A 69,462-nucleotide genomic window follows, 5' to 3' on the forward strand; every position below is an offset into this window, starting at 1 on the left:
GCAAGTTAATTAATGAGATCGAAAGGAAGTAACAACTTCCCACCATGGTGCTTCAACAGCTCCTTTTGTTCCCCCCACACACCATGAAGATCATATATTCTCAGTTTCATAAGACAAATTCTGGGCTCTCCAACAACTGAAATTTGAACTTTGCCCTTAACTTCTATCCAACTCTTCCCTATCTCCTTTTTTTTACGCAAACCATCCTTCATAAGCTGCTTCCTTGCCATTGCAACATCTCCCCATTTTATATTGGCAGCACATCTTTGAAAGCAAAACAAGATTCCCTACCCTATTGGTTCAAGCTCAGAAAGATTCTTTAGCTGCAATTTTAGCCAATTTGAGATTGCCATGGATCCTGCATGAATTGAGCAGCGATCCCTACGTAGAGGTGGTAGCCTTAAATGGCATTCACTGGATAACTCCCAAGCTTCAGCAATCTAACCAGCCTGGCCATAAACGTCAACCATGCAAGAACACTGGACGAATTGGGTTGCAAAATGACCACACTTTTCAACCAAACCGACATGGTTGCAAGCAGAGAGCACTGCCCAACAAAATCTCCCTTTCGTCCACACCACCCACGCCTCCTCCACTCCCTCACCCCCACTGATCGCTGCGCCACCTAGCTTGTCGACGTCTGCGCCTATTGGGGTGCCCTCCCACGATGGCGTGGATCGTGAGCTTGGGTCATATGGACTGGTCCAGTATTTTAAAATGCAGCGCCCCGTTTTGCCTTTCTTTCTTGGGTACCCCCACCCTCTGGTTATCTCAAGGTGAACTTCGATGGTGGTATGTCGGTGGATAGTGCCTTGGGAGGAGTGGAGTTTGTGATCAGGGACTATTTTGGCAGGTTGATTGTGTTGAAGCAGGAGGAACTTTAGTATTTGAAACCGGTCTTGAAGCGTGAATTAACACTGTCCTTAAGCGAATTTTGCCCCACTATGTTGCTGTTGGTGATCCAGCAAATTTGCTCCAGGATACAACAAAACCAAAATAAAATCCTAGCCAACAAAACTAGGATTCTCCAGAACAACGAAATGAAAAATTTTGTAGAAGAAGTTATGTTAATCTGTGAAGGATATTGGCAATTTATAACCATGAATTAAACTCTGAACCAACACAATTTTTGAAATAGTGCCTGTTCAAAACATAACTGCTAGTGCAGTTATTTTGTGCAAAATGGATAAAAACTGCCAATATGAATTTTATTTTACACATGCACGTGCCAATCTTTGAAATATATTTATTTATTATCTTATTTATTTATTCATTCATTTATATAAATATTTATTTATACATTTATTTATTTATTCTTTTTTTTTCTTTTCTTCTCTTTTTTTTCTTTCCTTTTCTTCTTTTTTTTCCTTTTCTTTTTCTTTTCTTTTTTTCTTCTCTTCTTCTCCTCTTCTCCTTCCTTCCTCTCCCCCCTTCTCCTTTCTTCTCCTCCCGCGCGGCCGGCGGCACTGGAAGGGGGCCAGGCCGCGGCGGCCGCGGGAGGGGGCGGGGCCGGGCCGTGGCCAGCGGCTCCTGCGGCAGTCTTGGCGGCCGTGGTTGCCCCTGGAAAGTACTCTCCTCTCACGAGGCCGACGGCGCCAAAAAGGGGTCGGGCTGTGGCGGATGCGGGAGGGGAACGGGTTGTGATCGGTGGCAACTGCAGGAAGGGGGAGGGTGCGGCCACGGGAAGGGGAAGACCACCCGTCTTCCTCTTCTTCGGCATCTCCCCACCGTGGGGGCAGGGAAGAGGGAGGGGGTGCGGCGGTGGGGAAGAGGAAGGGGGTTTGGGTGGGAGGGGAACAGACGGTGAGAGAGATTTTTGGGAGGAATTTTTTTTATTTAGGGGTGTTTTGGTCAAAAATACAGCTTTTCGAGAAAGCTGAAAACAACGTTTTCGAAAAGCTCCAAATTGGAGCTTCTCCCCAAAAGCTGTTTTCAGCTTTCCGCAAAAACTGAAACAGCTTTTTGAAAATTTTACCAAACATCATTTTTTATCTAAAAATATTTTTGAAGGACCAGAAAGTGCTTTTTGGCCCTCCAAAAGCTCTCCCAAACAGGACCTTAGGCTTTTTCAAACACTGTGAGAGTTCATAGTGGGAGGTGCAGTTAGATTGTCCGTAGAGAAAACAAAGAATTCATAGTGGGAGGTGCAGCTTATTCTCTTCTTTCATGGCTCATGACTTCGTATGAAGGTAAAGGCCTATCAGGATACTTGGGATACTGGATAAAGAAGATCCTGGTGAGTCCCTAGAGTGGCTTATCAGGTTAGCTTCACCGACCCAATCATCTTCTCAATCTCCGCCCCCGACGGCGAAAGCTAGGAACCACCGACAGTCTGGCGCCCTCAGTGGCAAGCCGGCGGCCACCTAGGAGGGAGGAGGGGGTGACGACCTTTGCCCGGATGAGGAGGGGGTCACGGTCATAGTACTCAAATCGGCGAGGGTAGTGGACTGCAACCTATCGACGGCCGTCGGCGAGGATGACATGCCTAGGCAGACGAGTCTGGCGAAGCAAGAAGGTGGAGCTGAGGAGGACAAGAATCGGGTGGCCGGTCACATAACAAAGGGTGATGGGCATGAAGAGGTGGTCCGAAAGGCTAAATTAGCCTTGACTAGATTATTATTCATCGGGACATAACTGCAGCAGTTCAACAGTTCTTCAGCACGACCTCTATGCCATGAGATTGGAAGAGGACCTACGTCATCTTGGTCCCGAAAAGATAGGATGCCATGGAGCCTATAGTGCCTAGTCACTATAGACCTATCAATTTGTGCACCACTCTTTATAAGATGGTTGCGAAGGTCATGGTGTCTAGACTAAGGGGGGTTCTACCTCATCTTATCAACCTTAAGCAGGAGACTTTCGTTGGTGGGCGAAGTATCTCGGACAACATCCTTAATGCACAGGAGTTCCTGCATGATCTTCAGAGGGGCCCATGTAGATGTAGCTTGATGGCGATCAAATTTGATATGGAGCGAGCCTATGATCGGATGAGCTAATAATTTCTTTCTCAGACATTAGTGAGCTTTGGCTTTCACAATGTATGAGCCAGGTGGATCTTGGGCTATGTGCAGACTCCCTCCTTTGCTATTATGGTCAATGGTACGCTGATGCCTTTCTTTGACTCTACGGTCAGGTTGAGACAAGGTCGTCCTCTATCACCTCATCTTTTCATTATTTGTATTGACGCCCTGCCTAGAGCCCCCTGGGTAGCTTCCTTGTTTATGGTCCTGGAGGCCTATATGCCAACCCCCTCCTCAGGGCCGATCTCACACCTTCTCTTTGCTGATGACTGTATGATCCTGATTTGGGCCATGATTCAGAATGCAGTGGTTGTTAGAAGGATTTTGGGGGCATATTGTGTGGAGTCTGAGTAATAGATGAATTTAACCAAATTAGCTATCTAGTTCAGTCCGAAGATCAAGCCGCATATCAGGAGTAGAATTACTGATGTCATGGGTGTTGGGGAGCAAGAGGAGGCATGGAGGTATCTTGGCATACCCATTACTGGGAGGAGGTTACGGAGGACAGAGTGCAGCATAATTGAGCAAAATATCGGACAATGGCTCGAGGGGTGGAAGTTGAGGGTACTCTCTATGATGGGCAAGGCCAGTTTGATCAGGGCTCTTCTCAGCTCGGTCCCGATTAACCTTTTGTCCAACACTGTAATACCGAAGGCCACATTGGCGAAACTAGAATAGATGTTTGGGAGGTTTCTGTGGGGTACTCAGGAGGCTAGGGCTACAACATTATTTTTGGCCAACTTTTCGAAATGCTTTCTTATAATTTATGCTCTTTAAGGAACTTTGTTAACACTAAAGGGTTGATTTTGATGATGCAAAATAGTTGAGTCAATAGTTGACTAATCCTATTGCTTTGAGTTTAAGTGATAAATTTTAGAAAATAAAGAAGAAAGCCTTCCAGAACTCTTAAAAGAAGATCATCCATTTAAACCTCCACATCAAGAAGCTAACTCCAAAAGGCCATAAAAATATTTCTTGGAAGCTCGAACACAAGACAGAAAATTTCATCATGTGCTATCTCAAGAGTCGACCCTAAGCTTGCAACGAGTTGACCCTAGTATCATTGACTGATGCACCTTCACAAGCCGACTCCAACAGATTGCGAGTCGACCTCAGAACACTCTTAGAAGACAGATAGAAAGTCAAAAAATTTATCACAACGACAAGTCGACCCATGAAATACTCAAGTCGACTCCAGATCAACAGGAGTCGACCTTAGAAAGAGACGAGTTGACCCTAAAATGGCCACATAGAAAAGACAGAGAGCTAAGAAAATCAATGCATTGGCAAGTCGACCTATGGAATTCACGAGCCGACTCCAATCAAACTAGATTCGACCTCCAAAAAAGATGAGTCGACCCTAGAACGGCTACAGTAGAAAAACATATAGTAGTAAAACTTAGTCCGTTGAAGAGTCGGCCCCTATCTAACCAAAAAAAAAAAAAAGAGTCGGCCCCTGAAAGCAACGAGTCGACCCCCTAAGAGAGTCGACTCCACAAGTGCCACAACCTAAATGCGCCCTAAAATCATAGGGATTGACAAGTTTATCTTTTTTCTGAAAAAATGGTGTGAAGTTCTTAAACAATTTTATTCAATAATCTCCCTTTGTATTCAATTTATTCTTCCTTAATTGAATCATGAACAATAAAAAAGGTGGAAAAAAATGAAAGCAAAGTTACAACATATATTGATGGCATGCTAGATAGCAAATAGGTATCTTTGTATTTTATAATTCATGTTTCTAATAGAACATGACATGATTTGTGGTAGAGATGTAGATACAAGCCGGTGTCAGGAATGTTCAACCTGGTTGGCTTTCCTGGCTATTACCTTCAGCTATGCATTGACCGGGTATTCTTGTACTAACATCCTTATGAAATTTGTTAGTTTTTCTTCTCTATTTTTCTATGCTCTAGTTATAATCCCCTTGCAAATTCACATGGCTACTACAAAAAATTCTAGATATAGGATAAATTTTAAAAAGAGTTTCGCATGGATAAATGCTAATATGCCTTCCTTACGCAAGATTTAAAGATTTAATTGGTATTCATGTTCGATAACTGTAGTTGGCATTTTGGAGGATGTGGTGAGTTTTGTTTTGTATGGAATCATGAAATCTCAACTTAAAGAGAGGTCCTCTTCAGACTTGTTAGAATCCGTTAATGTTAGATTCCTTTTGTTTAAATTTCACATAGTTCAAACTTCCGTGACAGAAATCTGAATAGGGTTATCATAAGAATTGGAAAGTTAGAAAACATAGTCATTTTTACATAGTGCAACAGCTAGCATAGGGTTATCATAAGAATTGGAAATATAGCCATTTTTTACTCCAGTGTCCTAATAACTTTTTTTTAAATTTCTTCTCCTTCCTTTTCTTCTTAATTACATAGGTTATCATAAGAATTGGAAGGTTAGAAAAAATAGCTGTTTTACATAACGCAAGGATTATCACCGGATTTACTTTAATGATCGGTAATCTTAAACAATACAACAAGCCACATTTGCAAAAACAAATAATTGGTGCTGAAAAGTTTAAGAACTATATTGTAACAGTAGTGTCATGTACCCGGCCCCAGAATCACAATTCGAGGGTATGGTTGTCGCCACATACTCACAGGGCTACCATTATAAGCATGCAAGATATTCCACTTGTCAATAAATTTAATATACCCTAAAAATTATACAATTCATATGCCAAAGATAGTGAATATCATAATAACTAAACTATTAACCCAAAATATCATATATATTACACACACTACTATAAGTCATACCATAGAGCTTCTTCTTCTAAATTTTACAATCCAATACTTCTAGTATTTAAGCTATTTATATATGATTTAGAAAACACTATAATATACATATACCAATCAAATATGTTCTACTATCTACAGGAATGCCCCATCTCTAGTACTTTCTCAAAATGCTAATATCCGTCCAACCTCCGGTCCCTTTATCTAAAAAATAGTAGTGAAGATTATGAGCTTCGCAACTTAGTAAATAACAAGTATACTTTATGCTTCAATTAATAATGCTTCAATTAAATCATGTAAGATATGATACATCTTTACAAGTAATGTTTATAGCATTTACTATCAATAATATTCCCATACAAGATTATATATCATATTTTCAATAATGTCGATATAAAGAATCAATACATCATATTAGAGTCTAATATTATAATCATAATCATATTTATATACTTGAATCCGGGTACTCAATCCTTTTAGCTCTACAACTCTGATTGTAGCGCATTTATATCCCTACGACTCAACTATCACCACGATATCTCGCGTGGCAGAGTCACCATGATGTCCTCCGTGGCAGAGATCACCATGATCACCCTTATGGTTGGGTTGCCACATTATATTCATGTGGCAGGGTATCACCATGACCACCCCCTTAGTAAAGATCATCATACAATCAAGTCCAAACTCATACATAGGAGGGCTGAGAGTCAGGTAATACATATTCATGATCTTAAAGTATTTTTTTCATGATCAAACATGCAATATTTATAATCTTACATATTTGATCCAATCATAAAAGGTATTATCATGCAATTTAATTAACAGGACTGCAATCTTATCATAATAATTTGTACCATTTAGAATGACAAGATAATCTTTAGTTAATTTTTAAATATAAAATGCAAATGTTACCTTGCTCGCGGAGGAAGGAAAGAGGTGAGCATCAGTCACCATGAAGACATTGGGAGAGTAGGGGAATCGCTCCCCCCTTGTTCTCCGTTTTGGATAATCACAGGGCATTGCCTTAGTGACGGGCCTGTGAAGTTTGGGCTGGGCTTTAGGACCAAGTGTCACAATAGGAGAGGCTGAGTCGGCAAATCTGTCACTTAATTTTTTTATCAGTGATAGAAAAAAATCGTTAAAAAAATTAACGATTTCAAATTAAAATAACTAAAATATTCTTAATGAATAGATGTGCAAAAAGAAACATTTATAAGACGATCATAATGAAGGACAAAAAAATAATTTTAAAATTTTATTTTATTTTTAATTAAAATAAATATGATTTTTATTAACTGTGTTAGAAGAACCGTTATATTAGGAGCATTTGTAAAAAAAAATAGTATTTTATAAGAATACATAAATAAATATAAATTTTAAAAAAATATTTTTATAAATTTAAATTTAGAAGGGTATTTATGTAAAAATATCTTAAAAAAAAAAAAAGTATGGTTTGCGGCGAGGAGTGGATCCCATGTAGTGTTGGATGCCAGACAGACGGCGAATCATGATGGAATGCCAAACAACCGTCCATTTTTGCGATGAGATGACGCGGCGGCTATCGAGGGACTATCGCATGATCCAACGGTGAATGGCCCGAAGGAAGGTGAATCCTTCTTCCGCACGAAAGATACAACCTAAAACACCCCCTTCTTCCCTCTCACAAAGTACGCATCGTCCGTTCTCTTCGACCAAAACCCCCATCTGATCCCTCTTCTCTCCTCGGATTCGCCCTCCGTTATCGAACTCCTTCCTCTTTTCGCCGCAGCGCCTCCGAGGATGGACCCTTTGTCGGTCCTCCGGGATTACACGGTCCAGGGGAAGCTGGACCAGATCCTCCGGGTGGGCGACGAGTTCCGGTTCGGCTCGGAGTATGCCTTCCCCTGCTCCGCCGACACCGCTTACCGCTCCAAGCAGGGCAGCCTCTACACCCTCGAGACCCTCCTCTTCTTCGTCCGCCACCACCACCTCAAGCACACCGACTACCTCCAGTCCGCCCGCAGCCTCCGTCTCCCCTCCGTCACCCTCCCCGACCGCAAACCCCTCCTCGACTACCTCCTTGGCCATACCTCCTCCGCCGACGCCATCGAATTCCTTCCCCCCTCCGCCGCCGCCCCCGACGTCGAGGAGTACCGCCCCGACGATCCCTCCTTCCTCCCCTCCGCCGCCGCCGCCGCCGCCCACCAGCCCCACCTCCCCGACGCTGCTAGGGTTCCGGTTGATCGGAGAAGCGTCGACTATATGGCGATGATCCGGACCCTGGAGCGGCCGCTCAAGGACCGGGAGGCCCTCCTGCAGTGCCGCAACCGCGACTTCTACGGCGTTCTCGTCGCCTCCACGCGCCGCGAGGAGGAGCGGCAGCGGCTCGAGTCGCAGCAGCGCAAGGACGGCCTCGTCGCTAAGACCCGTCTCATTGGAACCGATGACCGCGCCGGCGGGGACGACCTCGACGGCGCCGCACCCAAGCCTAAGATGCACCTCAAGGGGAGCAAGATCGGGGAGGGGGTGCCCATCATTCTTGTGCCGAGCGCGTCCCAGACGCTCATCACCATCTACAATGTCAAAGAATTCTTGGAGGATGGGGTGTTTGTGCCCACGGATGTGAAGATGAAAGCGATGCGGGGTGTGCGGCCGGACTGTGTGACAGTGCAGAAGAAGCTGAGCAGGGAGCGCGCTGTGGCGGCGTACGAGGTTCGGGACAAGCCGTCCACACTCAAGCCCGAGGATTGGGACCGGGTCGTCGCTGTCTTTGTGCTTGGCAAGGAGTGGCAGTTCAAGGACTGGCCGTTCAAGGACCATGTCGAGATCTTTAACAAGAGTGAGTGTCGTAGATCAACTGTTTGTTTGCTTGTTTTTGTTTCATCTAACTTTGGTTTATCTCTGCTATATCTTGATTGCCCATGCTTTCAATCCATCCACAAATATGATTCTGTTAGATTTTTATGAAGTAATCCCCGGTCTTGCTGCTTCCTAAACGTTCAGTGCCTGAATTTGCATCTAAAATTTATCCATTATGCTTCGTTATATCAGAAATGTCTACAAATTCCAATCTTTTATATGGTAACTTGGGAAAGTTATTCCTATGCAGCTCTCTTGGCAATTGGCTGTTTTCATTGCTTTGTAACCATATTCATGATATGCTTTATTGAATTGACTGTAAGTTTGTTGTTACTGTTTTTGTTACATTAGCTTCATCTAGTAATATCAAACTGTTGCCGCTGAAATCCGGCCCGACATAGGTGCCAAGCTATCGAGGTCACTAGAGTGGTCAGCAAAGCCTCTGTTCAGGTCGATAAGGTCCGCCTGAGTCTGCTGCTTCTCTCCGAACTGCAGAAGAAGGGTTCAATGGAGGCGGCTATGCTCGGACGAAAACTCCTGCGCCAAATTCGACTTGAAATAGGAGAAAGAAAGTCTTCTTGCTGGAGTGTATCCTGCGTTGGATCCTCCAATGCTTAATACAGGCAACGATCTCAGGGTAACAATGAAGGTTTGGAGTGGTAGAGTGGCAGCGTGATAGTGTAGTCAAGAGAACGTACCTAGAGGTTCTTCTAGTGTAGTTTATATAGGCGAGGGTTGGCGCCAGTTGCTCAATAAAGCGGGCATGTGCGTTGATTGTTTGGCAATGGCCTGCACATCTCGCCCAAGCATCATGCCTGCGTGCCTCACCCATGTGGATTGACCGCATGCTATAGTGGGGCGAGTTGTTTTAATATCATTCAAGGTTTGATATATCAAATAGTTCTGCATGTACCCATCATTATTTACCATATTGATACCTCCTTGGGGAAAAACCATCCATACGTCCCCCCATGCTGCTTGAATCAATGCTGGATCAGGCAGTTGAGGGATAGGTGGAGGCCAATTTGTCTTGAACCCAATCTCAGATTGCTCCCAAACTATGTAGTACCTAGGTGCTACTTATGACGTGGTTTTAAGGGTGTTTTTTCTCATATTTTCAACCATTTAAAGATAGAAATGAGAGTAAGAGGGGACAAGCTGCTATAGGAATTTTTGCATCGGATTGCTTTATTTTTAGAACCATTTTTGAGCTTGAAAGTTATTCTAGCTAGATAATTTTCGTCCATATATTTTTTTAATTTCATCGATAACTCAATTGCTAATTCATGACTGATCGGTGAAACTAGGGGAAAAATCCACCAATTTGAGATTGAATTATATTTGAATCATTGGATTCATGTCCTAGAGCATAAATCTAAGATCATAATTAACAAATTTTGGGACTAATTTTAATACATGTTTTAAATGTATTTTAGGTTGCAAGTTATGCAATGCTGTATGATATTTCTGCATGTGTAGGACTTTAGAGTATACAGAAATCCTTGACTAAGATAATTAACTTGATACTTCCACCTTACTTCTTAAAAATGCATAAACTTAGAAAAGAAAATATGTTTAGAAATATAAAATCATAGTTTTGATGTTTAGAAACATATCTTAATGTACCAAAATATTCCAATGTAGTTGAAACCTAAATTAATAGTTGTACTGATAAATATTTAATTTTGCTAAAATATGTGAATGAATATTAATGGCATATGATTACATTTAATAAGAGGTCAAGTCTTGAATACTATCAAAATTTGATCCAGTCTCCCACATCTAATGGCATATATGTGGTCACAAATGGAAAGTAGTGAACCAAGCGAAGGCTTGGTCCAATTTACATGATAAAATTAATATGATCACAAGTGGAAAACCAATATTTTCATGGAGAACCATGGGCATCTATGTGGGAAAATGATTGTCCAAGAGCCGAAAAGCCATCCTATTGGTAGAGATCTGACAATTTGAAACCAACACCCAATAGCAATAAGCCTGCAAATCCAAAATCCTTTGTTCCCCTTTTAACAGGAGACTTCGACCTCATCTTGCTGTCAATTAGGAGTTCAACTGATTAGGATTCTATTCATTGAGAGTCATAGTTGTTGGCAAAAAAATTAGAATATAGGGGAATTTTGGGCAAAAAGATGTATTTAATTATTACAAGAATATCTTGGGAGGAATATTTTGAGATCTATATTGACACCCTTATATAGTCTTAGGATGTGGGTGTTTTGAGAATAAACAAAGTTGTTTAGTAGGGATACTACAAGAATACTTGAAGATTTCAAACATTTTAAGGATATTTTGAGATGGAGGCATTTTGAGAATAATGAAAGTTCTCACATGCTTATTCCAACACATATATAGCTTTTAGGATTTAGTGGGGATAAGGCTTTCTAAATACATTGATTACTATGGATTGCTAGTTATATTACTTTATAAGATCTAGAGAAAAGATGACGTGAACTTTTCTAGGTTTCGATGCTTTGGTTATGCATTGCAAAATTTTTGCAGTATAGTTTTTATATCCTTATTTTCCTAGTCTAGCCTTGTCAACTAACAAGACATCATCAGTTAATCAATGCATATTATTGGTTGTCTCCAATAAAGCATTCGATAAAAGGAGGAAGTGTTAATGGAGCTTAAACTATGTGAGGCAAGACATTTGCTTGGTGGTGATTCTAGGCACATCATATTAATTTTCATTTATTAAAGAATGAAAAAGTTAAGTAACATAATGCATTGGAAATAAAACTATAGCAAATATACCATAAAAAAGGTAAAGACAATGTTTTAATGTCATAGTTGCCAAGTTGGGAAATGAGCACAAGAAATGTTATGAGAAAAAAGAGCAGAAAATGACTAATAAAATTTTTATATAATCCAGGAAACATGATATATCTAGATAAAATTATAAAACCTATTCGTATGTTTAGTATTAAAACCTAAAAATATATCTTACGGAGTTTAATAAGTGTTAAAATTCTATCCTAGTCTATATCATCCATTGTTCCCAGTCTCGTTAAAAGGCTTTAAGTTAAAATAAAATAGATAAAATTTAGTTGATTAAACATGTTGAAAATTAAGTGGGATAGGGTTTCTCATATTGGTTTCTATCCCCCTTCCATTCATAGCTTCCTCCTTTGTCTCCCTTTTCCCACTTCTTCTTCTACCCTTCACTATCCCTTTTGGCATGCAAGCCTATTCCAAGCCGTTCAGCCAGCCCCGTTGTTGGATTGATCACCATTTCCAACCTCAACCAAGGACTGCCACTTGCCCATGACCTAGGTTGCACAATCTCTCTCTCCTTACCAACCTCATTGCATTTTCCTTATCTTTGCTGGTTTCATTGGATTATCTCATTGGATTCTTGGCAGAAAGAGTTGGACTATTTGTGTTGATTTAAGGGGTAGAATTTGCATGTCGAGCAAGGTATGCTGTACCGTACCGTACCGTACCGGACGGTACTGGACGTACCATACCGTATTAATTCGATACCGGTATGCTTGGCGTATCGACACTCAGTATGTCTGGCGTACCGCGTATCATATTGTACCGGCACTATACTAGTGGCACCGGTACAGGGTCTGGTACCGGTATGGCAAATCTTGATGTCGAGTGCATATCTAATAAGTTTAACACATATGGACTTGTCGATATGTGTCGTCTCGCCTTTTTGGGCTCGGACTCACAAGTCTAGGTAATATTCAGGTATTTTAGACATATTTATATGGAAAATGTCAATATGTTAATTGTGTTATGATTATATTGCTATTAAGAATTAAACACTTGGTGGAAGTAGCAACCGTTTGATCCTATTGTATTTATTATATATTATTTATTTTAAAATATTTAAAAATGCTAACCATATATACACCCTTATGTGCTGCTTGCGTGATAGATATGCACTATGTGATCTTTGGACTGCTTATCACAGACTTATCACAGCCACCTCTTAAAAACACTCTATAAAGACACCCTGTCCAACAAGAATACTAGAGTCAAGATAAAAAATGCATAATTAAAACTTATATATATATGTACATATATATACATATGTACCTATGTATATGTAAGTAGATATATGTATATACGTACACACATATATATGTGTGTGTGTGTGTGTATGCGCATGCATGCATGCGTACGTGTGTCTGTTTGTGTGTGTTCTATATATATATATCTAGATTAATGCTTTGCTGCACTCCTGACTCCAGATTCACTTTCATGCTTCTTTAAGCATCTCTTACCCCATCTTGCAAAGTTGTCTCTTGGATGACCCTTCATCAAATAGTGCATATCCTTTGATTGCCACAGCACATGCATAGTATTTCTTCCATATTATCAAATCAATTATTTGAAGCATGATGTGTCATATCTCTTGTAACATATTCCTAGTCTATGGTCAACCTTGAGTGTGAAAGGGAGTATTAAATGCGTTACATCATGCCTATAAATTCACTTAATGATGAATTCTCCTTTATAGTTTGCAATCCTTGGAACCTTTAATCTGGCATGATGTTTAGTGGATGTGACATCAGTATTATATATAGATTAGCACTCATGTAATTGTTTGTCATGCTTCAACTATAATAGCTTGAAGCAGTATTGGTTGTTGAGGATCTTTGTCTTTGTTTTAACCTTCTTCCTGAATGGTTTTCTATGGCTTTGTGGTGTACCTCATAAGCTTTGTTGAGTTGGAGTATCTTGGTTTGCCTGAGGACCATTAAAATTCAACGGAGTGGAGAAATACCTTTTTAAGCTACAAGTATTTCAATTTTTTGGTAACTGTCTTCAATTTTCATAGTTTTTAGAACTGAGACTCCATTGACATGATTTATAATGATGTCATCTCCTTATCAATCACTTCTTCAACAGTTTTAAGATTTGACAGATAAAGAAAGCTTTTATGCATTTGTATTCTGTTTTCGAACTTTGTCTTAAGAAAATATCTGCTTAAAGCATTACGTTTAGCAATATTTAACAACACATTGCAAGTTAGTTGTACTTCAAATTCTTTCGTTGTTGGATGTCTTACCTGGATAACATGTAAGCATGGATGATCTCTGAAGTGATAATCGAATCTTATGCAGTCATTGGGTTTTTTGTGCGATTTGAGGATGATAGTGTGGAATCTGCAAAGACAGTGAAACAGTGGAATGTCAAGATTATCTCAGTAAGTTGATCTATGAAAGCCTTTTTGTAGTCTGTCAATGCGCAGGCTGCTTCTGCTTCTGCTTCTTCTTCTTTTATAATCATTCGACACGATATCCATGATGCAGATTAGCAAATTCAAAAGGCATCAAGATAGAGCTGCGGCATTGGAGGTGTGGGACCGCCTGGAAGAGTTCATCCGGTCACGCTCCCATGCATGAAATGTTTTAATTCCCGAGACAATTTTAGTGAGTCTATGCTGTGGTTCTGTTTTCTATATTGCTATCTAAGATCAAAAGAATGCTTAAATTGCAGAATATTAGCTATTTAAATATTGTTTATATTGAAAATATAATTGAGTAGCCAGCTTCTTGCTACATGTTAAACATATGTGGCTCACTTGAGGTTTACCGCTGCTATTCCATTTTGCACCATCAGAATTTCTCTTCATTCCTCTGTCATGCCACCACTATAGATTACTCTTTGCCCATTGAAGGTAGCAAAAGGCATACTGAAAAAGTTTTTAGCTGGCAATCAAAGTGATGTCATTATTAACAGCTTTAGCAAAATCAGGTCCAGTTCAGCAGAATACTTGCACGCTACATATTTTTAGATATGTCGTGTTAATTTAAGTACAAGTATGTCTCAGTGAACTGCTTAAAAATGTCCTGCTTTAATATGGAAGTCAACCTACAGCAGCAATAGTTGGGTATGGAGGACTTTAGAAGCCTTGGTTTCATTGAGGGTGCAGGTACATTTTGATCCCGACGGTTGACGGGTGTCACATGTATTCAGAATCATCATGCAAAGTTTGATGTTGTTTGTAGAATTGTCATTGAGCTTTATACTATTCAGAGAATGTGGACACAAGTGGTTAATTTTGTATAGTTGAGGTCATATGGGTAGGATTAGAAAACAATGACCCTATTTGAAATGCATTGGATTCCTTGGGTTGTAGATATCCCAAACCTACAAGCAGTCCAAGTTTGATTTTGGTTTACACCAGGCCTTTAGCCAAACCTGACCTGGTTTGACCTAATGGCTTGACCTAATTGGTGAAAAATTTAGATCTGGCCAACTAGTTTGTTGCTTCGCTTTAATTCAGTTTTTTTTTTGTGATTCACAATTTGATCTTTCTTAATATGAATTTGGCTTACCTGTTTGCAGGTGATATACTCTGTTTGCAGAGGATGTCACACTCGTCATAGGTTCCTCTTTAGTGCATTTCCTGCACGAATATCACAACACAATTAGGAATGCTTGGAGTGAATACATTCTTTCTGGCTTTGCAAGGGAGCTATTTACAAGATTCATCTTTGTAGCACTGTGTAGATGAAGGTTGGTTAGAAAGAGGGCAAAAATAGGGTTTCCACATGAACCACCCTGAATGGAAAAGTTGGAGATATGTCCATCACTTATAAGCAGGATTGTCTAAATGGAGAACGAATGGAAAACTGTTGTGATGATTCTTTACATTATATAGTCATAGCATATGGATCCTATACTTCGTCTGATCGAATGAAATGTGCAAGAGGCTGCGGAGCAGCAGATGGTCACTTCAGAAGGTTTATATTTGGGATGTTATTGGGCTTGTCCATGGCCCTCATTCTGGTCATATTTGGGTTCAGGTCAGCGTATTAATAATTTTTCATAAACTATTTCCTGATTTGGCCCATTGAAATCTCCAGCTTATACTGTGGAGATATCAACAAAGATCCAGACAAACCAAATGGAGCTTTGATTTAGTAAATCTCGACATTATCTCTGCCTTGTTAAGCTTAGTTCGGTCCAGATAATTTGGCACACCAAGTTTATGGATGCTGAAACATGACATACAAATGGGCTAGATTAGGTCTAAATAACTTGGTTTTGGAATGATCCATTTCCAAATTTCATCTTGGTGTTTAGACTGTATGACCAGTAACGTAGGTTTTGTTATTTGTGCTGGCAGATTGTTCATAACATGATTTTGGCATGAAATCATAAAGGATTAACATTGTCAATAAAATTTTCACAACGTTTCAGGCTTGGATTATTCCCTGCTCATTCTTCGAGGAACCAAGAGATGCATTTAAGGCCATTAGGTTTACCTCACGGAGCAGACGGTGGTGGTGAGGTGGTATCTGCCGTGGTATTGAAGTAGATGTCTGTATCATAGTGCCATTCATCGATGGAGCTGTTTTTTGTTGTAAAAAAATTGCTGTTAGTCGTGAACCAAGAGAGAGATTCTTTTTATTGGAATGACTCCTAATATTGCACTTGAAACTGGGGTGTGGCACCTGATGTTTTGGCATCATCGTCGTTGTCGTCCTCATCGCAAGCCTTACACAGGTGGACTGAACGTTCTTTAACAATGGGGACTCCAAGCAAAGAGGATGCCGTGCTATCAACTACAGTGCAGAGGCGTAGCGGATGAGCGTGGATGGCATGGGGGGAGTTGCAGGGAGCAGTCAGGGGAAGGAAAATCAGTGGTAACGTAGATAGTCTGGTCTGTTTGTAGGTTATCAATCTATATTCTATTAGAACTAGTTGCGTTCAAGTAGCTGCTGAGAGTGACTGACATAAGCGGGTGAGCCTTCTTTGAGTAAGAATGCAACTGGAGTGATGGACACATGAAAAGAGGATGAAAAGAGTATAATATATGGCATGAGAGAGGCTATTTATATCATAATCAGTGGTAGGTAGGAAGAAGATTTCTGGAAGAAAGAATGATTAGAGTTGGACTTGCATCAAGCCAAGGCCACCATGCCACCAGTCTGAATTCTGAACTGTTGTGGTGGATTGGGTAAATACTGATGATAGAAAGGAAGGGACTTCAAATTACCTATGAAGCACTTTGAGGTTTAGAAAGATGGAAATTGTCCTGAAGGAAACTTTTGCCTTTGTTTTGCATTGTTAAAGGAAGGTCTGCTAGGTGGAAAGGCGGTTCGTTGGCTTTGTCAAGTTATTCCGCCCAACCTTTCCCTGATGATCTTTTTGTCTGCCTTAGTTGTCTTGTTCTCTTCTCAGTGTTGTAATTTTGCTCTTCCCTTCTCTTTCTTTCTTTTCTTGTAATTTTTTCTCTCCATTAATAAATCAGGGCGACCCTGGCCTTCCTTTTCTCTTCAGAAAATTAATGGCAGATTACTGGCCAGGCGCGGAGATTTTGTCCAGGTTTTCCGGTGTCCATGTTCTCTTGGTCCTTTCTCTTCATACGATTTTTGGGCACTGGACCATGTCCTGTTAAACCTATATAAGATTATATAGTCCGAAATAGGACCTTAGTGCATTGGGTTTAAGCATTGAATTAAACCCATGTTCTTTGTTTTCTTTCCCTCTATATTAGACCTGTGCTTGAGTTCGATAATTTAAAATTTGTAAAGCTGAGAGCTCTCTCTCTCTCTCTCTCTCTCTCTCTTCCCCCGAGAGGAATATGAGCTGAGGCCAAAAGAAATTCAGTTCTTGCAGAAAGATTAGCTCCCCAGGATACGCATGAAAAGGTGCAAACTATATCTTGAACCCAAGTTCGTGCTCACCTAGAAAGGCCCACAAAAACACAGGCCAACCATATGGAGAGAATGTCAGAAAGGCCACAGATATGTACTTAAATGTACCACAATATCTCAAAAAACAATCATTTCAATTTCAATCATATAAAATATAAACAAATACAAACAATCCATCTAAGCGACCGCTACAGAGTGGCAAAGAATCCACTTGCAATCTCCCAGAGGAACTCTGCCTGAGTAGGACAACAAAGTAGAAAATACGATAGCTCACACATGAATGCATGGCACATGGATGTAAATAATCTATGAAGTGCTGAATCAAGCATCCAAACTTAGGAGGTGGAGAAAGTTGAAGCATAAGATCCCACAAGTAGAAGAAAGAAGAGGAATGCAGGGGTCGCCTTGGCAGAGCTTGTAGCTGCTGATGACTGACCGGTCGTAGGAACAGTCTTTGATCCAGTCCCTGCATCAATGCCAGACAAAACTTTATCACTAAATGCCACTAAATGCAGCAACTTCACCTCTGAATTTTGGTTGCATCATGAGCACCTGAAGGAATGCTTGAGACTGAAGGAGTTGATGGTGTGCCAGGGGATAAAGCATCCGGGACTGATGGTGTCAATGCTGCAGTTGGAGAAGAAGCATCGGGGACGGACGGTGCCGATGGAGAAACTTGAGAAGTTGGTGCAGCTGCCGGCCTAGAGAGAGCTGCAAAACCACATGAACTTAGCATTTGCTTTGTGCGGTCCGTAAAATTGGCAAACACTTGGAAAGAGAGTTCACAAGAGCGCACCATTGCAGCTGCTAATTGAGGGGGTCTGGATATTGCAGACGTTGGGGAGGTTAAGAGCCTGGGTTTGGTTGATGATGGTTCCAAGTTGTTGGGCGGCGGCACCGTTGAAGACTGCGCACAGGCACGGAGCTTGGGTTTGGACGACGCCGGCCAGTAGGGAGCAGCATGAGGATGATGGGGTGGACGAGTTCCCGGTAATGAAGCCGAGGCAAGGGGAGAGGCTCGCGATCGCAGGCGTGCAGCTTGTCTGAGCTGAGGCTTGCACGTAAAGCATGGCCATGAGGACTAGGGCCAGACCCAGCTCGATCCCTCTGCGTGCCATTTGATCTCAGCGGTAGTGGTGGTTGTGGGAATGTGATTCTCTAAGCTGTTGATGAACTGCTGAGAGGGAAGGGAGGATGGGGTTTTATAAGCAAGCCTGCGAAGAAGAGACACGGCAATTTGTGTGCAGTTGCGGGCGGCTGGCCGACTTTTCCTACTCTTCCAAGTGCTTGTTCAACGCCCCGGTAGTCTTGGGATGCGTGCAGGTATTGTTTGTTAGCCAAAATTTTTCGTCTCTGGCCCCCCAGGTACGTCATATTAATTGGTTGTTCGACGAATGCTTGCCCACATAGGATATAGGTCGGGTTTAGGTAGCTAGTTGAAGTTTTAGAACTACTTGGGGTGGCTTGGTGATAGAGGATTTCAAGTGTAGTCATAGAGTCAACATTTGAGAGAGGCAGGGCTTTGTTGGAATGTTCAACGAACGGCTTTCTTGTGAGCGACCATCCAATGACACATGATCGTAGATGGAGCAGTCTCACCCGAGTGAGAGACTGTAATGGTCTTTCATGCGAAATATCTAATTACATGGTCCTCGCGGGAGGCTAGAAAATGGGTCCAGTCTAGGTTGAAACCACCACTTATCCTAAAAGTTTAAGCTGATAAAATGAGATAGATTTATTTATATATTTTTATATTTTCTTATAGTCTGTCATATAAAAGGTTCATTAGACCTGATCATGGCAAATTGTGATTCAACTAACTTCCCATGTACTGCAGCAGTTTTCATGAAATGCGCCAATTTTCTCAAAGTCATATGGCAAGAGGAACCTCTCAAATTAACGATGGGAATAAGCAGCCTTCACATTCCTCCCCAAGTTCTTAGAGGTTTGAACTTGTTTCCTACAAGATGCATGAGAAGCTTCAACTTATACTAGCAGGTTTGGTGGCATGATGCCGGAGCTTGAGTTCGATCAATTGGCTCAGACAGGCCAGGCCAAAATCATGCAAGTTTAGGCTACCTATGAGGCTAGGCTAGGCTAGGCTACGCTAATAATATCAACCTAGATAGTAGTGCATCTAAGCTCAGTAGTCTTGAGATCCTTATCCCTAATATTTTTCTTGTGTATCAAGCTTTTAATTTTCTCTCTACGCAATTTAGTCAACTTAAAATAACATATAATACACAAAAGAATAAATGGAATATAAATAAACTTATTTCTATTTGTCTTCAAGAGAAAAAATATTTTAGAAAAAAAGGTGAGTGTGCTAATATGGTGCATCATTGACGCCCTAAGAGTTCCACACATAACAAGAAAAAGAGTAATGATTCTAAAAAGGAAGGTCAGACTCATAATTCTGAAAGTAAAAATTAGAATTTTGGAGGCCCAGGAGCTGCTATTAAGAAAGCTCTCAAGTGCTTCTATAAAAAGAAGAGTCATAAGAAGTTTGAATGTTTCAAGCATAAGAATTGGCTAGAGAAGGACATGCATGGAGGTACTTCACTAGTCCTTATTTGTTTTGAATTTGGTTTAGTGGATGTTCCATTACATTCTTGGTGAGTGGATAGTGGGGTATCTATTCATATTATTAATTCTTTGCAGGGGTTCAAAAATAAGCAGAGGGCAAATGATGATAAAGTCAATGTGTTCGCGGGGAATGGAGTCAGAGTTCGAGTTGAACTTATAGAAAATGTTAGGTTAGAGTTGGAGTTAGGATTTACTCTTGTTTTAGAAAATAATATTTATGTACTGTCCATGAGGCTGAATTTGATTTCTCTTTCAAAACTTGATTCTAGTGATTTTACATTTACTTTTGGTAATGGAAAGATTAAACTCTTTTTGGCTCTAAATTTGTTGGTAGAGGTCTTCTATGTGATGATTTATGTTGCCTTAACATTGTCTCTAGAAATGAGTTCTCTTCTATGCATGTAGATGGTATTGTCTCTAAAAGTGATTGGCTAAGGATGAATCCTCAAGGTTATGGCATAAGCGATTGCGTCGCATTTCTAAAAAGGGATTCAAAGGTTAATTAATGATGAAATTCTATCTTTGCTTGACTTTAGTTAATGATGAAATTTTGCCTTTGCCTAACTTTAGTGATTTTCACCCTTGTATTGACTGTCTTAGGGGCAAATTTACCAAAACTAATAGAGAGGAGTCCACACATAGCAATGAATTTTTAGAACTCATTCATACAGATATCAGTGGACCCCTAGATCATGCTATTTATGTCAGTAGGTATTTTATTACTTTTATTGATAACTTTTCTTGCTATAGGTATGTCCACCTTCTTAAGAGAAAATCAAAAGTACTTGATAAGTTTAAAATCTTTAAAATTGAGGTTGAAAAGCAACGTGGGAAGATATTTAAGATGGTGAGATTTGATCAAGGTGGTGAATATTATGGTCGACATGATAAATTTAGCCAACAAATGGGAACCTTTGCCAAGTACTTGCAGGAGTATGGGATAGTTGCCCAATATACTATGCTTGAAACCCCTAAGCAAAAAGTATAGCTGAGAGACGTCATAGCACTCTTAGGGTAAGGTCTTATAGACCACCATCTATATTTTGAATCGGGTTTCCAAAACTCCTTTTGAGTTGCGGGTTAGAAGGAAGCCTAGTATTAATCACTTTCATATTTGGGACTGCCTTGTAGAGGTCAAAATTTATAATCCATTAGAGAATAAGTCAGGACCTAGATCCACTTATTGTTATACATTGGCTATTGAGGTAATTCTAAAGAATGCTGATGCTACTATCATGATGGAGGCATAAAAATTATCGAGTCTATCCATGCTAGGTTCTAGAGCCTGATATAGACGATTGCAAATGTTCTCATATTGGAGATATAACATTGGAGAAAAGATAGGTTATTGTTCATATTCCTGTTTTCCATGAAAAGGTCATATTTCATTCTGTCGAAAGGTTATGAGGTATTTATAGAAAACCAAAAAATTTATGCTGACATATAGAAGGTCTGATCATTTTGAGGTAACCGGATATTATGATTTTTGCTGGTTACATGGATGATATGAAATCCACTTTTGGTTATATTTTTATGATGGTTGAAGTAGCTATTTCTTGAAAAAGTTTAAAACAGACTCTTGTGGTATCTTCTACTATGCATGCAAAGTTTATAGCATGTTACAGAGTTGCAACTTATGCTGTTTAGTTAAGAAATTTTATCGCAGGGCGTATGATTGTTAATTACATTTCAAAGCTATTTAAAATTTATTGTGATAAACATGTGGAAAATATGGGTCTATTAGAAGCTTTTGAAGTAGTTGGTTAGTGCGAGCATTATTTTGTTAAACATTATTTAGATGCTATAAAGTATATTTGAATTATTTTTATGTTGGAATATCATATTTATATTTGTGCACATATGGTTGTTAGTAAATGTTGTTTAAATAAAAGTCTTAAGCAAAAGGTACTGCTTAAGCACAAAGATATTGCTTATGTTATAATTGATACCATAATTTGTCTTAATACATAAAGGTAAAATTGTGACATAAGTATTATTTATTTTTTTTTCAAATTATTAAGAGGTTTTGAGACTTCGTTTTATGATCGATTTCTTCTCCCAGTTAAGGAATCGCTGCCTTAATTTGTATTTATTTTCGTCATTAGCGCGCTTTCAACCATCGGAGAGGAATGAGTGGCCATCGGATCAACTAGACAAAGGATTGCATATTTACGCTCAAAACCAATAAGAATTCATTCGCATCATCCAAGAAGCTGGTACACAGTATGACAAACTTAAATACAGGATCACAGACAATCCAGACTACCAAGTGGACTTAGAGGCTAAAGAGTGAGACACCCGCAGCAAGGAAGAGGATGGAGATCACTAGAGAGCGGCCTGATTTGTTGGAACTTCCATGTGAGGATTCACCAGTAGTCGAGGGGACAGTCTTCGATCCACTTTCTGCATCAATCAAGTAAACAAATTTGTTAATACGCTGAAAACCACCATAAAATGTCCCTCCCCTCCCTGTTGAAAAGCTCAGTTCATGTGATGGATATTTCATCCTGGCTTGAGCTAGGCTTTAGCATCTTTTCCCTACCCGTTTTTTACGATTATTAAACTTGCCCATTATTGACATTGAAAAAGTAATCTAGGTCATTTAAGAGGTTAAATGTATCTGAGAGCCAAAAAAATGAAGTTCAAAATAACACTAAGAGTCTGTTTGGATATTTCTACAGGATCAGGCTAAAAATCTTGTAGGATTCATGATTTAAGCGGTCAATTTAAGCATGGTCGTATATGAACCAAATACCATACAGCTAGAATCTTGTGGAAAGAAAAAAAAAAGATCTCTATAGATCTTTCCATCCTCTTGCAGCCCAAAGCCTAGGACTGAGCTGGATTTGGACAAGCTCTTAGAAAATGCAAACTAGATGGGTCAACAGATCTGATTCTTACAAAAATTTCTAAACAGATCCTCAAAATTATTGCACCTGAAGGACCACTTGGAACTGATGGTGTCGATGTGGTGGCAGGAGTGCTGCTTGGAAACGATGGGGTCTCTGGAGAAGGGTTTGCCGGGGTTGATGGGGTGGTTGGAGCTGCAGGAGTGCCGCTCGGAACCGATGGGGTCTCTGGAGAAGGGTTTGCCGGGGTTGATGGGCTGGTTGGAGCTGCAGGAGTGCCGCTTGGAACCGATGGGGTCTCTGGAGAAGGGTTTGCCGGGGTGGTTGGAGTTGCAGGAGTGCTGCTTGGAACCGATGGGGTCTTTGGAGAAGGCTTTGGCGCCGGGGTTGATGGGGTGGTTGGAGTTGCCGGAGTGCTTGGTGCTTCAGGAGATTCCGCTGGTGAAGCTGCCGGTCCACCGGCCACAGCTGCAAACAAGCCCACGACCATCAATACTTCAGCCAATATTTCTAAATACATGTTGAATTTTGGACAAGAACCTACCGTTGCATTGGCTAACAGGTGGTGTTTTGACCTTGCAGGCCCCAGGGAGGGCCAGGGCCCGGGTCTGATTGATGGTGATGCCCAGTGACGATGCACCACCATTAAGCAGTGTGCAGAGGCACCGAGGCTGAGACTGCACGACGCTGGCTAGCTGAGAGCAGCATGAGGAGGATGGGGTCGAAGAGTTGCCAGTGATGTAGTTCAGGCAAGGTGCAAGGCTCAGGATCACCGTGGTGCAGCCTGATTGAGCTGAGGCATGGGCCAAGAGCATCGACACCAGCGCCAGTGCCAGGCCAATCTCCATCACCCTTCGAGCCATCTCGGGTATCGAGAGGTGGAGTGGGTGATCGCCGGAGATGTTTTGGGAGGGGTTGAAGAGTGTCTTGGCCCTGCTGGTGTGCTGGTGAGGCAGAGGGAGGTGGGGGGTTTTATAAGGAGGTTCGGGGAAGGTGTTCTCGGGCTTTAGATTGGGTGGCCTAACTCGTCCTTCTAACGGCTCCTTGTGGAACCTATCTCGTACTAGTTGTGGAATATCGTAGAGGTAGGCGATGCAAAATAGATATGTTAATTGGAGGGTTGGCCACCATCTCACCCCTACTGCTTACTAAATGCATGCATGGGCCAGGCTAGTTCTTTCTAGTTTAGGATCAGAAGCGGACTTCAAAGTTAAATTTCTTCGTTCTTGCATCATTGCAACGCCACCGACCTCCTTGCCCCCACTTCCTAAAAAATATACAACATTATGCTAGTCTTTTACCACAAATTATACACGCGCTTATATATATATATATATATATATAGAATGACTAATATACACACCATACACTATATAATGACTAAAATATTCCTCCAACTAAGTTAAGTCGTACTTTTTGTATCATTCAACTCAATTGAGTATCCATGTGGACTTATATTTAGTCTTACATCGATTATGCACTATAGATAGATTTTGAAAATTTATACAGAATTAAAAAATTAAAATAATATTTTCTGATTAGCTTTTTTTTGATAAAATCTGAAGTGTTTACAATCTTAGTCCCAACATTGTTGGGGTTGGCTACATAAATTTTTTCTCAATTTTGGTCACTCTGCATCATTCCACTATCTTAAATTGTTCTCGCTCGTGTCAATGTTGGAGGTTAGTCAAGTTTGACACTTAGTTGACTAGCATTAGCATGGTACAATTGCCTTGTTCCCTGAACTATCCTTGCACCTAGTAAATTGCTCTACTTAGGGGGTCATTATGACCAAGATTTCTGGTATACTGATAGTAACTTTATGCTTACTATAAGGTCCCATATGGGTGTGCGTTTAATCTCACATCAGTTATTTGCTGGATAGATTTTAAATACTTATACATGATCAAGGAATTCAAATACTATTTTCTGGCTAGATTTTTTGGGTGAGTTCTTAGGTTGTTACAAAATAGTATCAGAGTGGACCCGGCTTGTGGCCCTTGTTGACTAAGGGACACTGCAACACGGGCTTACTGAGGCTGACTAGGGCGATCGTAGTACTTATGATTAGATTTGAATAGGTTTAGACCCTTAGCCTGACGAGGACGTTAGGGCTTAACCAGAAAAAGTATGTGAGGATCCGTACGGATGTGTTCAGTCCCACATCGGTTATTCGCTGGATAGTTTTTGAGTACTTATATAAGATCAAAAAACTCAAATAATATTTTTTTATTAGCTTTTTTGGATAAGATTCTAGGTTATTACACTTACTGTAATGTCGCAATATGCAAGCAGTTGTCTCGTGGATATGCATTGAGTTGAGCCTTTCTAGCTTTGCTTGTGGGCTTTTAGGGCTCTCATTAATCGTTACCAGTTTTATTCCCTGCTTATTTGCTCTGCCAGAAGGTGGCCCTTTCTGTCTTGTCTACAAACCTTCTCCAATGCTCTGTTTCCATGGATACTCGGTAAAGGACGGATCACTTCAGAGTACATGCTAAATTTTTTAAGGCTCCGAACGTCTAAGACCAGGAGTATATTGTTCAATACTCTTTTAATAAGAGCTCGAATCGTTTGCTAAATTGTTGGGCATCAGACACAATTGAAGCGATGACTTTAACCATCTTAGACGCCCCAGCACAGTTGATAGTTAAGTGCGGATTGTGAAGCACTCTTTGATTCACTTTTCTTACCTTATCTGTATTCCAAACATGGCTTGCTACATTATTAAACTGCCAATACGTTCTGATTGGAGTTTCGTGCCCTTTTTTTTTATATGAGAAGGGAAGCTAAGAAAGTAGCCACCCGGCCTTTTTTAGTACGGGTAAAGAAAATACGAAAAAGAAGGTGATCAGGTCCCCAGTTACATTGGCAGAGGAGGAAGAGAACAGAAACAAAACAGAAGCATTGAACAGAGAGAAATTGAAGGGTGAGGCCCAGCCTCACCGGGCCAACCATTGGCCCGGCCCGACGCAAAGAGAGGGCCCTAAGGCCCTCTTCTCATTCAGAACATGGCAGAGCCCTGTTCAACCACGTAGAGGAGGAAGAGTCCTCCTCCACCGCGGTCATTGCCGGAGGCTAGGATAAGCCTAGCCTCCACTCCGATCAAGTCTATCTGCTGCGAGAATTATGGCGGAGCGACGGCCCCTGAGCTTATCTCTTCAAAAACCTTCTATGTAAATCTCTACTTACCTATGTGATTGATCCACCTTTGAGCTCTGCTGAACCTTCCCTTCCCTCCTCTTCTTCCTTCTCCTTTTCTAATGGCCGGCGTCCCACCTCGGCCGAACACCACCGCCCGAAGCCCCCTTTCTTCCTCTATTTTATCCAAGTGCTCTGTTTCTTCTATTCCAAGACTCCTCCCTGTTTTGAGTGCCGCCGCCACCAGTCGCCACCGGTTGAGCAGTACGTGGCCGAGATCGTCCATCTCCGCCACCTGCCAGTAAGCCCCCTTTCCTTTGCTCCTTCGGTCGAAGCCAACCAAGCCCTTTATCATTTCTTTGTTTCGTACTAAACTGAGAACGTTCTCGGTTTCCCTTCTCACCAACCGTCACAGCCGCCGCCAGCTGCCCCTGTTGTCGGTAGACGACCGTCGACTACCTAGGCTCGGCCGCCGCCGGAATTTCTCTCTTCCTTCTCTTGCCCCTTCCTCCTAGTTTTCTTAGTTCAGCAGGATGAAGAACCCCTACTCATCCATTTTGGGCTGTGTTCATCCTTAGACCTCCCCTGATGGTCGATTTGGACCACACAAATTGAGCCCAAGATCAGGATCAGACCAAATCTAGACCCGAGCTGAGATTTTATCTCCTCTCTCTATTTCTCTCTCTAGACAGGCTCGGGGATCCTAATGTCAACCTTGCTTTACTTGTTGCTCAAATTCAAGTTGATCCTATTAGACTGATCCTGTTAGGTGACCTTGTATCGTTTCAATACCCAAACGGTAGACTGATCCATTGATTCAGCCCTAGTTAGATCTTTTAAAATTTGGTCACTTTTGATCTTTATTGACCAGTTAAATTCTTCTTGTTTGGAGTGACCTAGGCAGTCGAGCACCATCATCTGTAGTGCTTAATTTTGACTTCGCTTGACTTCTGAATGATGATAAAATTTATAATGTTTTAATTATATTAACATAGGTGCACCTGGCCTATCTAATTGAAGTGAGATTGTTGAAGTGAGAAGAGGTAAGTAATGTTTCAAACTATATTTTTCCAATTTTTCATAAAATAATAATTATTTGATTTAACTAATTATGATTATGATATCTGTTTTATACTTAGTTAAACAGGTCAAGCATGATAATGTTATGATTATTTTAAAATATTTTATGTACTATGTTATAAAATTTGAAAATTGTGACTAGGTAATATATGAAAAATCTGTTTTATAAGTATTCATTCTCAGCACGGTTATGATCTGACCCTACCAATGGAGATTATTCATTGGCCCTATCAACTTGTAATTTGTGAGAAATTGGTTTTGACGCTATACCACCGGTGATAAAAATAATGGTATTTGGGACACCGTGCCACCAGTGGTTAATAATAATGATTTTTGGCAATTTGTGAATTTTGACCCATGTCACTAGGTTACTTGGCCATAGTATAATTTCTTATTTCTGATTTTTGGTATTTCTTGTGAAAGCTGTAGTATACTTTAAAAAGAAATATGCATTATTCGAAAAATGATTTATTTTTTACTCCATATTTTATGCTTTTAACTAATTATTTGGCATACTTTGACCCCACTTTGGAATATTATGTTACTTACTATAATAGGCTAGTATAGCTCGTTATTATGTTTTCTCTATTTTTCAAATCTGGATGTATAATTGCTCAGGACTTGGGGAGTGTGCTAGTTCTTTTGAAGATACTTTTAATTAGTGGAGTTTTAGTTAGACTAGTTAGAATATTTTATTTGATTGATATTAGTAAATATTGATTTAGGTCACTTTGGAACTATTGTAAGAACCATTTGAATAAGTTCTTAATTAAATAATTTTTTAGAAATTATTATTACTTTGATATGATCTGTGGCTTTGCATGCTTGTATGGTTTGCTATATACGTATGTAGTATCTGTTACGCTCTGAGGTGGGCTCTGAGCTTGGGGCGTGACAGGAAGCATCTCAAATTTCCCAAACCGTTCAAGCTATGGACTCAACAATCATCATAGTTCTCTAAGGTGCAGCTCTGCCTCCTTAGATGCTACAACCAGTTTAGAGCTCAAAATTATCAGCAAGGAACCAGACAAATTTGATCGGATTCCTAACGTCAGGAAGCCCAAACGCAGGGACATGGAACATCTGAATCCAGTTGCCCTTCATCTAAGGTACAGAAAGAAGATTGGTGCAATGGAACCGTCAGCCCACCTAACTGCTTGAAAACGAAGATTTCATCCTCTTTGTCATCAGCACCTCTAGCAGAAAAATCTGTTAAAAGGTTGCCAACCATTTGGTCCAAGATGAGGTCAGAATTACTCCAGAGCAGGTAGATTTTTGACCCTTGCCCAGATTCCACCAAAAACCCGCAATGAATTGGAGTTCACAAAGGAAAGACCAGTCATTAGAAACAATGAATTGGAGTTTTGTACTCATGCTGCCCTACCTAACAACTGCTGGTCCAGGCAGGCTACTAAGCACAAGCTTGGCTGTAGTAACTGCAACAATGATTGGGAAATGTTTATGGATGTCCATCATGTGAATGTTCTCTAGTCTTTATTTTTTACTGTCGATGTCTCTCTTACATTTTGAGTTCTGATCTTATCTAATTGCAAGTCTGCATAGCCCTTGGGTTAGTTAAGAAATCTCTACCATTGCGTTCAGTTTCATCTTTTTTTCCCCCAACTATCAGAGAGGATTGCACCGCTATTGGATTAACGACAAAGAAATGTTCATGAGCAAATCAAAATCAAAAAGCATGCATTCAAAACATCCGACGAGCTTGTACAAAGTATCCTCATGAGTGTGCATACAAAACCAAGGTTAGGAGAAAGAACAGAAGAGCACACAGAAGGGTGTGACAGAATCGGATAAGCAGCAAAACACCATCTACACCATGCAGCAGACCTAGAAGCTGGCGAGTGAGACGCACGCAGCGAGAAAGAGGATGGAGATCATCACAGAACGGCCTGACTTCTTGGAACTTCCGCCTGAGGATGCACCCGCAGTCGAGGGGATGGTCTTGGAACCACTTTCTGCATCAATCAAGAAGACAAGCTTGTGATGTGTTGGGAGGTTTGCCTTTTTTTTTTTTTTTTTTTTTTTTTTTTTTTTTTTTTTTTTTTTTTTTTTTTTTTTTTTTTTTTTTTTTTTTTTTTTAAGGAGATCAAAAGAACCTGTTATGTGTTGTAGATGAAAAAGATCAAGTTTTGAGATGTCAGAAATTTTATATGTCAATATCTTGTGAGCGGGTTTTCTGAGAGAGAGATTGTTTAGGAGCTCGAGGATGATACGATGGTTCCATACTTCAAAGTTTGAGGCTAGTGCATTAATTTTGAGGATGAAATTATTTTAAGAGGGGAGAATGTAAAACCCGACCCTTAAAGTGAATTGGGCCTGGTCCATTCGATCGGCCTAGTCAAATTTGGCCGAAGACACAAAAAAACAAAAATAAAAAAAGATTTTCTTTTGGGCTCGTTGGCCGACCCAAATCTGACCCATGCTCCGCACGTGGGGGAAACGGGGAAGACCTCGGCTGCAAATCTTTTTCCTTTCTGATTCCGGCGGAGAAGAAAGTTTTTCGAGGGCAGTCCAAGTTTGAATCGAACTCGGAAATCTTGTATATATAATTCTCCTTCCCCTTCTTTGATTTTCTCCACCCAAACTGTCGAGAATCGTCGTGATTCAAGCTATTCTTCTTCGAGCTTCCTTGAATCTTTGTAAGAAACCTCGCCGGAAGCTTCACCAGAACAAGGTGAGAGCTCTTCGCCTCCTCCTTATTTTCGTAGATTTATAACTGTTCTTGCTTAGGTTTGAGCCGATTACCGAGATTCAATCTGAAATAGGGGTGCCCTATTTTGACATCTCTTCCTCCCGCATTCACCACCATCGGCTGCCAGTTCGGGCCAAACTTTAATACTTCCTAGGATAGTTAAGGCTGTGTGGCCGTCGGTCTAGAAAATCGGCTTTGAACCATGCCGAGCTGATCACCCCTTGCTTTTTTTTATTTTTCTTCCTTCTCTCTTGTGCTGACCGGCCACCATCGCCGGCGAGGTAGAGGCCAACAGGTCACCCGTGACTACCATCGTGGGGCTGGCCACCATGGCTGTCGTCCCTCTGATTTGATGAGGAAAGGGAGAGACAACTCTCTCCCTGTTTTGGAGAAGAAGAGAGAGCCCTCTCTCTTCTTTTTCTCTTCTCGTTCTCTCTCCTCTCTCTTGTTTCTTAGTTTCTCTCTGTACTGGACTTTGTCTCTCTATGAAATTTTTTCTCTCCATTGGACTTTCTCTCTCTATAGGACTTTATTTTCTATCTAAATTGTTTCTCTCTCTAGCTTGATCCGAAAAAAATTTGGTTAATGGGGCTCAAAGGGCAGTCCTATATTTTTATATAATGGTGGACCCTTGAGTAGTCAATAGAGGGTTGGATAATTTTTGATGTTGATTTGGTTATGTAGGAGAACAATCTTTTAGGGAAGAGGATATTGAGCAGGGTTCTCTGCACATCGGTTCGTAGATCGTGGTACTCTATCTGGGTTGTCAGCAAAAAGATAAGAATCTATTGACACCGACTTGTATGATATAGATATTTTTGTACCTATATGTATGATATGTTAATGATCCATCCATATAAGTAAGAAGCATGAACGGTTTTATGATGGTTTTGGTATTAATTCATATTTTGATTATGTTTGCTTCTGATGGATATTATGATGGGTGCATGTATGAGTATAACTTGCACTTATATAATCAGACTAATGGATGTAGTGTTCTAGACTAACCATGTTATATTGATTGCCCCATCATAGTTGAGAAATGTGAAACTACTGGTTGCTTCGTCACATGTCAAAAATGTGAAAACTACTGGTTGCCCCGTCACAGGCTAGAAACATGACTGGAATTTAGCCCAAAGTTGAAAAGATAATTGATCTGGATCAAGTAAAAAAAAAATGGAATGAAAAGCATTAAAAACACTAATAAAGATTTATGAGATATCATATGCTATATCACCCTCAAATGGTTGGATTTCTACTAATATATGGCGTATATATTTATACTAATTATTTGAGCATTATTGATAGTTGATTTGTGATTTCATGATGTGTGCAACGATTTCTTATAATTTTTAAATTTATATTATTATTGCGTTGGTATAGAGGTGTAGGTAGGGGTGCAAATGGGTCGGGTCGGGTCGGGTCCTAGCTGACCCCGATCCGACCCGGTTTTTTGTTCGGGTCCCAATTTTGGACCCGGACCCGACCCGGTTGAAGATCGGGTTGGGTCGGGTCGGGTCCGAGTCGGGTTCGGGTCGGGTCCAGGTCTGATTCGGGTCGGGTCCGGGTCCGATCGGGTCCAATTTTTTTGTGCTTTTGGGAAAAAATTTGGACAAATCTAATTTGGTCATACCATAATTATGAGGTGCTGGGTGACCCATGACTTGAAAGACTTTGCAATTGAGCTCCAGTCAGAACAGATGACCCATGACTCACTAACTAAGTCGGTCTACAAGCCAAATTTCATATCACACTATTTTTTATCTATATGACTGATTGGACGGAACTCGGTGTCTCCCAGCTCCCCTCTCACGAGGACAAAAAAAAATCCCATACCTTCTTCCAAAATCCAATTCCATTACAGAAAACTGGCACATGACCCATATTCAGTTGCAGTGTTCCCTCACTTTCTCCCTTCAAAAGTTAAAAGAAACAAAAACCAAAAAACAGAAGGAAAAAAAAAAAAAGGCAGCTACACACCAGAGGTCTCAACAGTGTAATAGATCGAGAGAGAATCCTGAAGGGCCGACGTTCCTTTGGATTCTGTGAACCTATGCTTGTTGCTAACTTGCTATCCTCCCACACTGACCAACAGTACCACAACCCACGCCAAAAAAAAAAAAGAAAAAGAAAAAGAAAAAGAAAAGACTTTCTTTTGCTTTTCCTCTCTCTCTCTCTTCGGGTCCATTCGAGTCGGGTCGGGTCCGTTTGGTAAACCCAGACCCGACCCAGAAAATGATTCGGGTCCAATTTTAGGACCCGACCCGGACCCGCGGGTCCTAAAATTCGGGTCGGGTCGGGTCTACGCGGGTCGGGTCGGGTCGGGTCACGGGTTGACCCGACCCATTTGCAGCCTTAGGTGTAGGGATTCTTACTAGGCTGTAAAGCTTACAACCCTTTTCTCTTTCTCTTTTCATAGTGCAGGTTGCATAATACATGGCTATGGTTGAGATTACAAGTGGAGGGGATGATTAGATAGAGCATCACTGGTACTGGTTGGATGATCAAATTTGGTAATTGGATCAACTTTGTTGTCGGGTATAAATTAAGATTATTATTGATTACAAATATTGGGGTTGTGATATATTTTTAGGCCTTGCATATTCTCTAGAGCTCTGCTTTAGGGAGTATGCGGCTGTGTCACATGCCGGACCCGGACGTTTGGCTCGGGGCGTGACAAACTTGATCAGTTTCCTAACAATAGGAAGCCCGAACGCAGGGACATGGAACATCTGAAAGAAGATTGGTGCGATGGAACCATCGGCCCACCTAACTGCTTGAAAAAGAAGATTTCATCCTATTTGTCATCAGCAGCTCTAGCAGAAAAATCTGTTAAAAAGATGCCAACGATTTGGTCCAATATGAGGTCAGAATTACTCCCCTGTTAGCAGAGCAGGTAGATTTTTGACCCTTGTCCAGATTCCACCAAAAACCCGCAATGAATTGGAGTTTTGTACTATGCTGCCCTACCTAACAACTACTAGTCCAGGTAGGCTACTAAGCACAAGCTTGGCTGTAGTAACTGCAACAATGATTGGGAAATGGTTATGGATGTCCATCATGTGAATGTTCTCTAGTCTTTAATTTTTACTGTCGATGTCTCATTTACATTTGAGTTCTGATCTTATCTAATTGCAAGTCTGCATGGCCCTTGGGTTAGTTAAGAATTCTCTACCATTGCGTTCGGAACGTTTCATCTTTTTTTTTCCCCCACCTATCTGAGAGGATTGCACCGCTATTGGATTAACCACAAAGAAATGTACATGAGCAAATCAAAATCAAAAAGCATGCGTTCAAAACATCCGACGAGCTTGTACAAAGTATCCCGAGTGTGCATACAGAACCAAGGTCAGGAGAAAGAACAGAAGAACACACAGAAGGCTGCGACAGAATCGGATAAGCAGCAAAACACCATCCACACCATGCCGCAGACCTAGAAGCTGGCGAGTGAGACGCATGCAGCAAGAAAGAGGATGGAGATCATCACAGAACGGCCTGACTTCTTGGAACTTCTGCCCGAGGATGCACCAGCAGTCGCGGGTACGGTCTTGGAACCACTTTCTGCATCAATCAAGAAGACAAGCTTGTTAGCAAGCAGAAAGCCTTCATAACTAAATGATATTCATCAATCCTGTCGATATCTGATCCTAGTTTTAGCCTTGTTTTGTTTAAACTCGTAGAAACTATACTACGTTTGCTTATTTCTTTTCGGTCGCTCGAATAACTGGGATCGATATATTTAAGGGCTACCTGAAGGACCGCTTGGAACCGACGGCGTCGATGGGGTCTCCGGAGAAGGGTTTGCTGGGGTCGATGGTGTGGATGGAGTCGCCGGAGTGCTTGGAGCTTTAGGAGATTCCGCTGGTCCACTGCCCACAGCTGCCAAAGCCCACAACCATCAGTGCTGCAGCCAATGTCTCTAAAGAACATAAGCTGGAGAGTCCAGAATGATGAAGTGTAAAGGAAGTTTTAGGGATAAGCCTACCATTGCACTGGCTGACGGGTGGTGTTTGGACCTTGCAGGCTCCAGGGAGGGCCAAGGCCCGGGTCTGGTTTATGGTGATCCCGAGCGATGCGCCGCCATTGAGTACCGTGCAGAGGCACCGAGGCTGCGACTTTACAACGTTTGCTAGCTGAGAGCAGCATGAGGAGGATGGGGTCGAAGAATTGCCGGTAATGTAGCTCAGGCAAGGCGCGAGGCTCACGATCGCCGTCGTGCAGCCGGATTGGGCAGAGGCATGGGCCAAGAGCATCGACATGAAAGCCAGGGCTAGGACAGTGTCCATTACTCTTGGAGCCATTTAAGCTGTCGAGAGGTGGTGGTGATGGGTGATCGCCGGCGATATTTGAAAGCTGAGAGAGAGGTGGTGGGAGTGTGTTCGGCCTGTTGGTGTGGCGGTGGAGGGGAGGAAAACGCTGGCATTTTATAGGGAGGTCTCATAAGGAGGGAGATGGTGCGATTGGGTCTTAAATTTGGTGGCCTAACTCGCGCTGCTAAGGGTTCCTTGTGGGACCATCGAATAGTCAGCAAGAATGCCTAGGAGTTATTCAAAGAAAGAAATGGCGGCTGACATATTGAAATCTAAACATTCAGCCACTTAGATGGAGGTGGCTGATGAAAATGAGGGTTGGCCACCACCTCACTCCTGTTTCTGCTACCACATGAACGCATGGGCCGGTAAACCCTTTTTCAGAACCAAAAAAAAGAAGACTTCGAAGTTAATTGCTAGGTCAGGGCAAGTCCTTCCTAATTTTGGATCTCACACTAAATGCTGTCGAGAAGTCTCCAAACACCTAATTTTGCAAGATCACATACATACACCTGGAAGTTACTCGAAAGGAGGAAATGACGAGTGTCATGTTTAAAAATGAAGCATCCATCTACTTAGGTATCTAATGTCAAGATTAGTTACGACACATCATAGGGGTAGGTAATACAAATAAACATATATATATGTATGTTGAGGGTTGGCCATCGTCTCACTCTTGATTCTGCCACCAAAGTCATGGATGGGCCTGGATTGTTTGAGGACCTAAGGTAGACTTCGAAGTTGATTTCTAAATTGGAGTTGAAAAGGTCTAGAATCTATCTTGATCTTTTCTATTGATCATGCAATCGTGGTTATGATCAATGGAACATGTTATATTAGCACTAACACCCTCGGATCTTTGGAAAATGGTAATTTCCATCATGTGATTTTATTGATGGATGATGGTGTTTTTAGATTATTTTCTTGCCCACAAAAATATGTGATCTCTTACTTGGTTAATAAGGGGCTCACTCAATTACTGAGAACATGCTGATGTGGTAGCCTATTGTATCCATCACTTAAATCGAAAGATTTTACAAGCACATAAACATGGGAAGTCCAAATTTTAATGTTGCATAATATCAATCAATCAACCTAGATGGGAGCCAGCTTCAGTCTATTGCTAGTTAATGAAGAAGGATAGGGTTGATCGAGCGGTAAGTACCAGTAGAGAGAGAAAATCCTAAAGAGAGAAAATTCTGTAGAGAGAGAAAGTCTTAAAGAGAGAGAAAGCTCTGTAGAGAGAGAAAAGAGAGCAGAAGATAAGAGAAACAATCTAGATAGAGAGAGAAACTAAAAAACAAGAGAGTTAATATAGAGAGAGGAGAGAGAAATAGAGAGGGAGAGGAGTGAGAAAGATAGAGAGGAGAGAGCTCTCTTTTTCTCCAAAATAGGGGAGAGTCTGTCTCTCCCTTCCCTCTTCTTATTCTAGGGGTGGCGCAGCCAAAGGTGGTCAAGCTCCGATGGCGGCGGCCAAGGCAGCCATTAGCTATTGCACCACCAACGATGCTGGTCGGCCGACAGTAGAGAAAAAGAAGAGAAGGCAGACACTAGGTCAGCGCAAAATAGGAAGAGCTGGGTATTGCGGCTCACCGGCCGACAATCAAAGCTCGGCTTGACCAAAGCTTCGACAAGAACCCTGGCTTATTCCAGCAGCCGGCAACAGCGCACATGGGAGAAAGAGTCACTGAAACAGGTTACCCCTATTTCAGATGGATGCCAGTGACTTGCCAGTTTAATTCAAAGGAAAATATGGCTAAAGGACTAGAAGAAGAAGAGAGAAGGAGTGGCTTGGGTCTTACCTCAGTCTGGCGAAGATCCGACGTGGTTTCTGGCGAGGAATCAAGGAGGAGACATGGAGAGGAAGAGCTTGGGAATCGGCAGCGATACCTCGGATTTTTGTTGATGAAACACAAAGGGGAGGGAAGGAGGATTAAATAGGAAAGTATCAGAGTTCTAGACGAACTCGATTTGCTCCCGTGGAGCCTCCGACTCTACCGAGATCGAAGGAGAAAGAAGACTTCCATCGGAGTCTTCTTCTTTGCCTATGCGTCGGGTTGGGCTCGGGGGTCGGGCTGGGCTTGGCCACTCCGGGCCGGCCCACGAGCCCCAAGAATTTCTTTTTGTTTTGTGTGTACCTTGGGCCAAATTTAATTGGGCCGGTCAAATGAACCAGTCGGGTCTTACATTCTTCCTTCCTTAAAATAATATCATCTTCAAAATTAACTTACTTGAGGCTCAAACTTTGATAGTATGCAACCATCGAATCATCTTCGAGCTCCTAAATAATCTCCCTCTCAAAATGCAAGCTCATAAGATTTTGACAAAATCATGGCATCTCAAAACTTAATCCTTTCCATCTATGATACATATATAGCAGGTTCTTTTGATCTCTTTTAAAAGAATATTAACATCCCAACCTTGGATAAAAATGCTATAATTCTATTCTCAAGAAATTAATTGCTCTTGATTAATTTCACATAGAAATCATAATCGGCTAAACATAAATAGGAGAAAGTATTAGCATCAACTACTCTTCATAATCTATAATCCACTTTCTTCTCTTAACTTTGCCCATCATTTAATGATCAACCTTTGTCTTAGAAAAAACTCAAGCCCTTTCAAATAGATAGATTAACAATGCCAGAGCTAGAAATAGAAGATTCATGCTAAAACATTCCACGTCTAAGCTCAACCAAGGAACCATCAATCCATTAATGCTAAATTTAAGATGCCTAAGATTCTCCCAAGAATTGTCAATAATAGAAGAACCCACTGTTGAAAATTGTATAGCTACCTTCAGATTATCCATAAAATCAACAACATTCTCCTCTACTAGGAAACGAACTCAAGTCTTCTAATAATTCTACTTATCAATTCAACTTCATCATTAGATTTTATTAGAAAAATAAGGTCCAATACATCCAGATTTGATTCTTTTGGTAGATGATTTAAATCAAAAAATTTTCTTATAAATGAAAATGAATGTCTTAATTCTAAATAAGAACATCAAGTTTTTTTGTCAGAATATCAACTACTCTTAATTAACCGATCTATCACAAGATTAGATCATAAACAACTCTAATCCACCCCTAGTAGAATATTCATCAAAGTCGATTGATAACCTCAATTTCTTTCAATCAGAAAGAGAGTTGATAGTAATTAAGAAGTTCAAGCTTCAGATTTAGGAGAAAAGTGGTCTGCACCAAAATATTTTAGATCAAGATCAAAATCGATGATCCATTAATTTTAGTCTTAAGATGTTAAAAATTTTCCTAGCATGACATAAATTTAGAGAACCTAAAATAGTGCAGCGGCATCTAAAAATTAAAATATTTTTCTTTCATTTATCAAGAAAATCTTACTACACAAGAAATCAAATCAAGTCTTTTGTTATTAAAACTTGCCGAATCAAAGAGATAATATTTCTGACCAAGCTAGAAAAATAATTTAGAGTCCTACGTTTTTGCTATGCACTCTGATTCAAACCATCAAAATCATTTAGATTCACTAATAACTTTTGATCAAAGTGCTACTTTATATTATGAACTAAAGAGATCTAAAATTTTAATTTTTAGGTAAAGCCCAAAAAAGAATCTTTGATTCTCGTCACTTAATTTACCTCGAGCACATCCATCTAGATTAACACTTAAGTCAATTGATGCATTCCAAACCATCATATAGGCTAATTATTATAATTTTCAAAATGAATTAAATATTAATTATCTTATCAATTTAACTAGATGATTCATGTCATACTCCTACAAGTAAAAATAGCTACAAGAATTTTCTTAATGCTTCACCAAATTAAGAGGCTTTAAATCAACATAAATGAGTAAAATTGACTTAATCATCTCTTCTAGAGTTTTCTTCATCGAGATCTTTAACATTTATCAAAAATCTTCCATCATAACCATGTAAGCCTTTAAAATTCAAATTCTTCATGCAAATCTAGATTTCATCAACAACCTCAACAATATTGACAAAAGACCATAGATCAACTTATAAATCTAAATTTTGAATTTAAGTTTCATATACATTACATAGTCTTCGATAGATATAAATAAGATCTATTATTTGGATCCAAAGATGATAATTAAAATTATTAAGGATTCCACCAAGATGAATACTTTACGGTCTCTAATAAAATCAATTATTCAATAAGAAAATAGACCTATTTGTAATATCTCCCAGCATATTTTTTTCTACATAAGAGTTTCATCCATAATCGATATACATGTTCAAACCTCAAAGCATATTCCAGTTAGGTATCATAAAATTCTTTCATAGCTCAAATTTTAAACAACGTTTTATAAATGGACTTTAACTTGCCACTACAATAATTAACTTCAATTTAGAAGTAGTATCACAGTACCCAATATCAAGTTGAACTTCCAAATTAATTAATAAACAAATAATTGTATTGCACGATAACATAATATATATATATATATCTCTTTTTGAAATATACTATTATTTTTTTAAACTAATACCAGAAATCCAATAATACGCTATGCCCACGTAACCCGGTGGCATGGGTCATAATGCACAATGTGCCAAAAACTACTATCATTAACTACCGGTGGCATAGTGTATAAATTTCACTACTCTAATCACTGGTGGTGCGGTATCGAAACCAGTTTTTCATAGATTACAAGTTAACAGGGATAACGAATAATCTCCATTGGCAGGCCAGATTAAATCATAGCTGTGCTGAGAATGCATACTTATAAAATAGATTTTTTTTCTGATTTTCTCAGTCGCATTTTTCAGATTTCATAACACAGCACATAACATATTTCAAAATAATCATAACATTAACATACCTAACCCATTTAACAAAGTATAAAAATAGATATCAATATTAATTTAATCAAGTAATTATCATTTTACATTTGAAGCATTAGGTTACTTACCTCTTATTACTTCAAAATTCCACTTCAATTAGACAGGTCAGGTGCACCTGCTTTAATATCATTAAAACATCATAAATTTTATTATCATTTTAAAAATCAAGCAAAGTCAAAATTAAACATTACTAGAAAACGACCTCATACCCCCAAATCAAGTTGGTCAGATGACAATGCTCGACTGTCCAAGTCGGTCTGAGCAAGAAGAATTTAATTGGTCAATTGAAGATCAAAAGTGCCTAAATTTTAAAAGATCTAGCTGGAGCTAAAGTAATGGGCCGATCTACCGCACAGATAACCACAATGGAATCAATTAGGACCCAAACAAAGATAGACAAAGTTTCATGCTCGATATGAATGAAGAAGGATAGGATTGATCGAGTGGTAAGTGCCCATAGAGAGAGAAATTCCCGATGAGAGAAAGTTCCAAAGAGAGAAAATTTTGAAGAGAGAGAAAGTCCCAAAGAGAGAGAAAGTCCCAAAGAGAGAGAAAGTCTCAAAGAGAAAGAAAGTCCCATAGAGAGAGAAAAGAGAGCATAAGATAACAGAGAGATAATCCAAGTACAGAGAAAAATTATGAAACAAGAGAGAGAATATATAGAGAGGAGAGAGTATGAGAGAGAGAGGAGAGAGAAAGAAGAGAGAGAGAGAGCTCTCTCTTCTTGTCCAAAATAGGGGAGAGTCCGTTTCTCCCTTCCCTCTTCTCAGATTAGGGGTGGCGCGGCTAAGGGTGGTCGGCTCCAGTGGCGGCGACCAAGGCAGCTATTAGCCATAGTACCACCTGCGATGGTAGTTGGTCGACGGTAGAGAAAAAGAAGAGAAGGTAGATGCTAAGGTGGCCCAAAATAGGAAGAGCCAGGTATTGCGGTTCACCGGCCAATGATCAAGGCTCGGCTAAGGTAGTAGAGCTTGACTGAAGCTCCAACAAGAAACTTGCCGACTTAATTCAAAGAAAAACATGGCTAGAGGACCGGAAGAAGAAAAGAGGAGGAGTGGCTTGGGTCTTACCTTGGTCCGTCGAAGATCTGGCGAGGAAATAAGGAGGAGACATAGATAGGAAGAGCTTGGGAATCGGTGGTGATACCTCAGGTTTCCATCGATAAAACACAAAGGGGAGGGAAGGAGGATTAAATAGGAAAGTATCAGAGTTCCAGACGAACTCAATTGGTTCTTGAAAGGTCTCCGACTCTGCTGAGATCGGAGGAGAAAGAAGACACCCATCAGAGTCCTCTTCTAGCTCTGCCTGTGCATTGGGTTGGGCCTGGCCACTCCGAGCCAGCCCACAAGCCCCAAGATTTTTTTGTGCCTTGGGCCAAATTCAATTGGGCTGATCAAATGGACCAGGCCCAATTTGCTTAAAGGGTCGGGTCTTATATTCCTAGTCCACATAGGTCGTGGCCGAATCCACATAGAAATCCATGACATCTTATGGGCAGGTTTTGCTTCAGATTGGTTTCAGAAGCCATGTCCCACAGACCACGGTGCCGTTTCTGGAGCCCAATGTGTAGGACAATCAGATGGGCAAATGAACATCCGTCCCCCTCTTGAAGGGTGGCCAAGGCAGCAATTCCTCGTCCATCCAAGTTGTAGAAATTTTTAACAGTGTGACAAGCTAATAAAAGTTGAATGTAGGACTTAGTTTCACCAAGCTAATAGAAGTTTGCCTCCTATCCTCATCCATTAAAGTTCACCTGCAAGAAAACAAGAAGAGTGCCAAACATCACTACAAGCCGCAAGTCGCACGCCAACCGCACCTAATCCAACGATCTATAAACATTCTACGTCATCAATTCGTCATCGTAATAGCAAAGCTAGTGTGACCCAGTCAGCAAGTGCCGCGTCATGAATCCAATTCGAGAATCTGCATAGCTGAGACACATGTAAGCCTATGATTTGATGTGCATGTATATAGGCTGTTCTGCAGTTATATATATAACTTTAAAGCGTTAATTCCCTCAAACAAGGACATTCCTGGTAACTATAGTTAGCTGAGGTTGGTAACCTCCATGACCAACTTCGAATCTACCCTCGGTCCCCTAACGAGCTCTCTCTCTCCATATATATACGTATCTCTCACTACACTTTCTAACCATACCAATTTCCACAGTTCTCCACACATCCAAACTCCAATATTCCACACTTATAAAGGAGAGAGGGAGAAAATGAAGTGCATTAGCGTCGTAATCTCCCTATTAGCTGCCATTTTGAGTGCAGGCATGACTCCGGTCTCCACCCAGACCCCAACGGCATGCACAAGTTCCCTGATTAGCAGCTTCACTCCTTGCCTAAATTACCTCTTGGGAAGCACCAATGGTGGCGGCACCCCGACCGCCGAGTGCTGCAAGTCTCTCGCCTCGCTCGTCAACAGCAGCACCGACTGCGCGTGCCTCATACTGACAGGGAATGTTCCCTTCAGCCTCCCCATCAGCCGGACGCTCGCCATCTCGCTTCCTCGCATGTGTAGATCGACGACGTCCTCCGTGCCCCTGGAATGCAGAGGTCTGATCATTTCCTCCACTCATGTTTTATTCCGTGGGAATTAGATTTTATCCATAAAAAGGAATTAATACAAATCCATCGTTGTTTCTTAAGGCACTTCTTTAAAAAATATCATGACTTATTAAGATCCACTCTCGTAACCGGATCTCTTCTTTGTAAACAAAAGAGTTATAAAAACACAGCTCTTTGAGTTCATGCATGATATCTATCCTGATACAGTGGATTTTGCTTTATTTCGCAGGCACAGCGATGCCACTTCCTGGTCCAGGTACAACGCAACCATCTCCATTCTTAATTTACGCTAATAATAATTTTTGTGAAGAAAAATGAAGCTAGAAACGCTGATGTAGTCTTAAATAACCTGTTGCTGAATGTTAATTTGCAGGCCCTGTCGCATTTGCGCCTTCTCTTCCCCCTCTTCGTAAGAATATCCAACCCCCCTCTCTCCCCATGCTCTTTGCGTTGCTTAACTTGGAGATGGTTCCAGTTTTTATGGCTTTGATTGCACTAACAGCTCTCCTTTCTTCTATTTTTCTTTATGTAATCTTGGCAGCTCCGATGCAATCTGAGCCACCAACATCACCATTGGAGCCGACATCTCTGTCGCCATCATCACCATTGGAGCCGACATCTCTATCACCATCATCGCCATTGCAGCCAGCATCTCCTCCGGCGGAGATCGGGGATGCTAACCAGGGGCAACGTCCATTAGTGCTACCTAGCTCTGCCATGAAGCCTTCTCATATCTTCTCAACAACCATCTTACCGCTGCTTGTAATTGGAATCATGTTGTTCGATAAGTTCTAAGGGGCGTATGCGTGTGATCATCTGATTCTTTTTTATTTATTATGTTAGAGAAGATTTAAAAGGTGAAGGATTGAAAGGTCATAAACTTATTTGTTTAATTGGGTTTTGCTCTTCCAATTTATTGAAATAATGTTATTTGTTTATCTGGTGAGAGATTATATCTTCTTGTGGTTAAGATTTTCTTCCCTTCTTAATATCATTGTAATATTAGCACTAGTAGCGGAAGAAGAACAATATTTATCAGGTCGTTGAAATGCATGCCCTCCACGCTTTGGAAAGAAAAGAACCAGCAAACGAAGTACGTTTCCAAGAAAGGGAAGAAAAACCATGCTTCTACGTCGGCCTAGGTTGTCTATTTGGGCTTTTGCAACTGCAACGGCTCCAGTGTACTATTCGGCCTTTTAAACAATGGTCTGGCTCGCTCTGGCAGCCCTAACTGTTGGCCAGAAAAAGAAGAGACTTGCGCCTTTTCGTGGGTTGGGTTTGTTGGAGATAACCCTGACGAGTGTGTTTGCACGAATCACGCGGAGGTGAGGCAGCGCCCACCGGCTTCACGGTGAGCTGACGTGTTGTCAATTTAAATCTGCATGGTTTTGTTACGAGCGTTGGGACGACACGTTCGTTTGAATGTTTTGTTACGTGCGTTGGGCACGAGGTATATTTTAAATGTTAGTTGTATGGATTAAGGGACGACGTTGTTTTCGTCGTTTTGTTTTTATTTGTTAAACAGTTTTCGAAGTAGTAGGACAGGGAGTTGTAATCATCGCTGGTTTGTTATATATATAAAACGAGCGGACGCTGTGAGCGACTAAGTCTCGTTTTTTCTTCCCGTCTTTTCTTCCCATCATTTCACTTCCTGCGTCGGAGCGTGAAATTGTGTGCCAGCCATTAAACGCTTCGAGAGTACGAAGCGAGTTTATCCTCTACACCAGACTGGGAGGCGAGCTTTGTTCTCTTCACCTGGTATCAGAGCCTCGGTTGCAGGCTGAAAGCATCCTCGTCTGAAGTAATGGCCATTGTCCCTCAAGCTGCGACGACGAAGGGCGGAGGCGGAGTATCGTTCAGTTATCCGCAACTGACGGCGACGAACTACACCACCTGGGCGATCAAGGTGGAGGCGCTGATGCAGGCCCAAATGCCTGGGAGGCAGTAGAGGAAGCGGACGGTGCGGACGTGGACGCGAGGAAGGACAAGACGGCGAGGGCGCTTCTTCTCCAAACGCTCCCGGAAGACATCCTGTTGCAGGTGGCGAAGAAGAAGACTGCAAAGGAGGTCTGGGACAGCCTCAAAACGAGGTTCGTCGGGGCAGACCGTGTCAAAACTGCTCGGTTGCAGACGTTGAAGAATGACTTCGACGTCATGCAAATGAAGGAGGGGGAGACGCTGGATGACTATGCTGGCAGACTCAGCGGGATGTCCGTGAGGTATGCAAGTCTGGGAGAGACGCTCGACGATGCGACGCTAGTAAGGAAGCTCCTCAACACAGTACCTGATAGGTACTACCAGGTGATTGCCGAGATCGAACAGTTCTACGACCTCGACACCATGCCATTCGAGGAAGCAGTCGGGAGGTTGACGGCCTACGGGGAGCGCGCACGCCTGCGCAACCCCAGCGGGAGCAATGACGGCCAGCTTATGCTCACCCAAGCCGAGTGGCAGGCGCGGCAGGATAGAGTCGGGAGGGACTCATTCTCGAGCAACAGGGGCAAGAGCTGTGTCCTTGCAGAAGGCGGCAACCGTAGCCGGGGTGGTCGCGGTCGCGGCAGGGGCCGAGGCAGAGGCTTGCGCAGCGGATCGCCGCGCAAGGATGGCTCAGGCGGCCCTGGTGGCAGTAGACGCGACAAAAGTCACATTAAATGCTTTAACTGTCAAAAAATGGGCCATTATGCATCTGAATGCAGGAGCAAACCATGCAGATTTAAATTGACAACACGTCAGCTCACCGTAAAGCCGGTGGGCGCTGCCTCACCTCCGCGTGATTCGTGCAAACACACTTGTCAGGGTTATCTCCAACATACTCCCCCTTAATCCTGACGTGGCTCAAGATCTCGGACGCCCAGCAAATGCTTCATCGTTGCGAGCTTCACTCCTGACAACGCTTTCGTGAGAGCATCGGCTCGTTGCTCCTCCGTGCGAACAAACCTTACCATGATCTGTCCTCCTTCAACACAGCCACGGATGAAATGAAACCTCGTGTCGATATGTTTGCTTCGGCCATGAAATACAGGATTCTTTATCAGGGCAATAGCAGACTTGTTATCAATGAACAGCTTCACCTGTTTAGGTTCTTGCTTTGTCAGCTCCCCCAACAAGCTTCTCAGCCATAATGCCTGGCTTGCCGCTGCCGTTGCTGCCATGTACTCGGCCTCACACGATGACAACGCCACCGTCTTCTGTTTCTGTGAATTCCATGACACAAGACTATCGTTAACATAGAATGCCATGCCCCCGGTGCTTTTTCGATCATCAACATCACCAGCCAAATCACTGTCGCTGTAGCCGATGATCTCCTCTTCTCCCTTCTTCTTCTCATATATGAGTCCACAGTGAACTGTACCTTTTAGGTACCTTAGGATTTGTTTTACTGCCTTGTGATGCATCACCGTGGGCTTCTCCATAAATCGGCTAGCTACTCCAACAGCATAAGAAAGATCAGGTCTTGTGTGGAGTAAATACCTCAGGCAACCGATCATGCGCCGGTACTCCATCGCGTCTATCGGTTCTCCCTCTGGATCCTTGTGTAGTCTCGTCTTCTGCTCCATGGGTGACTTAGTTGCATTGCATTCAGACATACCAAACTGAGCTAGCACTTTCTTGGCGTAAGCTGACTGTTTTAGTGTCACCCTATCTTCAGTTTGCACAACTTCGATGCCGAGGTAGAAGGTGAGTAGCCCAAGATCACTCATCTCGAACTCGGTCATCATCTGTTGTTTGAAAGCTGCAATCTCCTCCAGTTTTTCTCCAGTAATGATTAAGTCATCGACATAAACACCAACGATGACACCTGCTTGTCCTTCTCCTTGTGTGTACACTGCTTGCTCTTGTGTACACTTGGTGAACCCGAGATGCTTCAAACTCTTGTCAAGTCGGGTGTTCCACGCTCGGGGAGCTTGTCGGAGCCCATACAACGCCTTGCTTAGCTTGTATACACAGTGCTCCTTGTTCTTCACAACAAAACCCTCCGGCTGAGTTACATACACCTCCTCCTCGAGTTCGCCATTCAAGAATGCCGACTTCACATCAAGGTGATGGATCTCCCAGCTGCGGTTGGCTGCAATTGCAAGGATGACACGCACCGTGTCAAGTCTAGCCACCGGAGCAAATGCTTCTTCGTAGTCGACACCTTGCCGCTGAACATATCCCTTTGCAACCAGCCTCGCCTTGTGCTTGATCACATCTCCAGTTGCATTCTTCTTCAGTTTGTATACCCATTTCAGACCTACGGGTTTTTGTCCTGGAGGAAGCTCAGTGAGTCTCCAAGTTGCATTCTTCTCAATGCACTCGATCTCCTGCTGCATTGCTTCTTCCCAAGCGTTCTCTCCAGCAGCTTCTCGGTAGCAAGATGGCTCCTCCATCTCAACCAGCAGCGCTTTATCTTCGAGCTCTTCTCGTTGAAGATCCACTCTCACGGCATCCCGCATGATGTCATCGATATGCCTGTAACGAACCAATCCATCGTTGGTGCTGTCGCTGCTGTTGCTTGAAGTCGGAGTGGCCATGACAGGTGTAGCCGGTGCACCCGTCAATGAATTTGCTGTGGGAGACGGTGGGGCCGAAGCAATATCCTCCATGGGTGGTGATGTAGTTTCTGTGGCAGACAAATCTCCAGTGGGTTGGGCCAAAGCAACTTTGGGATCATTCGGAGTTGTCTCGGGAGAGTAGGTCTCCATCACAACCACGTCTGAAGCACCACTGATGTCTCCACCTGCATCCCAACTCCATTCCAAGTGCTCTTCAAACCTCACGTCCCTACTTACATGGAGTTTTCCGCGCCGAGGGTCGTAGAGACGGTGTGCCTTGCTGCCGTGCTCGACGCCAAGATATACCATTGCCTGACTTCGATCGTCGAGCTTCTTCTGGTGCGGCAACACTATCTTCGCATGGGCAGTGCAGCCGAACACCCTCAAATGGCCGAGGTGTGGCTTCCTCCCAGTCCAAGCTTCGAATGGTGTGCACTTTCCTAGCGCTTTCGTTGGCAAACGATTCAGCAAATGCACCGCATGCCTTACGGCCTCCCCCCAGAACATGCTGGGAACGTGCATGCTCTTGAGGAGTGATCTCGCCATCGACATCACCGTCCGGTTTCTTCGTTCCACCACGCCGTTCTGTTGCGGAGTGAAGGGTGCAGTTAGATGCCTCACAATGCCCGCTTCTTCACACAGCTTGTTGAAATCAGTGGAAAGGAACTCGCCACCCCGGTCCGTCCTCAAGGTCTTCACTCGGTGTCCGGTGGCATTCTCCACCTGTTGCTTAAAATTTTTGAACACCGAGTAGGCTTCACCCTTCGTCTTGATCACATACACCCACATCCATCGAGTGTAGTCATCGACGATCAACATGAAGTAGCTGTTGCCGGCGAGAGTTGAGGGGGTGATCGGTCCGCAGAGATCGGCGTGCAACAACTCGAGTGGCTCCTCCGCTCGATAGGTGGCTGCCTCTGGGAAAGGATGTCTTGCATGCTTTGCAACTACACACCCTTGGCACAGCTTATCGGGGTGTTTGATAAGCGGCACACCTGCCGCCATCTTCTTCTCTGCCAGCATCTTCAACGATTGGAAATTGACATACCCAAGCTGGGCGTGCCAAAGCCAAGCTTTGTCAGATGTGTTGATGAGCAAGCACACCGGATCATTAGTTTCCATTTTGGCCTTGTATAGGTGATTTGAGGAACTTCGGATTCTAATGAGCAACCTGCCACTAGGATCATACATCCATAGAAGATCTCCCATCATGACGATCTTGTTTCCCTTCTTGGCCAACTGCCCACAGCTGATGATGTTGGTTCGCAAGGTCGGGATGTAATAAACCTCGGTGAGGAGTCGCTGTTCCCCGCCTTTGAATTGGAAGAGCACCGAGCCCTTTCCCTTGATCTGCATAGTGGAGCCATCACCGAACCTTACGTGCCCCTGGACTGACTCGTCCAGCTTGTGGAACTTTTTCTTTTCACCCGACATATGATTGCTTGCACCATTGTCAAAATACCAGGTGCTGGAGACATCCTCACTTCCGGCTCGAAGCTGTGGTTCCACCGTCTCCTCATTCAACAAAACAAGGTCGCGTGTCTCAACGCTCGCAGACAGCAGTAACGCCGGTTTCTTCGTTCCACCACGCCGTTCCGTTGTCAGGAGTGAAGCTCGCAGCGATGAAGCATTTGTTGGGCGTCCGAGATCTTGAGCCACGTTAGGATTAAGGGGAGGTATGTTGGAGATAACCCTGACGAGTGTGTTTGCACGAATCACGCGGAGGTGAGGCAGCGCCCAATCGATCCATGACCTGGCCTTAAAAAACCGGGCTTGAGCTCAGATTCTAGGGCTACAGGCCAGGTTCGGGCGTGAAAATTGAAGCTCGAGCATGCTGCAAGGGGGATGCAATTGCTTTAAGATATTCACCATCTTTTAGATGAATGCGCCGTCTTTCGGACTACTCATGTATATAGAGAGGTCAACAATGCTGCGGATTAGATGGCATCCTATGCAACTTATCATTCTGGAGATGTTATTTGGGAGAACTATGACTCTGTTCCGTCTCCCTTGCAATTTTTGCTAATTTCTAATTCTATAGGCTATACTCACACCCATTGTGTGTGAGTCGTCGATGTACCAATGAAAAAAAAAAAAATGAAGCCTAAGCCCATTCCGAGCCCGAATTAGTGCAAAAGTAGACTTGAGTCGAGTTGGTTTCGGACCTAATATTCTGGGTCGGGGCCAAGGCCGAGGCCTGGACAGATTCAGTCCTGCCTTTTGGTGGTGTCGGGCTCAGGGCCAACATCTTGACTCGGGCTATCGACACCCATACGAAGAAAGTGTGACAGCTGGAGCTACTAATTTAATCATTCAGCTGAAGTACGTGAAGATCAAAATCCTTCTTCGCAGGCTCTAAGCTGGGCTCTAAATTTTCAAGATACAATGCCATTTTGCCTGGCTGGTAGTCCAATGGCTACATTAGTTAATTATGGTGACTTTTGTTAATTATCTGTAGTGATGTCTTCCGTGAGTTTTTAAGTCCGCAAGTTTGCATTCATTAAATGCACTCAAGTTCATGGTTCAACCAAGGGTCATAAAACAAAGGGTTATCTTTATTTTATCCTTTTGGGTTAGCATTTTACAGTATATTTTCAAGATCCTCTAAAGCACAAACTACATCTAGTTTGTGGTGGGTTTTGATCTTCTGTCATGTGAATAAATAAACGCAGATGCAAAGAGAACTCTTGGGAAATTTCATATTTAATTAAATGTAGTCATAATACTTGTGCAAACGTAGGTGACTAGTGAATATTTTAGATAGAGAATAAAATATTTTGATTAGATACACATATATAACAACTCACGGCCTTACCCAAAATGGTTAGCTAGAAGGTTTCTTTTTTGGATTCTTAGTCTTGTATAAATACCCAAAATCTCTTTGGCGAATAACTGATCTGGGACTAAACACACGCCCGCACGGGTCCTTACCTGCTCCTCTCATTCAAGCCTTAACATCCTCGTTAGATTAAGAGTTCAAATCTATTCAAATTTAATCACAAGCACCGCGATAGGCCCGTGGTTAGCCTCTATCAATCCGTGTTGCAGTGTCCCCTAGTCACATAGGCTATAGGCCGAGTTCGCTCCGATACTATTTGTGACAAACTAGGACCTTACCCAAAATGCCTAGTCAGAAGGTATTTTTTGAGTTTCTTAATTCTGTATAAGTATCCAAGATCTCTTCGGCAAATAATTGATGTAGAACTAAACATACGCTCGCACGGATCCTCACATAAGAGTTACATTACTTATCTTACGAATGCAATCCAATTAATAGATCCAATTAATACCGAAACTTCTTCTCAGAGCCTAATATTCCAAAATTATACCTTTCATTAGAATTTCATCATAATTATTCTAAAAATAAAAATTCTAAATTCCAATACCCTCGCAGGGCTGATCAAGCGAGAGTGTCCGATACTTCAGTTGGTCTGGTCAAAGTGAAATTCGTCAAATCATGTTCGGATTAGGGCACAGATGGTTCAATAAAGATTGGAGAGATCAAATCTAACAGTATTTGGCAGGGACTAGGTTGGGGGCTGACATGTCGTCTGACAATCCTAGATCAGAATCCTTCACTAAGGTTGACCTAGAATCATAAAGAGAAGTATCTTACTGGTCTATCATCTCTAGAGAGAGAATAGAAAGAGAAAATCTAGATAGAGAGAAAAACTTTATAGAGAGAGAAAGGAATGAGAAGAGAGAGAATCTCAGTCCGGGTTCAATCAGGGATGGGTTTGGTTGTCAATGGTATGGGTCAACCTAAATCAATCAACATGTCTGGCCATGAATCAAGAGAGAGAAACTTTGTAGAAAGAAATAAGATAGAGAAAGGGAGGAAAGAGAAAGAGAGAGGAGAGAGAAAGAAAAGAAAGACTTTCTTCTTCTTTTCCAAAATAGGGGAGAGTCTTCTCTCCTCTTCGGTCAGATCTAGGGGGTAGCCGATGGTAGCTCAGCCCCAAGCAAAGGTGGCCATGACAGCTTTCAGTTACAGACATCGCCAGCAACGGTGGCCGGCACCGGTGGAACTCGAAAGGAAAGGGGCAGAAATAGTGCACCCTGTTTCGGATGCCCAAATCATGGTGGCTCACGCCCGAAAGACTAGGAGAGAGAGAGAGAAAAAAAAAATAAAAAGAAGCCTACCTTAGTCCAACGAGGTGGTCCGACGACTCATTTCGATAACAAATCAAAGAAGACGATAGGAGAAAAAGCTCAGAATTAGTGGCTCAAACTCGGGTGAACTCGAAGGAGAAGGAAGGGGAACTTTAAATACATAATTCCGACCTTATCCGGCCAGTCTTTGGGTGGCGATGGGGCTCCGATCACCATCACGATCAGAAGGAAGAAGATTTCTAGGCAGAGTCTTTCTCTTGATCCTCACGTGCGTTGCATATGAGGATGGCCCAAATGTGGCTGGGATAGTCAAGTGGACCGAGCTCAATCCATAGGTTTCACAAAATATATCTTTTTTCATGAAATTGATTGAGGTTGTTTAGTTATATTATATTTTGATCTAAATAAAACTTAAGTCTTAATATGATTAATAAAGCACTATGAATTCAATATTTTGAAAGAGACTCTATTGTGCACCGAATCATGGATATCCTAATTGAAGGATAATTTCCACCTTGAACTCCTTAAAAACCAACAAAATATCTTTTCCATAGCAATTCAGCATAGTTTATTTATTTATTTATTTATGAAATTTCATACATATCAAACACATTTATATTAAATTTAAGCATATATCATTTTTATGTCCCTCATTAAGGTCATGGGACTTCTCTAGAGATTCATGAATTGCGTCAATAACTGTGCGTGGACTAGGGACCTTCTCTTTAACTTGAGGAAAAATATTCTCCGAAGAAGAAATTTTTCTCCGTTGGTGGGAAAATACCACAAGCGAGAAAACTTGTGAAACTGCTACACTGCCCCCGGCTGTTTACAGTCTCCCACAAGAAAACAATGAGTGTCAAGCGTTACAGAAGAAATCGCATGTGACACAGCAGCAAAGCTAATGCAATCCACTCTGCAGCTGACACTTCTACAATCTAATTTTTGTTTATAAAGCTAAGACATGCGCCAGCCCGTAATCCGATTTGTATGTATATCTGCTGTTACGCGCTTTTAGCTAAAATTTAAATCATTAATTCGATCCCACAAGTAAACACAATCCTAATAACTAAGCCAAGCTTGCCAACCACCATAACCAACCTCAAATCCCCTAATCAATCTCTTACTATAAATACATCCTCTCCTCCCTCCAACTCCACGCCAAGCTCTGATATCACCCATTTCTCTATTTGTCCGCACCTACAAACTCCATTCTCCACGCTTAGAAAGCGGACATGGAGAAAATCAAGTGCTTTAGCATCGCAATGTCGATACTAGCTGCCATTTTGACGGCACCGGCGACTCCGGTCGCCGGCCAGATCTCGAAGGCGTGCACAGGCTCGATCAGTAGCTTCACCCCATGCCTAAAATACCTTATGGCCACCGCCATCGCCGGCGGTTCTCCGACCAAGGAGTGTTGCTCAGCTCTCACGGGGCTCATCGGTCTCCGCATGGACTGCACTTGCCTCATACTCACAGGCAATGTCCCATTCAACGTCCCCTTCAATCAAACACTTGCTATGTCACTTCCCAGCATGTGCGGATTGATGTCGATCCCCCTCCAATGCAAAGGTTTGGTCATTTCCTAAACTCATAGTGCATGGTTTTGTTTAGTTTCGACGCATGCAAAGTAATTAGGATAAATCCATCGTAACTTCTTTAAGTCGTTTTATCTCTTCTTTTTCCACATATATTAAACTCGTTATAACTCATAGGAGTTCTAAATTCATGCATCACATATATTTGTCATAATTCAGTGCATTTTTTTTTCCCTCACAGGTACAGCGATGACACTTCCGGGTCCAGGTACATACTTCCACTCCTCCTATCTCTAACCTGTGCTAATAAGTTTGATGAAGTCTAACTCCTGTTGCTAATTGGTCGTTGGCAGGCCCTGTCGCGTCTACGCCGGCCCTTCTTCCGCTACGTAAGATGCTCTTCATGATCACCTTTGTTTTGATTTTCTCAGTTGTCTTGTGGTTCCTCCTAAAATGATTGCAATTCGATCGTAGTTGCTCGAACTAACAGATTGACCCAAAGACAATGCTCTGATTTCACTAACGGCTCTGTTTTCTTTCGTTCTTTTTATGTGCACTCTTTGCAGCTCCACTTCGATCGGAGCCATCGCCACCTTTGCCATCTCCATCATCACCTTTGGTGCCAGCATCTCCACCGAAGCGATCAGGGGTACTGCCTCCGAGAGGTTTTCTCAGGGGAGACATCCCCTTGTGCTGCTAAGTTCCATCGTATCTTCTCAAAATTAATCCATCTTCCCACTGCTTGCGCTTGTAATTGTGGTGTTTATTAAGGTCTAGAAGGCAATGTATGGGTGTCATCTGATGCATTCATTCTTTTAGTTTTTCTATAAAGAGTTAATATTTTTTAAAAAAAACAGAGAGATGGTCAAGGGTTGAAAGGTCATAATTTGTATCTCCCTACAACAATAGTAATATCTTTATCTGCAGATACTCCCTGCGACATGATAATTTTCTTTATTTTCTCAATCTCATTCTCCTTGTGGTTGTCATCATATACATTATCAACTTTAGCAGCAGCAGTATGGAGAAATTTTAGCTTTCTTGGCACTAAAATTGAGGTTTTAATGTACAGCCGGTGCATGAGCTATCAACTCAATTAGAAGTTTAATAAATGGTTATGAGGGAAAGCAGAAAGACGTTCCCAGGAAAAGGAATCCTGGTATTGGTCCAGTAACAATTCTTTCCTGGCTTGCGTATGGATATTTTATTTACTTTTACCCTTATTAGATTATTTATGGGTTTGATAGAATGCAAGATTTCTTCGTATAGCTATTAAAGTTTATTAAATTGGTAAGACGATGAGTCTTGGTACAGCACTAAAACTATTTTTTTTTGACTTAAAAGTCATAAGTTTAAAACACAAAAGCAACCTCACCATAACTATTATATTTAACCCTTTTGAGACCTCGCAATGATTAAAGCCTCATGAACAAAACTGCTTTTGTTCTCTGCTACAAGATAACTCTACTCCATTGCTAATTTAGTTTGTTGCTTGATCACCATGGTTATTTGTCTATATTTTGGTAATATGAGCTATTTGTTTATAATTGGTAATATGCTTTGAGTAGTTTTTAGCTTGATTCTTCATGTTTTCTAAATGGATCGGACTCCATAGCCGAATATATTTGATGGATGGAAGGGCAGTATAGGAACTTATGGTGTCCCACACGAATGCACCAGATTTTGTACAACCCAAAATACTACTGATACGTGGCAACTTTCAGTAGGCTAAAGATATCTCACAATCAAAATCTCTATTTGCTTAAAAAGGGAAAATCAAAATTTCTCCTTTTTTTATTTTATATCACCCATTTTTGCCACCGTATGTTAAGGATAATTAATCTTTAATTCATCAATAATTTGGAGACTCAAAAAGAGTTTTTTTTTCTAAAAAAATCCCACCATGAAGAAGGATAATTAATCTTTCATTTTATACCATCTATGAATACCAGAAAGAGCTCATAGAACTCTTTCATTCATTCGTCTGCACATATCTTAAAGCAGTTATTGCACTATCCAATGATAGATTCGCATGGATGAAGACTAATCCTTCATTCATCTTAGGTTATATTCAGTCCCTCGAGGCTACCTGGTAGTTGGGATCCACTAAAATAAACTATGGGCGAAAAATCCCACTTGGAATGAAAACCAAGTAAGGGTTACCTGTTGCTTTGAGTTTCGTGCGAGCGAACTTGGTTAGGGCAATGCGGTTACGCAAGCGAGGGTGTTGGTTAGAAATTCAACCGTAGAAGGTGTATGGGCCGTGGCCGATAGCGACAACAATAGAGGTCCAAACCTTAGACTTTGGGAAGGTGCTGGGAAAATGTTGACCGATTCGTGAGCCGGTACCTTGATCGACTCGTTGCTAACTCGGACTATCGACTGACCAACTGAGTTGATGGACCAGGCAATTGATGGAGTCAACATGAACCGGCGCGACAATGTTGAGCCCAATCAAAAGCTGGGTTAAAATCCACTTAGGGCCATTAGTTGTTGTTGATAAGCCAGTGGTACAGATAGACACGGGTGGTAATCAAATCGTGGTGGGGAGGCTTTTGTTGTGGGCTCTAAGCTGGGCCGTGGAAAAGAGACTGTGGATAAAACTAAGATAGCCCAGGTACGGCCAGCTTCAAATATCGTCCGCTTCTTTTTTCAGCCGCATGCACAAAATCTGTTGGGGCGTCCACTTCTCTTAATCATGGGAAGGACAAACGGTTGTCCCAACGGCCTATGGTGGGGGAAGGGACCTCCAATAATACGCAGAAAATTGTCGAGTTTTCCCTCGTGAGGAACATAAAAAGGTTCTTTCTTTGATGAAGGGTGCATTATTGATGATTCCCATGTCAGACGCGACAGATGGAGGACAGAATTGTCCCCAAACTAAAGGATCTGGTAAAGATAATGAAGTAGAAAATTTTGCTCCAAATCATACCAAATGAGAATTCTATTTTGGAATTGTGGAGGGGCTGGTAAACCCACTTTCATAACTGCTGGTAGTAGATTGATCTATTTACATAACCCGTATATTTGTGTTTTCTTTGAGACCAGATTGTTATCGAGGGCGCGACAACACCTTCCATCTAGTTCTTTGAGACCGGTATCATTGCAATTTGGCAATAGGCTAATATGAAGATTGATACTTTTAATAATAGTCCACAGCAAATTATTTTTCTTATTATAGAGCCAAGGAGACACCCGTGGATTTTATTAGCTGTATATGCCAACCTGCATTGTCAACATAGGCGTTTTCTAAGGATAGAAGCTACTGCTATTGTTAATCTATGATAGAAGATATTAATTCTAGAAAATTTTAATTGTATTGATAGGCCTTTCCAGAAGATAGGTGGGAACGCGTTCCACTTAGAGACTTTTGCCTTTTCTTCCCCTCAAATAGTCATTCTGATTTGAGTTATTTGGGTATCCATTTTACCTGGTATAATAATCGGAACGGACAGACAAGGGTATAGAAGAGAATTGATAGAGCCTAATCTATTAGAGGCTGGATTCAGAGATTTTTTGATTATCAAGTGCACCATCCACCCCGTATAGCTTCTGATCGTTGCCTTTTTTTTATTGTGACTAGAAATTACGTGTAAACCTCCTTTTAGATTTGAAAAGTTTTGGTTGTATTTACCCTCAGTCATCAGACATCGTGCGTAATGTCTAGAATATTCCTGTTAGATGAGATGCTATGTATCATGCGACTAGAAGGTTGGAGCTTAAGAAAAGAAGGTAGCGATCATGAAATAAAACTTTTGTGGCAAATATTTTTAGAAGGTTAGAGAAAGTTAAAAAAGATGATAATGAAGCTGGAGGAGATAGAGTGTATTGGGGGAGGTCTTTTAGATGGAGATCTGTATAATCTTCAATCAAGCCTTGCTCAACATCACTCTCTTTTGTGTCAACAAGAACCATGTGGAGACTAAAATCAAGAATTAAATGGTTTTTGGAGGGTGAAGGAAAAAAATGGTATTTATTTTTTAAAGGATAGTATGGAAATAATTTAGAGGATGCATATACAATTTGGAATAAACTGTTCAGCTTCTTGAGCACCAGATGGAGAACAGGGAAGAAGAAATAGACCCAGTTATGGTTCCACCCCCTGATATTATTTTATCTGAGTCCAAGAGGGAGATACTACTTAGATTGGTTTCAGATGCCGAGATTGAAGCCATATCATGATCTATGTTAGGTGACAAAGTTTATGGTCCTTATCATTTTCCACCATACTTTTGCAAGCACTATTAGCTGATCATCCATATAGATGTTGTTTGGCAGTGAAATAATTTTTTAATTCATGTTCTATGCCTACATCATGGAAGCACACTTTTATCACTCCAATTCCCAGGAGGTCAGATGTATCACTTCCGTCTCATTATCGCCCTATAAATTTATGCACTATTTTATATAAAATCATTGCTAAATTGATGGCCAGTAGAATGCAAAATACGTAACATCCACTTATAAATCCAGAGCAAGGTGCATTATTTAAAGGTAGAAATATTTTTGATAATGTTCTAATGGCTCAAGAGATTATGTATAATTTATAGCAAGCCCCGATTAGATGTAGCTACATGGAAATTAAATTAGATACGGACCAAGATTGTGATAAAGTTTAGTGGATTTTTTTGTTATTTTCTCTTCATCAGCTAGGTTTTTTGGATCCCTAGATTAATCAGATTTGGGGTTGTATTATGCCGCCATCCTAAGAAATTACACGACTTCTGCTTTTTTTTTATTTCACTATTAGTGTTCGACAATGTTGTCCTTAATTACCCTATTTTTTTATTATTTATGCAAATGCACTATCAAGGATGTTAAAGGTTGCAATGGAGACAATTCTTTATCTATATATAGGCCAGATAGATCGAAGGTCATAGTCTCTCATCCTCTATTTGCGGATGATTGCATTTTGCTTCCTAGGGCTACTTTATCTAATGCAAGGGCTTTATCTACTATTCTAAATAATTATTGTACATTTTCTTAACAAAAGAATTTTGAAAAATTTATGATGAAATTTAACCCAAAATGTTAATACCCTTACTAGGCAGTGCATAAAGAATCACTTAAATATCGAGGAATATGATGGCATATGGCAGTATTTCGGAAATCCTATCTCTGGAAAGCGACTCTCCTCGTCTAATTATAGGCGCATGATACAACATTGTTTTCAGCCGATTAAAGGGATGGAAGTAGAGAGCTCTCTCTATGATGGGTAGAGTTACTCTTATAAAGTTGGTACTTTCTACTTCTCTCATTAATTTAATGTCAAATACTATTATTCCTAAAGGAGTTATTCTGAAGTTGGAGAATATTATTAGGAAATTTCTATGGGACTAAGATGATAGTTCAAAAAGGGCATATTTAATTTCTTGGGATTATGTATGTCAACCTGTTTGGAATGGTAGATTGGGTATTCTCTCTTTGATTACAAAAAGTGAACCTCTTATGGCCAAACATGTGGCGAGATATCTTTTGATGCAGGATGGTTTTTGGAGCTAATTTTATGAGGGTGAAATATGGCTCATGGTCGTTGGTATCTTACCGATGTGTACACAAAGTGCCTCTCCAATTTGGAAGAACATTTGTTGCTATACTCCATTTATTTATTCTAATATTAAATAGTGAGTAGGAGATGATGCATCTATTAATGTGCTCCAAGATCCATGGTTGTCATCTCTGATACTTACGCACTGCAGGGCATTATGGTTAAAGTTATCATAATCTTTGATGAAAGAAAGTAGAATTAGCTGTTTATTTCTCAACACTTCTTAGAAGAGTTAGTGAATCCACTACAAAACAAAAGTTTTTTCTGATGCTTTCTAAAGCGTCGCAAAAGTGTCGGGTCGGTAGGAGTGCAAACTTTTTTTGCCGACGCTTTTGTAAAGCGTTAGTAAAAATCGAAGTTTTACCGACGCTTTTAAGCATTGGGCTACCTCGGGCCTTTGCCGATGCTTATAAGTCTCGAGCCTTTACCGACACTTATAAGCATCATTATAAATATTTTTTTAAAAAAATATTTAAAAATTCTAACTCTTGGATTGAAAGTGTCTTTATGCTTCATTCGATAAATTTCTTCTCATTAAAATACGGACTAGAGATCTATACAAGAGCTCGAGGATTGGAAGGGCCACACCGCTCCTCCATCCGCTTGAAAGAACAACCAAAAAGATTACAGAAATCAAAAAAAAGGGAAGCCAAAGATTTAAGAAAGAAAAATAAGCCAGAAATACTAAGATGCTCCACCGCCCAATCTTCGCTTTCTCTTTTTTCTCTTATTTTCTCTCTTCAGCCCTAGCTTCAGATTCTTAGTTTTCTTCACCTCCATCACTATTCCGAATCACTGTCCATGCTCTCCATTCCCTTCAACCCTCTCCGCTTCTGCAACCAAAACCAGCAAAAAATTAGAGTTGCGGGAGAAGGGGTTGGGGGACTCACTGTAGATGGCCTTGGGGGAGAAGGGGTTGGAGGGGCTCATCAACCATCAAACACTTGGTGTGCATTCAGAGGAGGAGGTTAAGAGGCCTCGCTTTGACGGCATAGGATGCAGCATAGCCGTTGATGAGGAGGTCGACGAGGCCGCAGAGGAGGCAGAGGTGGAAGGTGCAGTAGGCGACAAAGAAGGCGGCGGGCATGAGGCAGTCCCTGATCGTCCGGAGGCGAGGAAAAGGAAGAGGAAGAGGCGGGGAAGAGGGCCTCGCCACGGGAGCATCTAATTTAACCACTCAAAGATAGATTCTAAAACTTAGGAGGGAAAAGAAAAAAAAAATAGAAACAGAGAAAAGAAAGAAGATAGAAGAAAAACCAGAGAGAAACCTGGGTCCTCTCAGAAACAGCGATGGTGGAACCTCTCGAAGAGCCGCCGGAGGGTTGCCTCGCTGCTGACGACTTACTCCTCCTCGACTTCCCCTCCGATCTCGACCTCAATCCTCCACCCCACCGTTGGAACTGTAACCCCCCGCTCCCCGCGCCGCCGGAGGGCTCCTGGACCAATCCCTCCTTGATAACCTCGACTCCACAGTCATCCCTGCCATGAGGTGGGGCAGGGGGAGGGGGGATTGGGGGGGGGGGGGGGGTTGCGCGGGTTGAGGGGCGGTTGCAGGGTTTAGGGATCGAGAGAGGGGGATTAGAATTTATCTTTTCTTGTTTTGGTGTTGGAACCGGGCTGGGGGGGAGGGAATGACCACCGACGATGCTTCATTTTTTGAAGCGTCATCTACTCGTTGTATCTGCGACGCTTCTTTGAAGCATCAGCAAATTTTTACCCCCGAGCCAAAATTGCCGACATTTATACCTAGCGTCGCAACAAAAAGTCGGAAAAACCTTCTTTTCCTGTAGTGATCGAATTATGTCGATTCCAATTCTAGTGGGTGACTATGGTGATAGATTGGGTTGGGGTCCATCTTTTGGTCTGACTATCAAAGTAATTGGATTTTATCAACTTTTTCTATTTAAACTCCAACCAATTGGGAACATTGGTTGGGTTTGGAAGCTAGAAGTTCTATCCTAGGATAGCTTTGTTTATGTGGAAGTTAGTGTGGCTTCGACTACCATATAGACCTATATTATATCAGCCTGGTTATCATATCCCAAGACAACGTGATATATGCCCAGATATTGATGAGTCGTTATCTCATGTAATCCTTAATGCAGAGATGCAGCTCAGCTCAGGTATGGAGGCAAGCTCCACTACAAAATTCAATTACTTTTTCATCTTTGTATAAGGAGGAGTTTCTTCTGGAGAGATTTTTCAATAATGCTCGTAAGGACGAAGCAATTTGGCTTGTTATATTACTTTGGCAAAGAATAATTGCATCTTCCAAGGTATACAGCAGAGTGCTTGGGTAATTCTTTAGAAAGCATCCACCTAGGCTCATGAATATCTTCAGGCAGCTTTGTAGAAAGATCTTTGACAACAAAAGCAAAATATGTGGCTATTCTTTTGCAATCTGTATGCCTCTCTAAATAATATATTCTTCTTGGAAGCCCCCTGCTTCCTCAAGATCAATTTTGATGGCAATATATTGGAGAGAGGAGACCTTAGGTGAAGTTGATTTTATCATTCGGAAAGATAGTACTGTTTTTATAACAGCGGGTGGTGTTAGAATATTTGATACCATGGTTTTAATAGTTGAGTTGCGGGCAGCATGGAAGGGTCTGAAGTATGTTGTTTACGCACTATGGGCTTCAGATTTATTTAGAGGTTGACTCTATGTTGGTTATCAGAAGACTTACTGATTTCTCTTCAATTGAGGATAGGATTCATCACTACTATCTATTGAAGTTTTGCATATTTATAGAAAAATTAATATTGATGCTGATTAGATGACATTATGTGGCAAATCATGGAGAATCTACTCTATAATATTACTTGATGGATCTTTCTTTTCTATTTTCTAATATTTTATTTTTAGACTCCCACGGATATATATTTTTTGTTTAATTTAATTCATCAAATTTAACAAAAAAAGGAATAAATTGACCTTTTGCATTCTAAAACGACCAGTTAATAGGTAAACAGCAAAATAGAGATGAATCATATGACATACATGACAAACAAAATAAAAATAAAAATAAATACACAAGAATACATATTTATATTTACGTGTATGCAGTAGGCTACTTTGCCCTGGAAATAAACGAATCTTTATCTAGGCCGAAGAACAATAGTAGAACCTAATAAAAACTGATAACTAGTTTGTCTTGATGGAGATGACCGGGTACAATATAAAAATATGAGTGACAGCATAACGCTCTAGAGGAAAAGACAAACCACTAAACTAGACAACCATATCCTCAAAATGGTATCGTACTTTCCTTCGAGCGGAGGAAGTAGGGATAGCTAGTGGGAGGGCATGCGCACTGCCGCCTTGTATGCAAGGTAGAACTATCCATGAGGTGCTTGGAAGGAGATCAGTATGGAATATATAGTGGATCTTATGAATAAGGTCGGGACAAATTGATGCGCAACCCTACTACGTGCATGACATCCAGAACTATCTCAAGCATTTGAGCGAACCAAAATATCAAGGGGAAGGTAGATATCCTGCGCTTTCACTTTGGATATCCTCCACACTTTTGATGAGGATTGTTGGATAATAAACTTGATTCCTAAGGTGATGTAGCATCCAACTAGCATCCTAGTTGGAGAGCCAAATCAAGTCAAGGTCAAGAAGGTAAAAAGCCAAGAGTCACAAGAGTCATCATAAGTTATAGAAGGTTAAGAGTCATAAGTTGTAGAATATGAAGAGTCATGACTTATATGAGATTTAAGAGTCATGGGTCATGCGTATATCAAGAGTCATGAGTTAGGAATATTAAGAGTTAAGAGTTATGAGTTACATGTAGAAATTTCTAGAGTCACATGAGGTCTATATAAGGACAAGAAGGCTCTTTTCTTGATTTATCAAGGGTTGGATGAAGCCACCTTTGAGATTCTTGCAGCTGCTTCAACATCAAGATAAGCTTGGAAATTTCTGCAAAAAGCATACAAGGGTATTGATAAGGTAAAGAAGATTCGTCTTCAAAGTCTTAGAAGTGATTTTGAGTCTCTACAAATGAAAGATTCAGAATCTATTGCTAATTATTTTACAAGAGTTATGGTGATTGTTAATCAATTGAGGAAGAATGGTGAAACTCTAACCAATATTCGAGTGGTGGAAAAGGTGTTGCAGTCTTTGGACCCAAAATTTGATTTTTTTTCATTGCATCCATAGACGAATCCAAGAATTTGGAGAAAGTGACAATTGAAGAAATCATAGGCTCTTTGCAAGTTCATGAAAAAAAGCTTAACTAAAGAAAGAAAGAAAAGGCGTTGGAGCAAGTTCCACAAATGAAGCTTGCTATAAAAGAAGATCATGGGAGAACTCAAAAAAGAGCCCGAGGACGAGGTTGAGGCCATGGCCGAGGATGAGGAAGAGGAAGAATTGAATGTGGCTCATCAAGCAATGAAGAGAAGGAGCAATGTTCAAATTCTATAAGAGGAAGAGGATGTAGTAGAGGAAAGCCATATGAAAGGAGGTATGATAGATCTAATATTCCATATTATAATTGCAAAAAGTTTGGGCACTACTTTTCGAATTGTCGGAGCAGCTAATCAAGTTGATGAGAAGATTAATTATGGTGAAAAGAGAAATGAAAAAGAAGAACCATTTCTATTATTAGCATATAAAGAAGAACAAGGCAATAAAAAGGAAACATAGTATCTTGATACTGGAGCAAGCAATCACATGTGTGTCAAAAGGAGTATATTTGCAAAGCTTGATGAATCGGTCGGTGGTCAAGTTACTTTTGAAAATTCTTCTAAAATTTCGATAAAGGGAAAAGGCACTATTTTGATTCGTTTGAAAATTGACACTTATACATTTATTTCCAATGTTTACTATATGCCAAATATGTAGAATAACATATTGAGCTTAGGGCAAGTTTTGGAGAAAGTTTATAATATTCAAAAGCAAAATCATACTTTTGCTATAAGAGATTCAAGAAATAAATTGATTGCAAATGTTGAAATGACAAAGAATAGAATGTTTCTTCTAAACATTCAAAGTGAAGTTACTATGAGTTTGGAGGCTTGTTTTAAAGATTCATCTTGGCTTTGGCTTTTGAAATATGGTCATCTTAACTTTGGTGCTTTAAAGTTATTATCCAAGCATGATTTGATAAAGTGATTGTCATTCATGAAAAATCGAGAGCAGCTTTGTGAAGGTTGTCTTCTCGGCAAACATCAAAGAAGGAGCTTTCTAAATAAAGCAACATATCGAGCACGGAAGCCACTAGAACTTGTGCACACAGATGTTTGTAGGCCAATTGTTTCTACCTCTTTCAGTAAGCACAGATATTTTCTTATTTTTACTGATGATTTCAGTAGAAAGATATAGATTTATTTCTTAAAAAATAAATCCGAAGTGCTTTCAAAAGATTCAAGATATATGTTGAGAAAGAAAGTGGTTATACTATTAAATCTTTGAGATCTGATAGAGGTGGAGAATTTACTTCGAAAGAATTTGAAGTTTACTGCAAAGAATGAAATTCGTAGGCCTTTGATGGTTCCATACTCTCCACAACAAAAAGGATTCTTAATATGGTAAGATGCATGTTGAAAAGCAAAGGTATGCCAAAGTAATTTTGGGCCGAAACAGTAGATTGTCTCATCTACATCTTGAATAGATACCCCACAAAAAGCTTGTGGAATGTAACACTACAAGAAGCATGATCCGGTAAGAAGTCTATTGTTTCTCATTTAAGAGTTTTTTGAAGTATTGCTTATGCTTATTTACCGGAAGAAAAGAGAACTAAACTTGATGATAAAAGTACTAAATATATTTTCATTGGTTATAATGCTCGCTCAAAGAGGTATAAATTATGTATTGGAAAAGTTGTTGTTAGTAGAGACATTGAATTTGATGAAGAAGGCACATAGAATTGGAGTTCTCAAGAAGAGAAAAGGCAATCCAACACATTTATTGAAGAAGAGCAACCAAGGATCATCTTCATCTTCATTCTCAGCAGAACCAAGTTCAAGGCCAAAAAAAATAAGAAGACTAAGTGAAATATATGTGGTAATAGAGAATCAAAATAATCTAACTCTTGTTTGTCTTCTTGCTAATTGTGAGCCTATAGATTTTGAAGAAGCCATTAAAGATCACAAATGGAAGAAGGCAATGGATGAAGAAATCAAGGCTATTGAGAAAAATGACACATAGAAGTTAGCTAATTTACCGGACGGGCACAAGGCAATTGGAGTAAAATGACAAATGGGTATACAAGATGAAAAAAAATGCACAAGGTGATGTAAAAAAGTATAAAGCAAGGTTAGTGGCCAAAGGATATAGTCAAAGGCATGGTATTCATTTTGAAAAGGTATTTGCTCACATTGCTTGTATGAAAATAATTAGATTGATAATTTCTTTGGCGACTCAGTTTAAATGGCAAATATTCTAAATGGATGTAAAATCGTCATTTTTGAATGGCTTTCTTGATGAAGAAATATATGTTGAACAACCACCAAGTTATATCAAAAAAGGAGAAGAGGAGAAAGTTCTCAAGCTCCAAGGGCATGGAACCAAAGAATTGATTCTTGCTTTCTTGAAAATAATTTTATGAAGTGTCCTTATGAGAATGCTCTCTATAGTAAGGTGAATGAAAGTGAATATATATTTCTTGTTTGCTTGTTTGTCGATGACTTGATCTTCACAGGAAGCAACCAAGCATGTTTATGCAATTTAAGAAATCTATAATTCGGAAGTTTGAAATAACAGACATTGGCCTTATGTACTATTTTTGGGCATAGAAGTGAAGCCAACTGAAAAGGGCAGTTTCAGTTCACAAGAAGGATATGCAAAGGCAATATTAAAGAAATTTAAGATGGAAGATTGTAATCCAACAAACACCTCCATATACTGAAAAGATTGATCCTATTATGTTTAAGAGCATAGTTGGAAGTCTTCGATACTTGGCATGCACAAGGCCAGATATATTGTATGGAGTTAGACTTGTGAGTCGTTATATAGAGAAACCAAAATCATATCACTTGAAGGCCACTAAAAGAATTCTTCGCTACATCAAAGGTACTATTAGACAAGGCTAATTTTATTTTTCTTTCAAAGATTTTTGTCTTGTAGGTTACTCGCATAGAAAAAGCACTTCCTACAATGTCTTTTACTTGGGAGACATCACATGGTATTCGAAGAAGCAACCAATTGTTACTCTTTCTACATGTGAAGCTGAATATGTAGCTGCCTCCTTTGTTGTCATGCAATTTGGCTAAGGAAGCTACTAAAGGAGATACACTTTCTACAAAAGCAACCTACAAGATTGTTTATTGATATCAAATCCATCATATCATTAGCCAAGAACCACATCTATCATAAAAGAAGCAAACACATTGATACTCGATATCATTTTATAAGAGAGCATGTAAAGGACAAGAAGATTGAGCTCATACATGTCAAATCTCAAGATCAAGTGGCGGAGATATTCACCAAGCCTCTCAAAGTTGACACCTTTCAGAGATTAAAATTCAAGCTTGGAATAATTGATGGAGGAGAAGAATCAAGTTTAAAGGGGGGTGTTGGATAATAAACTTGATTCTTAAAGTAATGTGGCATCCAACTAGCATCCTAGTTGGAGAATCAAAGTCAAGTCAAGGTCAAGAAGGTGAAAGGCTAAGGGTCATAAGAGTCATCATGAGTTATAGAAGGTTAGGAATCATAAGTTGTAGAATATGAAGTGTCATGAGTTATATTAGATTTAGGAGTCATGGGTCATGCATATATCAAGAGTCATGAGTTAGGAATATTAAGGGTCAAGAGTTATGAGTTATATGTAGGAGTTTCTAGAGTCACATGACGTCTATATAAAGAGTGATGAGAGCACAAAAGTGCGATCTAAGTACCAATTAACTTAGCCTAATGTTAGCAAAATAATGATAAATAATAAGTGTTAACATTTGCATGATTAAATATTTTATCCTTAGCACTTATTATAATTTTTATCATTATTTTTATATAAATTCATCTCTTTCCAGCTGCAGAACAGAGCCTGTTGACCCCCTAATGGATTTTGATGAATACAAAATACTAGAGTATAATTCCACTTATCTTAACAATTTATTTGAGGAATTCAGGTGTTTAAGTAAGAATATTGTTAAGAAATGTCTAGGCAAGTTCTCATATTTTTCAAGAATTTATTGAAGAATTTTTGAGTTGAAGAAAACAGATCAGGGACAGCCGAGACGTCTCCGGGTTGTCTTAGAGACGTCTCTGGCACGAACAGGAAGAATTGGCACGTCTAGAGACGTCCCCGGCACCTGGCGAGGCGTCTCGCAGGGTCGGAGTCGACTCCTGACTCTGCGGAGTCGACTCTCTCAGAGGCGGCAGAAAGGCCGATTTCAAGGGATGCGCGTGAGTCGTCTCCGAAGGACGCGGAGTCGTCCCTACGAGTAAAAAGCGGACTTCCCGAGACGTCCCCAGAGAGTGCGGAGTCGACTCTCTCAGGGGATTCTAGAGGACATGTTTTTCGGTGATACAACTACGGAGTCGTCCCCGAAGTCGCGGAGTCGTCCCCATGAAAAAAGCGCAAACATCCCGAGACGTCCCCGTAAAGTACCGAGCCGACTCTCTCAGAAAAACAGAAGAACAAGCATTCAAGTCGTTCTTCTTCAGAGTCGTCCCTGTAAAAGTGCCGAGTCAACTCCAAACAACGTCAAGAGAAATTTTATACAGCCGAGACGTCTCGCGTCGAAGCGGAGACGTCTCCGGAGCGCCTGGAATGCGACTGACACACTTTTTCAGGTAAATTTGAATTTCAAACGGTCATATTTTTGTGTCTAACGGATCTATTGCTTTTTGGGCTATAAAAGGGAGCTTTTAAGTGCCTTCCAACAACTTCTCACTAACCCAACACAAGATCATTCAAGAGAGAAGAAAGAAAAAGAGGTTCAAGGGAGTTAGAGCTTTCAAGAGGAGAAATCAAGTGCATTCAAGCTTTCCCATCTGATTTTGTGCTCAACTACTCACTCCCACTCGGCATTCAAAGCTCACATTCAAGCCAACGCGCTCCATATCGGAAGAACCACCATTACCCACGCTTCCAACGGCTAAAAGGGTTCTTCCGGGTTTTATTATTTCTCATTGTTATATTCGCTTCATTAAGAGCTTTTAAATCTTTGTAAAACCTTTGTTTATTGTGCTTGTTCCAGTCAAGAGACTTGAAACAAGGGATAGGCGTCCCAAGCCTAGGTTAAATTGGGGGATTGTAGGGTTCGTTGTTAGCCCGGGGTAAAACAACGAGTTGGGTAGTGAACTCGCAAAACTACCGTACTGTAATCGCTGATTATAGTAGAAATTCCCAAAGGTGTTTGGGGAGTGGATGTAGGAGCAGTGGAAGCTCCGAACCACTATAAATCTTTGTGTGTTTGCGTTTGACTGTGATTGCTACTTTAGTTTTACCTTTGCACATACACTTGTGTGTTTTGTTTTAATTAGTCAAAAAGTTTTAAAACACCCAATTCACCCCCCTCTTGGGTGACCATCCCTGGGCAACAAGTGGTATCAGAGCGGGTGCTCTGTGTATTTCTTGAAGACCTAACCGTCTTAGCCAAAGATCTAGATGGCAACACCCTTCAACAATGTTCCTGCTGAGGGGCAGGCAACCAATAGACCTCCACTCTTCAATGGGACAAATTATTCCTATTGGAAGGCTAGAATGAGGATTTTTATTCAAGCACAAGATTATGCCTTGTGGAGGGTTATAATCAAGGGACCACACGAACCATCTTACATGGTTAATGGCATTCAAGTTCCCAAACCTGAGGAGGATTGGGATGAGAATGATAATAGGATGGTTCAACTCAATGCTAGAGCCATGAACTCATTATTTTGTGCTCTAGATGTGAATGAGTTTAATAGAGTCTCCACATGTAGTTCCGCCAAGAAAATATGGGATAGGCTTGAAGTTACTCATGAGGGTACCAATCAAGTCAAAGAATCTAAAGTGAACATTCTGGTTCACAAATATGAATTATTTAAGATGGAACCCAACGAAACCATTTCATGCATGTTCACACGTTTCACTGATATAATAAATGGTCTAAAGAATTTGGGTAAATCTTACACTAACCCAGAACTTGTGAGTAAAATTCTCAGGTCCTTGCCAAAAGCATGAGAAGCGAAGGTCACGGCGATCGTAGAAGCTAAAGACCTCAACACATTGGGACTTGAACAACTATTGGGCTCATTGATGACGCATGAGCTCACAATGAAGCAACATGAAGAAGATTTGCCAAAGAAGAAGACAATCGCACTCAAGGCTACTTCGAGTGTTTGTGAAGAAGAAAGTAGTGAGAGTGAAGAAGAAAGTGAAGATGAGGACTTGGGCTTAATAGTAAGGAAGTTCAAGAAATTCATGAGAAGAAAGAAACCCTTCCCAAGAAAGAAGTTTGGAGGGAGAAATGATTGGAAAAAGGAAAAAGAAAAAGAAAGAGATCCAATCATATGTTATGATTGCAAGAGACCGGGACACATCCGTTTCGAATGCCCTCAACAGAAGAAGCACTTTGGAAAGAAGAAGAAGAAGGCGTTGAAAGCAACTTGGGATGATAGTGACACATCATCCTCCGAGGAAGAGAAGGAAGAGACCGCCAACTTGTGCTTCATGGCATTCGAAGACGATGAGGTATGTCAAAGCTCAACCACAAATTTTACTTTAGAAGAATTATATGAAGCTTTCCAAGAGCTCATGAGTGATTGTAGTATGTTAGGAGCAAAGAATAAAGAATTAAAGGCCTCTAATCAAAAACTAAAGGATGACATTAAAAACCTATTGATTGAGAAGGAAAGCGTTGAAAATGTTAACACCATTGACCTAGAAAATAAAAATTCAAAGCTTAGCATTGAAAACGAAACGGCAAAAACACTAATTAAGGAATTAAATCTAAAAGTTAAATCCCTACTCAATAGTAATACCTCACTTACGCAAAATGTCGAATCCCTTAAAAATGATAAGGAAGAATTGGTTAAAGAAAATTTGGTTCTTAAAAATGAGGTACATAAGTACAAACCAATTGTGGAGAAATTTACACTTAGTTCTGAAAAATTAAATCTTATTCTATCCAATCAAAGAGCTGTTTTTAATAAAGTCGGATTAGGATACAAAACTAGTAAACAACAAAAATATCTAAAGAACTTTTTTGTGAAAGCAAAAGATACCAAAACTGAAAAACCTACATGCTTTCATTGTGGGAAAAGTGGACATAAAGCCTATTCTTGCATTCAAAGAAAGATTCAATCTAATAAGAATACATTTGTAAAAGGTAAAAACACAACTAAAGTGTGGGTGCCTAAGGGGACCAACTACACTAACCAAGAAGGACCCAAAAAAACTTGGGTACCTAAGAGCTTCAGATGATTGTTTTGCAGGTATGCCTTGCAGCCGGGAGCAAAAAGAGAATGTGGTATCTTGATAGTGGTTGCTCAAGGCATATGACCGGTGACAAGAGCCTTTTCGTCACCTTGAAATCGAAAGAAGGAGGAGTAGTCACATTTGGAGACAATGCTAAAGGTCAAATCATTGGCGTTGGTAAAATCTCCATATCACCCTCCTCATTTATTGACAATGTATTGTTAGTTAATGGATTAAAACATAATTTATTAAGTATAAGTCAATTTTGTGACAAAGGCTTTAAAGTGTCTTTTGAATCTTCACTATGCATAATTAGTAGTCCAATTGACAATGAAATCATACTTACGGGACATAGGCGTGGAAATGTTTACATGGTAGATCTTGATGATCTCACCATGAAGGATGGCCAATGTCTTGTAGCCATGGATGCCAAAGTCAATGAGACTAGCTGGTTATGGCATCGTAGGTTAGGGCATGCTAGCATGGATTTAATTTCTAAATTGATCACAAAAGATCTAGTCAAAGGATTACCAAAAATAGACTTTGAAAAGAACAAAATCTGTGCTGCATGTCAACTAGGGAAACAAACAAGAAGTTCCTTTAAGTCTAAGAACATAGTCTCGACATCAAAACCCTTAGAACTAATTCACATGGATCTATTTGGACCTACTAGAACTGCTAGTCTAGGGGGTAAGAAATTTGGTCTTGTGATTGTTGATGATTTTTCACGTTTTATATGGGTTTCATTTCTTGCACATAAAAATGAGTCCTTTTCCGCTTTTATCAAGTTTCATAATAGGATTTCGAATGAACTTAATCTTAAACTAAAAGCAATTAGGAGTGATCATGGTACCGAGTTTGAAAATCAGTACTTTGAAAAATTTTGTGAAGAAAACAGTATCAATCACAATTTTTCGGCCCCTAGGACACCCCAACAAAATGGGGTAGTAGAAAGGAAGAATCGCACACTAGCAGATATGGCTCGTACCATGTTGTGAGAATCGGATCTACCAAAGTACTTTTG

The 69,462-nt window shown here is 40.9% G+C and overlaps 7 protein-coding genes and 1 long non-coding RNA gene across 10 annotated transcripts; 4 read left to right on the forward strand and 4 right to left on the reverse strand.

The window, feature by feature from the left end:
• Window positions 1-7,422: 7,422 nt before the first annotated feature.
• Window positions 7,423-16,883, forward strand: PHP (PLANT HOMOLOGOUS TO PARAFIBROMIN). Of its 3 annotated transcripts, XR_015987246.2 has the most exons (5): window positions 7,423-8,591; window positions 13,711-13,793; window positions 13,900-14,019; window positions 14,939-15,399; window positions 15,797-16,883. XR_015987246.2 is itself a non-coding variant. In XM_008778559.5 (4 exons), exons 1-3 carry the CDS (start codon window positions 7,553-7,555, stop codon window positions 13,990-13,992), a joined length of 1,215 nt encoding a protein of 404 aa, XP_008776781.3. In that variant the 5' UTR covers window positions 7,423-7,552; the 3' UTR covers window positions 13,993-14,019; window positions 15,797-16,883. The 3 variants fall into 3 exon arrangements, 2 of the variants coding, with proteins under 2 accessions (XP_008776781.3, XP_008776780.3); XM_008778559.5 differs by lacking the exon at window positions 14,939-15,399; XM_008778558.5 differs by lacking the exons at window positions 14,939-15,399; window positions 15,797-16,883 and having other exon boundaries at window positions 13,900-14,161.
• Window positions 16,884-17,371: 488 nt separating this feature from the next.
• On the reverse strand, window positions 17,372-18,442 carry LOC103696840 (non-specific lipid transfer protein GPI-anchored 15-like). The gene is made up of 3 exons (XM_026801037.4): window positions 18,053-18,442; window positions 17,809-17,967; window positions 17,372-17,722 (listed from the first exon to the last, which is right to left on the reverse strand). The coding sequence occupies exons 1-3, from the start codon at window positions 18,372-18,374 to the stop codon at window positions 17,592-17,594; spliced, it is 612 nt and encodes a 203-aa protein (XP_026656838.3). The 5' UTR covers window positions 18,375-18,442; the 3' UTR covers window positions 17,372-17,591.
• Window positions 18,443-22,010: 3,568 nt separating this feature from the next.
• Window positions 22,011-23,657, reverse strand: LOC120110611 (uncharacterized). Its single transcript, XM_039126109.3, has 3 exons — window positions 23,236-23,657; window positions 22,779-23,159; window positions 22,011-22,245 (listed from the first exon to the last, which is right to left on the reverse strand). Exons 1-3 carry the CDS (start codon window positions 23,552-23,554, stop codon window positions 22,118-22,120), a joined length of 828 nt encoding a protein of 275 aa, XP_038982037.2. The 5' UTR covers window positions 23,555-23,657; the 3' UTR covers window positions 22,011-22,117.
• Window positions 23,658-32,883: 9,226 nt separating this feature from the next.
• Window positions 32,884-34,035, reverse strand: LOC103696834 (non-specific lipid transfer protein GPI-anchored 15-like). Its single transcript, XM_008778556.5, has 3 exons — window positions 33,605-34,035; window positions 33,370-33,498; window positions 32,884-33,180 (listed from the first exon to the last, which is right to left on the reverse strand). Exons 1-3 carry the CDS (start codon window positions 33,918-33,920, stop codon window positions 33,053-33,055), a joined length of 573 nt encoding a protein of 190 aa, XP_008776778.4. The 5' UTR covers window positions 33,921-34,035; the 3' UTR covers window positions 32,884-33,052.
• A 6,875-nt stretch (window positions 34,036-40,910) lies between these two features.
• Window positions 40,911-42,298, forward strand: LOC103696842 (non-specific lipid transfer protein GPI-anchored 21-like). The gene is made up of 4 exons (XM_008778564.5): window positions 40,911-41,338; window positions 41,580-41,606; window positions 41,724-41,759; window positions 41,892-42,298. The coding sequence occupies exons 1-4, from the start codon at window positions 41,002-41,004 to the stop codon at window positions 42,143-42,145; spliced, it is 654 nt and encodes a 217-aa protein (XP_008776786.1). The 5' UTR covers window positions 40,911-41,001; the 3' UTR covers window positions 42,146-42,298.
• Window positions 42,299-43,033: 735 nt separating this feature from the next.
• On the forward strand, window positions 43,034-44,173 carry LOC148715178 (uncharacterized). The gene has a single exon (XM_088722125.2). The coding sequence runs from the start codon at window positions 43,505-43,507 to the stop codon at window positions 44,171-44,173; it is 669 nt and encodes a 222-aa protein (XP_088578251.2). The 5' UTR covers window positions 43,034-43,504.
• A 6,970-nt stretch (window positions 44,174-51,143) lies between these two features.
• On the forward strand, window positions 51,144-52,502 carry LOC103696838 (non-specific lipid transfer protein GPI-anchored 21-like). Its single transcript, XM_008778561.5, has 4 exons — window positions 51,144-51,570; window positions 51,778-51,804; window positions 51,890-51,925; window positions 52,103-52,502. The coding sequence occupies exons 1-4, from the start codon at window positions 51,234-51,236 to the stop codon at window positions 52,234-52,236; spliced, it is 534 nt and encodes a 177-aa protein (XP_008776783.4). The 5' UTR covers window positions 51,144-51,233; the 3' UTR covers window positions 52,237-52,502.
• Window positions 52,503-57,572: 5,070 nt separating this feature from the next.
• Window positions 57,573-59,230, reverse strand: LOC113461249 (uncharacterized). Its single transcript, XR_003383388.4, has 2 exons — window positions 58,353-59,230; window positions 57,573-58,248 (listed from the first exon to the last, which is right to left on the reverse strand). It is a non-coding gene; the product is annotated as an uncharacterized LOC113461249 (long non-coding RNA).
• Window positions 59,231-69,462: the final 10,232 nt, after the last annotated feature.

Source organism: Phoenix dactylifera, chromosome 1, assembly GCF_051530095.1.
Source record: "Phoenix dactylifera cultivar Ajwa chromosome 1, Ajwa_hap1_PhDact_Kaust_v1.1, whole genome shotgun sequence".
In the NCBI taxonomy this organism is placed as follows: Eukaryota; Viridiplantae; Streptophyta; class Magnoliopsida; order Arecales; family Arecaceae; genus Phoenix; species Phoenix dactylifera.

Excerpts from the sequence above, each read along its gene's own strand:
- LOC148715178 (XM_088722125.2), top strand. The coding sequence starts at position 43,505 with ATGCAAATGAAGGAGGGGGAGACGCTGGATGACTATGCTGGCAGACTC.
- LOC103696842 (XM_008778564.5), top strand. The coding sequence starts at position 41,002 with ATGAAGTGCATTAGCGTCGTAATCTCCCTATTAGCTGCCATTTTGAGT. Across the intron at positions 41,607-41,723 it reads GATGCCACTTCCTGGTCCAG|GCCCTGTCGCATTTGCGCCT; the intron begins GTACAACGCAAC and ends GTTAATTTGCAG. Across the intron at positions 41,760-41,891 it reads GCCTTCTCTTCCCCCTCTTC|CTCCGATGCAATCTGAGCCA; the intron begins GTAAGAATATCC and ends TAATCTTGGCAG.
- LOC103696840 (XM_026801037.4), bottom strand. The coding sequence starts at position 18,374 with ATGGCACGCAGAGGGATCGAGCTGGGTCTGGCCCTAGTCCTCATGGCC. Across the intron at positions 17,968-18,052 it reads CTCAATTAGCAGCTGCAATG|CTCTCTCTAGGCCGGCAGCT; the intron begins GTGCGCTCTTGT and ends GTGGTTTTGCAG. Across the intron at positions 17,723-17,808 it reads AGTCTCAAGCATTCCTTCAG|GGACTGGATCAAAGACTGTT; the intron begins GTGCTCATGATG and ends GCATTGATGCAG.
- LOC103696838 (XM_008778561.5), top strand. The coding sequence starts at position 51,234 with ATGGAGAAAATCAAGTGCTTTAGCATCGCAATGTCGATACTAGCTGCC. Across the intron at positions 51,571-51,777 it reads GATCCCCCTCCAATGCAAAG|GTACAGCGATGACACTTCCG; the intron begins GTTTGGTCATTT and ends TTTCCCTCACAG. Across the intron at positions 51,926-52,102 it reads GCCGGCCCTTCTTCCGCTAC|CTCCACTTCGATCGGAGCCA; the intron begins GTAAGATGCTCT and ends CACTCTTTGCAG.
- PHP (XM_008778559.5), top strand. The coding sequence starts at position 7,553 with ATGGACCCTTTGTCGGTCCTCCGGGATTACACGGTCCAGGGGAAGCTG. Across the intron at positions 8,592-13,710 it reads TGTCGAGATCTTTAACAAGA|TCATTGGGTTTTTTGTGCGA; the intron begins GTGAGTGTCGTA and ends AATCTTATGCAG. Across the intron at positions 13,794-13,899 it reads GGAATGTCAAGATTATCTCA|ATTAGCAAATTCAAAAGGCA; the intron begins GTAAGTTGATCT and ends TCCATGATGCAG.
- LOC120110611 (XM_039126109.3), bottom strand. The coding sequence starts at position 23,554 with ATGGCTCGAAGGGTGATGGAGATTGGCCTGGCACTGGCGCTGGTGTCG. Across the intron at positions 23,160-23,235 it reads ACCTGTTAGCCAATGCAACG|CTGTGGCCGGTGGACCGGCA; the intron begins GTAGGTTCTTGT and ends GCTTGTTTGCAG. Across the intron at positions 22,246-22,778 it reads AGTTCCAAGTGGTCCTTCAG|AAAGTGGATCGAAGACTGTC; the intron begins GTGCAATAATTT and ends TGATTGATGCAG.
- LOC103696834 (XM_008778556.5), bottom strand. The coding sequence starts at position 33,920 with ATGGCTCCAAGAGTAATGGACACTGTCCTAGCCCTGGCTTTCATGTCG. Across the intron at positions 33,499-33,604 it reads ACCCGTCAGCCAGTGCAATG|CTGTGGGCAGTGGACCAGCG; the intron begins GTAGGCTTATCC and ends GGGCTTTGGCAG. Across the intron at positions 33,181-33,369 it reads GGTTCCAAGCGGTCCTTCAG|AAAGTGGTTCCAAGACCGTA; the intron begins GTAGCCCTTAAA and ends TGATTGATGCAG.